This window comes from Castanea sativa, chromosome 5 (assembly GCF_040712315.1).
Source record: "Castanea sativa cultivar Marrone di Chiusa Pesio chromosome 5, ASM4071231v1".
In the NCBI taxonomy this organism is placed as follows: Eukaryota; Viridiplantae; Streptophyta; class Magnoliopsida; order Fagales; family Fagaceae; genus Castanea; species Castanea sativa.
In genome coordinates, this window is record NC_134017.1 from 76,763,036 (window position 1) to 76,835,124 (window position 72,089).

The 72,089-nt window shown below is 32.8% G+C and overlaps 2 protein-coding genes, 2 long non-coding RNA genes and 2 pseudogenes across 4 annotated transcripts in view; 3 read left to right on the top strand and 3 right to left on the bottom strand.

The window, feature by feature from the left end:
* The first annotated feature begins 11,420 nt into the window (after window positions 1–11,420).
* LOC142636973 (uncharacterized) lies at window positions 11,421–13,293 on the top strand (annotated as a pseudogene).
* Window positions 13,294–28,569: 15,276 nt separating this feature from the next.
* On the bottom strand, window positions 28,570–29,046 carry LOC142635845 (cytochrome P450 93A2-like). The gene has a single exon (XM_075809909.1). The coding sequence runs from the start codon at window positions 29,044–29,046 to the stop codon at window positions 28,570–28,572; it is 477 nt and encodes a 158-aa protein (XP_075666024.1).
* A 4,049-nt stretch (window positions 29,047–33,095) lies between these two features.
* On the top strand, window positions 33,096–34,873 carry LOC142634460 (uncharacterized; annotated as a pseudogene).
* A 1,601-nt stretch (window positions 34,874–36,474) lies between these two features.
* On the top strand, window positions 36,475–39,637 carry LOC142634144 (uncharacterized). Its single transcript, XR_012844057.1, has 2 exons — window positions 36,475–36,633; window positions 39,229–39,637. It is a non-coding gene; the product is annotated as an uncharacterized LOC142634144 (long non-coding RNA).
* Window positions 39,638–42,602: 2,965 nt separating this feature from the next.
* On the bottom strand, window positions 42,603–46,721 carry LOC142636910 (uncharacterized). The gene is made up of 2 exons (XR_012844429.1): window positions 46,385–46,721; window positions 42,603–43,069 (listed from the first exon to the last, which is right to left on the bottom strand). It is a non-coding gene; the product is annotated as an uncharacterized LOC142636910 (long non-coding RNA).
* A 12,800-nt stretch (window positions 46,722–59,521) lies between these two features.
* Window positions 59,522–72,089, bottom strand: part of LOC142636396 (ribulose bisphosphate carboxylase/oxygenase activase, chloroplastic) — a 13,241-nt gene continuing 673 nt past the window's right edge. Inside the window, exons 3-12 of the mRNA XM_075810605.1 lie at window positions 70,891–70,900; window positions 68,806–68,868; window positions 68,226–68,339; window positions 67,021–67,082; window positions 64,849–64,903; window positions 64,482–64,683; window positions 63,233–63,339; window positions 62,444–62,499; window positions 60,721–60,813; window positions 59,522–59,747 (exon numbers count right to left, since the gene is read on the bottom strand). Coding sequence (XP_075666720.1) covers window positions 59,640–59,747; window positions 60,721–60,813; window positions 62,444–62,499; window positions 63,233–63,339; window positions 64,482–64,683; window positions 64,849–64,903; window positions 67,021–67,082; window positions 68,226–68,339; window positions 68,806–68,868; window positions 70,891–70,900 — 870 coding nt within the window. The 3' untranslated portion in view covers window positions 59,522–59,639. The remainder of the gene's footprint in view (window positions 59,748–60,720; window positions 60,814–62,443; window positions 62,500–63,232; window positions 63,340–64,481; window positions 64,684–64,848; window positions 64,904–67,020; window positions 67,083–68,225; window positions 68,340–68,805; window positions 68,869–70,890; window positions 70,901–72,089) is intronic.

The following is a 72,089-nucleotide window of genomic DNA, read 5'->3' on the forward strand; positions in this document are numbered from 1 at the left end:
TATTGCTATTTGATGTTGTGGGTTTTGTTTTGGACTTTTGGGGGTTGTTTTATTGAGTTTTTAGGACGTTTAACACTTTATTTGGAGGCTTTTAATTTAATGGGGTGAATTGGATGTTTTGTTTGGCAACCATGTGAGTTGGGTTTATTGAAAAATCATATGGGTTTTTGATTTATGTTGACAGAATGGGGATTGATTTTTGAAAGAGAGTTCTTTGCATTTTGGAAAGATTTTGACATATGTGAAAGTTGATGGTATTGACTTCGAATTTGTTTAATTGATATGAACATTATGCTTGTTACATGCCAAGTGTTTGGTAAATTGCCTATATGAGTTATAGGATTGAATTTCTTGCTTGTGTTATGATGATTGTTATATAAGGTTATGGGTTATATTGCTAGTGGTTAATATGTGTTAACACATATAGTTTTAAGGTTAATTAGGTCTTAAAGTTTTTGGCATAGTATTAAAATTATAGTAATTTTCTTGTGGGACTCTAAATCTGTAACTGATAGATTTGAGTGTGTTGCACTACATGATTTTTAATAAATTGTAAAAAAATTATTTTGAGCTAAATTTGCGGTGGTACATACTAGACATATAAGGGTTTCTCCCTATTTAATTTCAAGCTTTTTGGATAACACTAAGTGGACCAAAAGGATTTCATAAAAAGGGCTGAGTTGCAAATTTAATATGAAAGTATGATTAAAATGCTAAGAATTTAAGGAATTTACTCCAAGCTTTTGTTGTGTTGTTTAGCTTGTAAGTTCATATGTGCTTTCTTTGACAAGTGTTTTACCTTAGCTAATTTTATCATGGTTTAGTACTGACATGCTTTATATCAAGTTGGTAAATGCACATGGGTTGCGGTAGGAAAATAAAAGGTTTTGGTTGTGTTATTGCCCTATGAGTTTCTTGTATGCTTGCTTGGTTCCCGTTTGGGTAGGGGTACTCGTCTTAGGATGGTAAAGTTAGGCTTTAGGACTTAGGTATGATTTTTGAGGGGATCTTTTCCTATTTATGGAGACAAATATGATAGTGTAAATTGTAGTAGGCCTTGTTATTAATAGGCTTGATACTTGTGTTTCTAAGGTACTTGGTGATGGACCTAATAACTTGATTGGTTGAATGCGGTGTCCAGTTGACGTAAATTTGGATTGGATTGCTGAGGTAAGTGACTTCTTAAGAGCATCCGTAGCAGATGTTGCAAAAAAAATGTCATTTTGACACACCAAAAGCCTACTTTATTATTTGACCACATCATTTTACAACAGCCCATTTATCAGATGTTATACCTTTCAATTCTATACATTAAAATAATATTTACTACACATTAAAATAATATATTCTCTCATCCCTATTATCATCAACAACAACAATAGCAACAACATCAATGCTGATCAACAACACCAACAAACCAACATCAACAACACCAACAAACCAACAACATCAACAGCAACAACACCAACAACACCAGCAAATTCCAAATCCAAAAACCTCAAAAAAAAAGGAAAAAAAAAACTCAAACAAACTCAAACTCAAACAACGATCGGCCTAAACTCAAACAGACCCAAACTCAAACAATGATGGCCTAAACTCAAACAGACCCAAACTCAAACAACGATTTGAAGGTCAGCGGTGAGGGCTGTGGATGTCGGTGGCGAACACTGGAGCATGAGGCGGCGAGCTCGGCGGCAAGCCGTAGAGAATGAGGTGGCGAGGACTGGTGAAATCGGCGACGAGGACTAGAAAGTGAGGCGGCGAGATCGAGATCGGCAGGGAGGAGCTGACAGAGGCGAGATTAAGATCAAGATCGGCAGAGATCGAGACCGACATCGACAGGGAAGATTTTTGGGTTTGATTTGAGGTGTAAAGAGTGAGAAAGGCGTTTAAGGTTGAGGGAGGAGCTGGGAATCTGATCTGAAGAGGGAGAGAGAGACCGGTTGGGAGAGAGAGAGTGAGAGACAGATTGTGAGGAGAGAAAAAAATCAATTAAAGAAGTGAGAGGAGAGAGAAAAGTCGAATAAAAAAATAATAAACCATTTTGCAACATCCGTCCATACCGTGACAAAAATGCAACGTTATTGTTCAATATTGCAAAAATATGGCACATTTGACACATCTGATAATGCTCAATTTTTGTGTTTGGTGTGCCAAATGTGCCAAATATTTGGCATTTAACACATTTGCAACGTCTGCTACGGATGCTCTAATGAGATTTTTAAAACAAATCATTATTGCAGTAAAGTATTTTATGGTTAAACCCATTTTGGAACATTATTCATGGTTTTCCTAAAACATACTGTGTACTATTATTGTTAATCATTTATGGAAAATGCATGAAGCATTGAAAGTGCATCATATTTTGTATTGCATATGGGGAAATGCATGATTTATTAGCATAAAAAAGACTATGGTCTTTGTTAAAATTCTTGAGAATGGATTTTATGGATTTATTACATTATTTGCAAAATTTAAAGATGCTTTGATAATTGGGAAAGTTATACAAAATCTTCTTGACAAGAAATGAGTTTGAAGGCTTTGAGAAGCTTGTGAATATCTTTGGATATTAAAAGGTTTTATGAAACTACTTGGAAATGAATGGTGTTTTGATTTTATGTAATTTGTGAGCTCTTTATGGTTTACCCCTGTGATGTGACGTGTGATTACCTGGTGATTACCTAGCTAGATACTATAGTTTGTGTGACATTGGTATCTTAGCACCCGTCTTTGTGACGGTAGATTAGTTTTGTCTTTGTGATGGGATATGAGTTCCTTCTTCTTGACAGCGTTAAGTTCTGTCTTTGTGACGGCAAATTAGTTTCGGTTGTGTGTCGGCGATGAGTTCCGTCTTTGTGATGACAAATGAGTTCCATCATTGCGACAACATTGTCATGTGGCCATCATTGGATTTTCTGGTTTTGGAACGGTGTTTTACTATTGCTCACAAGATATATAGTATATAGTTTCACATCGAGATATTTTGAAAGAGCTTTGTGCTATACTATTTAAATCATTCTTGTCATTTTATCCATGAAGATTGATTTTGTACAAGTTAAGTCAAAATTCCCAAAGTGTAACATGTTTTGTGTTTTGTAAAAAAAATGCTCATTATCATGAGACTTGCATTTCTCCCACCCCCATTAATTATGCTACGTACTAGACTTTAGCTCATCCTACTCTTTAGCAATTTTACAAATAAAATTAGTTATATGTCATGCATGAAGCTTAGTTTATTGGTGGTGATTAGAGTACTATTGCTAAGTGGGAGATTTATGCTATAAATTGTTGGTGACTCAACTTACTAAATTTATCGAGGCCATAGCTAATTCTATTGGAGGTTGGGCTGTTGAAATTTGTTAGCCTTGGGTGTGGTAGGCCTAAATTTTTTGTCGAGGTTACATATCTTAGAGAGAATCATGTTCGGAGCTTTGGATTTTTTATATATACTTGGAGATACATGATTTCTTATTTGTACTGTTTGTAAATGTGTCATAGAGGTCTGACTTATATTGTGGAGAGATCAATATATTTATTTATTTTATCATACGGAAAGAAAAGAAAAGAAAAGAAAAAACCCCTATAGCTCCTCTTAAAGGTTTGGTTTCTCATGCTTTGAACCTTTTAGATTTGGGGTGTAACACCACAACACATGTTGCAGCCCCCATACGGAGCTGCATGAGGGGCCATAGTGATGAGCTAGAAGGATTTGGGTAAGACTAAGCCGATTAGATGGAGGTGGCCAATGATGGGTAGGGCTGGTGGACTCAAGAGGGTTTTGGATTGCTGGCCAAGAATGGAAGCATGATTTTATGAAGGATTGTACAAAGAAAGCAATTATGAACCAAATGAAAAATAGGAAGTAGTACAACATTTCACTAGCACTAGTGATAATGGTCTCATGCTCTGTACCGATTGAAGGATTACTTTTCTCTTGAATTAGGTCTGGTAGTTGAACTTCTTATAACTTCGATCTAAGGCTATAAATATAGGGCTTGGTGCGAATGCGTCAGTGCAATTGCTAAGTATTTTTTGTTTTTGCTTTCTGAAAGCCCATTGGCTAAAGGATTAGTTTTTATTATAACTCTCATTCTAAAAAAAATAAGAAGAAAATTATTATAACTAGTCCCTCACGTGTGATAATTTTAATTGAGGGTATTATTATTATTATTAATTTGCAATTGGGACCAATTTAATAAATTGTAATGCTTTTATAATTATATTTATCACAACAAATTTTTTTATTATTGTAGAATTGTTTTTTCTTTAAAATTTTGAAACTTATCATGCATTGTTAGTTTACTAATTTGTACATCTCCAAGTCAATCAAACGCGTTTTGCATGTTACATTCACTTTCTCGTTTCCATAAAGGAAAGGCATTCACTGGTTAGTAAAAAGAAATGCAAATTGTTTCGCATGGTTTTTTCATTTATTTATTTTATTATTTTAAGTTTATAAGCTTGTAAATATTATAAGTAAAAATATATTGTTTTGAAATAATTTTTACTATTATATAGAGAAATTTTTTATTATCATTTTGTGTTTGTCTTTTTTAATTCCTAGATGAATTTTATTATATAAATTCTTTTTACGCGTTATTTTTAAATATAAGTTATAAACACCATGATGTATCTTGCATCTTTCGTTAAATTATTTAAGTCAGATGTTATTATAGTGCCTAATGTGAAAATTAATACTGTTTGATACTAGTCACAATCTATATCCATCATCATCTTCATCAAATTAGGTAGCATCCTTATATAATTCAGCATCTTTCTTGCTAGATTAGTTGGTATCCTCGTGAGTAGGGAAGATAATGGGGATGGGCGGGGCTGAAGGATGAGATTTTCACCCCCGTCCTGCATGATTTTGTCTTGCCCAATCCTCGCCTTGTCCCATAAAATTCTACTTCATGTTAATTTGCCCATACTTATTACAATTTTTAATAAAACATGCTTCATTAATATAAATATACTTGAAATTACAACTAAATATATCTCATCAAATTAATTTTTAGCAAGAACTAAATAATATTATCCAAATTTTTAACAAGAAAATATTACAACAAAAACAAAAATCTTAATATCCATGCATTTAAATAAGCTAATATTGATTTGTTTGTTTAAATAATGAGATTTAGCGTATGAAAAAATTAAAATTATAGCCCTTATCAACGCAATGATGGGGTGGGACGGAGCTAAAATGTCTAAACTCATCCCCACTCCATTCTTGACGGGCTAAAATCTCACCCTATCCTTGCCCCACCACCTATGTTGGGCGGGAAAAACCCACAAGGGGCGAAGTGGAGAGGGACAAAATTACCATCTCTCTCTCTCTCTCTACTTTTTAGAAAAAATATGTACTAAAAGATTGAGTGTTTTATTTGGTTTAATAAGAGTTGGACTTGAAGATTTTATGTTGAGGATCGGTTTATATTCTTCAACCATAAAATTTGTTTTGCGACATGATAGTTAATTTTGTTGGTTTCAAGCTATGAGGAACCATCCTCCATGTTCTTCGTTCATGTTATGGGTAGCTTTTATTTAATTAAATGTAATTTTTATGTTTTAAATTAATTTTATTTTTCTTTTCCTCCAGAGTATTGTGAATGTGGTGAAGGTTTATTTTTATTTTTGGTGATAGTTAATTTTTATTTTTGGTGGTTTCCTTAGTAATTCTTTTGCTTCCTTCTTTTTTTGACCCGTTTATTCCCCTGTTTTTCATTTCTTGTGATGGAATGAAAGAAGAAAATTTTTGATTAGGCATATATTCTTTTAATTGGATTTTGTAATTATTATTTTTTCTAATTCTTTTTGTTTGTTTTTTCCTTTTTTCTTAATCAGCAAGCATCTATGAATATAAAAAATATTGTTGCGTGGAAGAGATAATTTGGATTTGGTCTTTTTCTAGTGTTTTAGTTGTACTATAGCCAATATATTTTGATATTCTCTTGTATTATAAGTGACCCAAAAAAAAAATCTATGAAAGGAGAAAAAAAATTAAGATTTACTCGATCAAAAAATTTGGTATATACCTATTTGATGAGTGAAATTAATTATGATATATTATATTCTTAAAGTATTCATTCCTATTTAGCCCACTTGTTTTGATAGAAAACCTTCTGCAAAGATAGTCTTTCACATTTTGCAGTATTTGGTTGTATCATAAAAAATAAGACAAAAGAAAACTATCTTTGGTTAACAAAAATGAGTATGACTAAATTTTTTTGAAGTTTGCTTCCACTAATTTTTTTGGAAAGAAATTCTATCTCACAACAAGTTAAATAACAAAAGTTAGGAGATTGTTTTCCAAGTAATTTAGGGTTGCTACCAAACATATATAGGAAAATGAGATAATTTTATATGAAATACTTTTTGAAAAATACTCATTTTTTAGAATATTTTAACATCAAAACAAGCATAGCCAAGATGTAAACCATTGTAAGTTTGTAGCCAAAAAAATGGGTAAAATAATGATTGGGGGCGATTTAAGGATTAGTTAGTAGCTTAGTGCACTTAATATTAGAAAAACAATTTTAGGAGGAAAATAAAATTATAAAATATAAATTACAAAGATTGAGCTTCAAAGCATTAGAAATATTATTGAAAAACATAAATATTATACAACAAAATAAGTATTACACAAAATTATTACAAAACATGAAAGTTATTTTACATGAAATTGCAAAGCATCCACGCATTACCTAGAACATTATTGATATTATTATCCTTAAACACACGAGTCCCATTAATCCAACACCAATAACCATTAGATAGGATTAAGTAAGGCGTGTGATGGGGTAACAAACAAGTGATTTTTCCATTTCAGCACCAAACCCAGACCCTACGCTTAAATCAACATTCTCTCCGCCCTTCACTGTCCAATCAAAACATTGGACCAAGGCTGCAATTGTTGTATGCATCACCAACATAGCAAGTGATGCACCAGGGCATCCTCTCCTTCCGCTACCAAATGGAATGTAACGAAAATTCTGGCCCTTAAATTCCATCTGATGCTCACTAATTTTCTCATCTGAGCTTTCCAAGAACCTCTCTGGTATGAACTCATCTAGGTTAGTCCAAAGCTCTGGGTCTCGCATCATGGCATAGACGTTGATTAGCACACGAGATTTACCCTTAACAAATGAACCATTCACCTTGCAATCTTCCGCACATTCCCTAATGATAAAAGGTCCTGAAGGGTGAAGCCTTAAGGTTTCCCTAATGATTGCAGGTAAATAAGGGAGGTCTGGTATGTCTGATTCTTTCACTAGCCTGTTGGGTCCGACCATTGAATTGATCTCCTCCCTAAGTTTGTTCAGTGCCTGTGGTTTGTTGATTAGTTCTCCCATGGCCCATTGCATGGCTGCAGATGATGTATCGGTGCTAGCCAAGAAAATGTCCTAATCAAATTGGAAATTGATTACTAGATATTTAGTACATAACTACATAGATGTTTACTCGATTTCACAATTTAAATTCCAATTTCACATGGAAGCAAAATGGCTTCCCAGCTCATAATTAATTTTAATAATGAATTTATACCGAGTTTCATCAAAATGCACTTATTTTGAATTGTAGTTAACCACAACAATGGGGAGAAAAAAAAAATGATACAACCTTAAGTTTTACTATTATGAATCAACAAGATTACAAACGTAACAAGTTTCACACTTTGTGCAAATGTTAAGCTATGATTTGTGTAACCTCAATTTCATATGAAATTACAGTTAATTCATTTTTATTGTACATCAAATCATAACCTGTGTGACAGACTCAATACTTAATAAATTTTAATCACTCCAGACTTGCTATTAGTGACATATTGCTATTGCTAGGTAGGAGCTAGTTCTGAAAAAATACATTATTAATTTATATATAGGACAAAGCCATATAAATCAAGGAAACCATGCACAGCGTAAGTTATGAGCAAACTCTCAACTCTACGGATTTGCATTATCTCTGCTCAGTAGTGTTCTACTGACCTGCTAATTCTTGGTTTTTGCCTAAACAGGCAAGGCCAATAGCCAAAAATGCCTTCACAAAGTCCCATGTCATCCAGATTGTAGTCATATGCTGTTATGGGCTGTTGCCTACCATAATCATGGGAATCTTCCTCTCCTCTACATGCATACCAAGGATTATAATCAATAACAAACTGGTTATCTGTGTCTTCATGATAGCTGAAATAATTGTCATGTTGTTCTTCACCAAGAGAGTAGTCTTCCATCTTCCCCAAAATGCTGCCACATCCAATGTCATGAGTACCATCTTCAAGGGAGTAGAAATTCTCGTGCTGCCAATCACTGAAACAACTTGACCAGTTCCAATGGTCACCATAATCCGTCTGTTCTTCCTCATAATAATCCTCTATTAGTCCATTCTCATTCCAGCGTCTACTTGTGAAATCATCCTCTTCTGTCCCACACAGTGAAGAGATGAAGCCATGAAATATTCCCTCTTCAAAAGAAAAATTGGAGTTGAAAACCGGACAGGGATAGAGACCTTCACCATCGTCAGCAATACTAGAACTATCAGCGAATAGATTTGGAGGATTGTCAATGAAATCGGGCTCATTCATCTTGTATATAGTGTTAGTCATTGTGTTCCAACTTTTACTTCAAGCTCAGTTATATGGTCTCTCTTTGCAACTAAAATTGAAATGTTATTTTCTGAATTAGAAAGTGTTCTATTGCTACGAAAAAAGGGGAAGAAAATGAATTCTGCAGGGAAAAAGTAAAGGCTGCACAATCCAGCACTACCCACTTATTGACGAGAGATTCTATTCCGATCTCTGAATTGAAATTCTCTATCACAAATGACCATTAATTTGTTTACCTACATAGAGAGAGCCTGAATGGAATATCTTTTTTTGATAAAAAAGCAGCTGTAGAGATGGGAATCAGTATCACAAAAGTGGGGTTGGCAGAGCATCGTATGCAATTTCTTTCACAATGTCAGATGAAAATAGCAGCTTCCACTTGTTCATAAAAGTTTTGTGCTTTCGGCCACAGTCCATGGATACCCCCTACTGAAAACTTTTACACTTAGCTTCCAGACCTCTGTAAAGTTGACAGGCATGACCATGAATTCTAACAAGTGAAATGCTAATTCATTGTACTCATTATGCTCAGCACGTGTTCGGCTACTACCCAGTATTGCACTTATGATGCTAACTATATATCCTTCCTAGCTACATAATCTGGACTAATTTTTACAGTGAACCTCCTTTAAACTCTCCTTCTTCATTGGAAGTAGATTAAAAGTTTATGGATAGAACAACATTAGTCAAAATCTTGATGAACCAAGAATATATAAATATATATATATATATATATAATATAAGCAAAAACAACCCCGCATTAGCCATATAATTAGATGTAGGAAAAAAAAAAAAATAGAAGTAGGGAAAAAAGAGATGTCTCATGTGAATCCAGTTCCTATAAAACGAGGATGCTATGGTCCCTATAAGACTTAGTGAAACGGCATGTTTCACAGTTCTATTTTTTTTTTTTTTTTTTAAAAAAAGAAGTAAAATGACGTCATTTTACTTTAGGGGTTACAAAATTATAAACGGTTGTTTTCAGTTGTCACATAACCTAACTCATAAGTCATAAGAACACTCGACTCTCTCTAGCCTTTCAGCTGCTGTTGCAACACCTGACCCCTTGCCAATCCGTCGTAACACCGACGGTAAGTTTTATAGTCACAAACAATGTAAAGCATTTCTTTGGTGGAAGAAATTATTTGTTTTTTTTTTTACATGGAAATCGATATCAATTTTATTTGCATTACATTTTGATTTTGATTTACGTGGGTTCTAGTTTGCTTAACTGGTAAAATTTTTGATAGTTGTATAAGAAATTTAGGATTCAATTCCCGCTTACATCAAAAATCAATTATTGTCTTCATTTGATGATAAAAGAACTATCATTAAGGGTAGACGGATGGAAAGAATGGAAAGACAAAATAATAAAGAAACTAGTTCAATACAAACTATATGTAAGAAGTTGGACATATAAAAAGACATAGAAAAAGAAAGAGACATGATAAGGAAAGAGAAAGAAAATGATAGTTTGGTAAACTTAGGATGGGTTTGGATTCGGCGTTTACGTTTTGCGTTTGCCAATTTCGAGTTTTTAGCTTTTTTTTTTTTTCCCAGTCGCAGTTGTTGACCAAGTCTCCCGTGAACAGTGCACCCACAAATTTCATTTTTCAGCAACTTTTTCATTAAAAATGAGTCCCGCGGTACTATTCACACATTTTAAAATTATTTTGCTACAGTGTTTTCAGTTTTCAATTTTCAAGTTCTATCCAAACAGACCCGAGTCAACAAAGAAAAGAAGAATAATTCCAAAAAAGAGTAATTGCTTAAATGAAGATATTGATAGAAGAATAAAGTCAATTGAAAGATTTATGACATATGCCCAAGATAATGGTTTGATAGAATTAGCTAAAAAGACCATAGATTAAAACTCTCTGAAAATAAAATAAATTTTAGTCTCAAAAAAAAAAAAAAAAAAAGTTTAGATTCTGCCTCTTTGTTTGGGTTTGCATAGGACCGTTATTTCACATGGATCCTAAACAATTCGAATTTGTGACTTTTATTTTTAATTATTTGCTATTGGGCCTTTAATTTTGAGCTCAGCCCGGTGTCTTTATTTTACTAAGTTAGCCCAGAGACCCAAACCCATTAACTGAAACCCAAAAAAACAAAAACCAAAAATTCATTCAGCAGCCCCAAACCGAGAGAGAGAGAGAGAGAGAAAAACTCACCGCTGGCTACGTCGAAATGTTTGATTTTTTTTTTTTTCTCTTACTTTGTTTTTTGATTATTTGATTTTTGTTTCTCCAGATTGGTGGTGGGGATGAGGGCAATAGTTTTGGTCTATTTCTTGTTGTTATAAAACTAGTATGAATTCTTTCGTTTTTGCATAATGGTTTTCCAATCGTTTGGAACCATTTGATGAATTTGTTTTAGCTTATAACTTGATGTCTCTCTGAATGCGTCTAATTTATTGTTTTGCTGAATTTTGATTCAGCTTGATATCAACTCTTTTATTCTTAAATTTACTAGAATTTGTTAATTGTTCTCCTCCATGGATCCCTTTGAGTTTTAGACCTTTTTTTCCCAATAAAATAAGTATGTAGACTAGAAGAACAAACTTAGAATTTGGCAACATTATGGCCATGAAGATCTAGCAAATATTCCAACCCATTTATAAGGGTTAGTTTCACTTGCAAAGTCCAGAATTAATTTTCTTTCTATCGTCAATGGAGTGCTTTTGTATTTTTATAATTTTTTTGTGCATAAAGAACTAAAAGAAATTGTAATCTGTGATATAGAATATTTCTGTATAAATTAGCTGTGCAGGAGATACAATTGTTTCTTTTACAGTTGATTTTTGTTATGTGATTTTAATATTGTCTTATTATAAGCATACATGATTAAATTGCGAAGCCATACTTGATCTATACAGATTTATATATGTATTTATTTTCTTGTTTTTGTCCTTAATTGTAAAGTACTTACTTTTTATAAAATTTTATCGTTACAACCACCAGCCATGGCAGAGGAAGCAGGTATGTTTGTGGTTCCCCAAACTGTTGGCACTGTTTTATGTTGCAAATGTGGTATTCCAATGGCACCGAATGCTGCCAATATGTGCGTAAAGTTTTTGCGCTCTGAAGTTGACATCACAGAAGGTCTATAGAAGCATGTGATCATAATGCATTGCTTTGAGTGCAACAGCTCCTTGCAGCCACCAAGAACTTGGATCAAAGCTCAATTGGAACCAAAAGAGCTGTTGACATTCTGTGTGAAGAGGCTGAAGAATTTGAACAAGGTAAGATTGGTTACATGCGGGATTCATTTGGACCGAACCTCATTCAAAGAGGATCAAGGTCAAATTGAAAGTTCAGAAAGAGGTTCTTAATGGAGCAATACTTGAACAATCGTATGCGGTTAAATATGTTCAGCAAGAGCACGTGTGACTCTTGTTCAAGAGTTCAGGCCAATCCTGACCAGTGGGTTGCGGCAGTGCAACTGCGCCAGCATGTTTCTCACAGGCGTACTTTCTTTTATTTGGAGCAGCTAATTCTGAAGCACGATGCTAGATAAAGATTAAACAGATGGAACAAGGTATCGACTTCTTTTTCTCTAACCGGAGCCATGGTGTGAAATTTGTGGAATTCATTGGTATGGTTGCTCCAATGAAGAGTCGCAATGACAAACAGCTTGTTTCCCATGATATAAAGAGTAATAACTATAATTACAAGTATACTTTCTCAGTTGAAATCTGCCCTATATGTCGTGAGGATTTGATCTGTTTGCCTCTCAAAGTTGCCGCTAGTTTGGGAAACCTTGGCCCATTGGTGATCTGCACCAAAGTGACCAACAACGTTGCTTTGCTTGACCCGTTGACCTTAAGGGTTTCTTACTTGGATGCTGATCGGTATTGGAGGTTACTGTTTAAGTCTCTACTCACAAGCAGGCAGCGGGTGGAGTATATTATGTTAGATGTGGAGATAATTTCTTCTGAAGTTAATGTTGGTGGCTCCAAGTGTGTTTTAGCTGATGCACAAGTGGCCCGAGTATCAGATTTTGGAAGACATGATACAATTTTCAACATAAGAACACATCTAGGCCATCTTTTGAACCCCGAAGATTATGCCCTTGGTTATGACTTATATGGGGCCAACAGTAATGATATTGAGATAGAGAAGCACAAAGGTCTGGTCATCCCCGAAGTGATTCTTATTAGGAAAAGCTATGAAGAGAAGCATTAGAAGAAGCGTGGGAAGCCTCGTGCCTGGAAGCTTAAATACCTTGACATGGAAGTTGATGATAAGAATAGAACTGATCAAGAAAAGATTAACTTGGAGTGTGAACAGTTCTTGAAAGATCTGGAGGAGAACCCTGAATTGAGGTTCAATATATCATTGTACTGTAATAAAGACTACCAGCCATCAGAGATGACATCTGTGGCTGATGGAGATGACATACCTTCTATTCCGTTGGATGAGTTGCTTGCTGATCTTGATCTAAGCGAAGCAGAAGCAGAAGATGGAGATGATGATATGAAGGAGTGATGATCAGAATCTTTTGATCCATTGTCTTACTCTCTCATAGTCCCTTCACAAGTTCACCACCACCCTACTTCCTCCGTATTTTAAGCACAATGGTTCAAGCATTTTTGTTGATGATTTTGTATAATATCTGGGTTGCTCTTGGCTCTATTAAATATGCCGGTTGCTGTTGAATAATTTATCACATGGCCAATATAGATGTATCACAATTGAGTAGTAGCTTCTGTGATTTTGAAGCTTTTTTATGTTTTGAACTTGCTTTAAAATTTTCCAATTCCAGTTTTGTTTATTTATTTATTTTTGGGTTTATAAATCATTGAAGTTTTTGTTGTATAATTGCTTAATTGGGTGGTCAGTATGCTGCATGTTGTGATTCTGATCATTTGGTTAAAATTCTTGCGGCCTTGTCTTCTTTGCGCTTATTTTGATTTACACATTCTATTGCTTTATTGGCTTGCAACCCTCTGAATCTAAGCATTATATACTACCAATGAGTTATACAAAGCCTGGTCAATTTCTATTCTACCTGTTGAATATTATAGCAAGGTCCAGTGTTTCACTGGTATTCGATTGTTTCCTATATACGACCTTGCTTGAGTCTCTAATTTTCTATCAATTGAAAATTTATTTTTGGACATGTTTTTAGTAAATTAAGCAAATTTTTTTTTTCTAAAGCATTATTTAAACTATTGATCACTTTATGTTCCAACATGCAATTGGGACTTTTATACTTCAAAGTTCGAACATCTCATTTTTTGTAGTTTTTCTAATAGTCCGGTTTTTATAATTGGAACCAAACATTGTCTCCATCTTTGAGCTCTTGTGTTTGCTTTGTAGCAACTAGCAGCCACCATACTCACATTGATTTCGTCAGAAATCCAGCCCTCTGTATGGGAAAACAAGAAAAGTCTGATATGTAGAGGCAACAAATATTTGATAACTGACTTCTTAATGCTACCAATAATGGTCATGCATATCTTTTTGTTTCATTATGGCTAAACAATACTTAAGGGGAGAACCCATGATCGGGGATTATGTGCCATAGAATGGAGACATGGGTATCCTACCAAGTCAATGGAGATAGTATAATCTATAATGGAAATAAGTCGTGCTACTGTTATAGAAAGAGGCAAAGATGGATCCAACTTTATATTTTGTAATATTTAATTGAAATTATGAAAAAAAGGGGGGAAAATACTAACATATCTCACACCATTCTAATCTATATTTCCAAACTTTTTTACCAAAAGTTAGAAAACAAGCCCGACATTACTTAGAAGTTACAACTTATATTTTATCTTAATCCTTTACATTGTATTTTGGTCATTCTTATAATAATTTTTTTAAAATTACAACTTTTGTCATAATTTGATAAGTGGTTAATTATGAATGATTTACAATCACTTTTATATAAATTTACTACTTTTTATCTACGATTAACTTTCCACCCTTTAAGAGTTTGTGACAAAATTACGGAATAAAAGTTCCACCCTGACACATTCTCTTCTTAAAAACTCAACAAAATTTAAATTAAACCAAATTCGAATAATTCGACCACTTTAATAAATTATGACAAAAATGGTGAGCATGCGGGAAGAATTGTTTTAAATTCCCTCCAAAAAAAAAAAAAATTCAAAATTACACTAAATAGTTAAACGAAAATATTTTGTTGAAACGGTTACATAAACGACACACAGACACAGTCACAGAGAGCGAAGAAGAAAGAGATGGTAAAATGCAAGAAGAGAAGGAAGAAGCTAAATGCTCATTGTTACTGGTCAGCACTGCCAATTCCTATTTCTCTGAGAAAAGTTTTGTTTTCTCACTCTCCATACAGGTCAGAATTCCAATTCACCCCATCTGTATTCCTTCATATTCTCTGCCAAGTTTGAACTACATTTCCAGAAATCCCTGTAAATTTTTCTAGTTTTAGCTTCTCCAATTTCAATATAAGAGTCAGTGTTTTGCTTTGCTTGCATTGACGTTTCTTCTTCATCAACTTATTTGTGTGAATTTTGTAGCTTCAAACTGTAATTATTATGGCTAGGGACACTTTGGTTTCTCTTTGTTGAATTGGGGAATATAAAAAAATGATCTTTTTTGTGAAAATTGATAATTTTGGAGGGAAAGTTCAAATCTTTGAGATAAGATGTATTTGTATTGTGAATTTGCTTTGATGGGTTTTGTTCAAGTCGATGATATGCGTCTTTTAGGCATTTGGGTAAATGGGTTTTTGGATATGGAGTAAAAAGTGAAAACCCCAAATTTAGCTAACGTTTTTAGGGTTCAAAGGAAGTGGAAGTTGGTGGGTTTGGAATTTTGGAGTTTTAGAGGTCACTGTGTATGGATTCTATTTGATGAGAAATGCAACTGCCATCACATTAGAAATCAGTTCAAATCACAGATCAATCAGGCGGATTTAAAAGTTCAGTCAGTTAGGAGACTTGGGTGAGGAAGGTTGAAGAAATATTTTTATTATTTGAGCAGATTGTTGAGCTTGAAGCTAAGCAAGATGGAGTTTATATGTTTGATTTTGAAAAATGCTTATTATGCAAAAGTTCCACCACCACCAATGCCTAAGAAGGAAGTTCAAACAGGTACGAGTGATGGGTATTGGCAGAGCAGGCTCTGTCCTTCACTGAATATGGCTGTTTTTTCATCCTCACCTCTAAAGGCACAGTCGGAAATTCTTGTTAGGCCAGTCAGGAAGGTGGGTTTTGCTTCCCACCAATTTTCGGTTACCTGTGATAACGTATTATTAGAAAATGGGGATTGTGATATACGGAAGCTGGTGCAGCATCATCAAAGACTCACAGAAAATGCAGAGTGTGAAGGTGAGTTTTGCTTTCCAACCCTGCTAAATTAACAGAAATAAAGGGATCAACAGGTAGTTTAGTTTCTGTACACATTAAAGATGAGAAAGAAGTATTAGTTGTTGAAGATGGAAAAGAAGTACTTGGTAGAAGTACACTCCAGGCTCCACTTGGGATACCTTTTAGCTTTGTTAGTGTGGGTGGGGCCTGCAGGGCTTTTCCTTTAGCAAGGACTGATTGTACTGGCTCATATGATAGTGGTGGATTGCTTGATACTGATGTGCGAAGGGAACGGATGCAGCTCATTGCTGCAGCACAGGGCCTTGAGGGGGTGTCAATGGAATGTGCCAATTTGTTGATTAATGGGTTGGATGCTTACTTGAAAAAGTTGATCAAGTCCTGCGTTGAATTGGTAGGGGCAAGATGTGGACATGACTTGTCGAAGAATAATAGTTACAAGCACCAGTTTGATGGGAAGCAATTCCCAATTTCATTGTTAGATTTCAAGGTGGCAATGGAGCTTAACCCACAGCAGCTTGGGGAAGACTGGGCATTTCTGCTGAAGAAAATATGTATACATGTATTTGATCAATAACATTTCTGGAGCAACTCTTGGTCTCTAATATGTGATTGATTTAATTACTGACTGGTTTGAATGGTCATAGACGCTTGACAGCTTTGCTTCGGTACTGATGATGCAGTAATTCTCATGATAATATAATGCTCCATACAAGTTCACCCAAATCAGGATATTTCTGCTTAAGCCTCGTTCTCGATCCCAACAACCCCTTCTATTAGCAACCAGCCTGAATGGTGTTGAATGAAGAATCTTGTGTTTGATTGCCTTGTAGTAACTTAGCTTAGTTTTGTTCTTTCTACCTATCTTATGTATTTTAAAACTTAAACTTTGTTGAATTCTTGATATTAACAATGCTTTCTCACAAGATTCTTCTTTAAGTGTTTACTTCCAAATGTTGAATTGAGTGGCATTTCATTTAAGTAGTTTCTTCTAAACAACTGTGCACTTAAATTATGACTTCTTTTGAAGTTTCTCCTGTAATGATAAGTTACTTCTTGGTTTTAAAATGTATGATTGTTTCTTGTTTGAAGCATAAGAAGCCCCGCTTTGTGCAAGATCTCTCACACCATTCATTACAGGCTCCCATCTATGTAAAGAAAGATTACATTTTTGTACTATTCAGTCTTGGTAATAAGATTTTCATTTCATTTGATTGATTTCTTCAATTTGAGGACTTGTGAAGTCAAAGATTTCATATTTGGTGCATTAACAAACACCTAAGTTTTACAAACTGCTATACTAGTTCATGTACAAAAAATTACTGCATAGGCAGTATAAAGTGTTACTGTCACCACTATAAACATTTATTTACAATGAGTGCTATTGACATAATTCCTATCTTTTAATTTGTCTGTACGTCCCTTGCCTTTTGAATTTTCTGATCGTGATTCTTTGCAGCCTTGACCTTCTCTTGAAGTATTAATATTTTTCCTTCATATTTAAATCCATTTTCTCTATAGTCTATAAGCTTGCTATGGAATACACAGTTCCCAAAGTCTTATCTTAGATACTGTTCTCCTAAAGTTTTGGCTCCATGCAGATATGCTGTGTAGATACTGCTGGTGAACATACTCCTCCAATGGATTATGCTGGGAAAACTATTTACCGAAATTACCTTTAGCATTGGTCATGGTTCAGTTATTTTGTTATTCTTAAGTAATAATGGGATTATCTTGGTCTGAGTTTTAAAATCTAAATGCTTTAGTAAGTAGTTACTTTGGCATGCACACATTAAATTTTGAAAAAATATAAGTCCCTTGTATGTATGGACCGAAGTGATTATGATTCTCTTCTCATTATTGAAGTGGTGCATTGGCTTGGGGGCCCAAACATTGACATCTCAATCACTATAAAAACAAATTGTAATGATCTTTGTGTTGTTAAATGGCAGTAACTATCACTTTCATCAACATATATTTTGATGTTAGACTGATCTATATGCTATGAAATTATGACGGCAAATGTAAAACTTGAGAGTTGTTGGCAGAGTTTTACAGGTGTTTTGTTAGCACATGATAATCACCTAACATTTCTGCTGGGGTGATGACCACTATTTTTTGGTATTTTAAATTCACTCCCCTTTTTTCTTGATGAGGTAAATCGAAACATTTATTTAAGAACTAGTTAAAATAGACAGGGGATGCCATAATTTGGATGGTTTTGCTTCTTAGTCAAAAGTCTGAAAGAAAATGAATTTAGAATTATGAAATGGGAAATTTCCATGTATGTTTCCCATGGAAATTTCCCATTTCAACACCAGAAATCTTATGTTTGATTGCCTTGTTTAGCTTAGTTTTGTTCTTTCTACCTATCTTTAGCATTTTTTTTTGTTTGTAATTTACAGTCATTGGGAATAGAATTTTAGATCAGTTTTGCAAGATTAATATGTAATATGTCTTGCTCAATAGGTAGGTAAAACTGCATGATGTAAAAGCTCTTGTGTATGTATTAAACTTTATTGGATTCTTGATATTAGCAATACTTTCTCACAAGATTCTTCTTTATGTGTTTACTTCCAAATGTTGAATTGAGTGGCATTTCATTATAAATAGTTTCTTCTAAACAACTGTGCACTTAAATTATAACTTCTTTTGAAGTTTCTCCTGTAAGGATAAGTTACTTCTTGGTTTTAAAATGTATGATTGTTTCTTGTTTGAGGCATAAGAAGCCCCGCTTTTTTGCAAGATCTCTCACAACCTTCATTACGGGCTCCCATCTATGCAAAGAAAGATTACATTTTTGTACTATTCAATCTTGGTCATAAGATTTTGATTTTTTTTTTATTGATTTCTTCAATTTGAGGACTCATGTGAAGACAATGATTTCATATTTGGTTCATTAACAAACACCCAAGTTTTACAAATTGCCATACTGGTTCAAGTACAAAAAATTACTGCATAGGCAGTTTAAAGTGTTACTGTCACCACTATAAACATTTATTTATAATGAGTGCTATTTACATAATTCCTATCTTTTAATTTGTCTGTACATCCCTTGCCTTTTGAATTTTCTGATTCTGATTCTTTGCAGCCTTGACCTTCTCTTGAAGTATTAATATTTTTCCTTCATATTTAAATCCATTTTCTCTATAGAGTACAAGCTTGCAATGGAATACACAGTTCCCACAGAGTCTTATCTTAGATACTGTTCTCCTAAAGTTTTGGCTCCATGCAGATATGCTGTGTAGATACATACTGATCTTCCAATGGATTATGCTGGGAAAACTATTTACTGAAATTACCTTTTGCATTGGTCATGGTTCAGCTATTTTTTTATTCTTAAGTAATAATGGGATTATCTAGTTCTGAGGTTTAAAATCTAAATGCTTTATTAAGTAGTTTCTTTAGCTTGCCCACATTAAAGTTTGAAAAAAAATGTCCCTTGTATGGACCGAAGTGATTCAAGTTGCACGTGTATGATTCTTTTCTCATTATTGAAGTGGTGCATTGGCTTGGGGGCCCAAACATTGACATCTCAATCACTGTAAAAACAAATTGTAATGATCTTTGTTTTGTTAGATGGTAACTGTCTCTTTCATCAACATTTATGTTGATGTTAGACTGATCTATATGCTATGAAATTATGATGACAAATGTAAAACTTGGGAGTTGTTGGGAGACTTACAGGTGTTTTGTTAGCACATGATAATCACCTAACATTTCTGCTGGGGTGATGACCACTATTTTAGTTTTTTTTTTTTTTGGTATTTTAAATTCACTTCCCTTTTTTCTTGATGAGATAAATCGAAACATTTATCTATGAACTAGTTAAAATAGATAGGGGATGCCATGATTTGGATGGTTTTGTTTCTTAGTCAAAAGTTAGATAGAAAATGAATTTAGAATTATGAAATGGGAAATTTCCATGTATGTTTCCTGTGGATGTGCCCTTATCAAAGCTTTGAAAATTTCTTCATAATGAACTAGTGTAAGATATTTATTAACTCAGCATAGCCGGCTGATTTGGGATTGTCTTTTGTTGAATTTTTAATAATCCAAAATAAAATATTAGTTTATTATGCAATTGATTTCTATGTCTATCTATCCCTCACCCTTATTTGACTGAATTATCACATGTATGAAAATCCATAGACTTCTTTATATTCAATGCTTATATCCTTGTTAAGGTCTCTAAGAAGTCAAGCTTAAGCTGGTGAATTGAATTGCTGGGAGCCAAGAGTAGTCGGTAAAAGTATCCCCTTTAGGTGAAGAAAATGGAAGTACAATTTTGATTGTGACTGTAGCACTTGGTCATCTTTAAAAAATATTTTAGTGAATTTATATTTTGGATTATCATTAAGTGAATTAGAATGCTTAAACGCACTTGAGTTTCCTAAGTAGAGATATAAATTTTTAAACTCTCATAGGCTGCTAAAGTGGATTTGGTTGGATGGGATTCTTGTTGACTTCAAGATTAAGGAAATGAACACGACTGTAGGAGTCTTGCTGGGTTCATTTGGACCCATTGTCTTACGAGCTATATTGGATTTATTGTGATACGTAGGAACAATCCCGTTGGACTTGCAAACCTTGCTGTCTTATGTATGATATTTCTTTCAAGCATTGCACATACCAAAACTTGTGATTTATCTCCTGGAAATTTTAAAATATGCAGTGCTCTCCAGATTTAACAGCAGATTTACAGAATGTTTTCAATTTTTGAACTGCCAATGATCATTATTTTCATTGTCTGTTTATCATACAGTTGACACTCTGCCAACAATTTTAGTAGAACTAGCAAAGTATGGTTACTAATTTTTTCAATTGCTTTGCTGCATGTATATTAAATTATGATCACATTCTTTCCCTTTATAATTTTATTGTCCACTAATCAATTGCATGCTTTTGCAGTAAGTACACTGTTAATGAGTAAAACTGCTCACTGATAAGCTATTTCCAAATTAGTTAACTGTGGATATCTACAAAAATTATTATTATTATATTTACAAACAACTTTGTGATTCGGTGGCATTTTTGTTTTTCACTCAATAAAGGTGCACCTGATACATGTTTCATATTACACTGATCTGGGGACACTTGCAATAACTATGTACCATTCCACTGCGTTGTCGGCAATTTGGTTGTAAAAAGAGGATGCCATGTTATGTCGCAGGACATTAGCAACGTATTATTGTAATTATAATTATTACTATTATTCTAGGATGAAACTTTGAGTGATGTTGTTGTCTTAAGCATGATTTGCAGAGAAGGATGAGGCTGCACTATGGTTAGACCACAGAAAAAACCTCCAGAAGGGCCTTTGCTTGCGCTTTGGAGGGTGACTTATCAGTTCTGATTCTGACCTTCTCAGCATTTCCCACATCACCTGGACATCCTGATATCCACACGTCTGTACATCATTGTGAAGCTTCAAAAGTCCAGCACCTGCAGACCAAAACAATGCCACAGCTTGTAAGTGATAAGCTTTTATTTAACATACCATTAGATGCTAGAACTGCTATTTAAATGAATCCCAGATAGTCGTAGTTGATTAGTGTGTGATAAAAGTAGCATTGATGTTACTCTAATCACAACTTGCCATATTGGCAACTGTGAACAAAATTGTCACTAACTTTACTCCTTTTTGAAAAATAAAAAAAAGAGATGCCCCAAAGGGTGGACAAATCAAATTTGAGTTAGAATATGAATATGATGAAAGATTCCTCTCTGTTGTATACTATTGAAGCGTTTATTCTTTGATGCTCCAAGTGGTGGTCGTGTACCATAGATCATCCGAGTCCCAGAACTTTTTTTTGGGCTTTTTTTGTGCAAAAAGTTGTAGTTCATAGAATACTTTATTGCAATGTTGTTGTCAGGTCATTTTTAAAGTGACTAGGCATAAAGTTTCACGGAAAAAAATGTTGATCCTATCCTAATTCCTAATAAGGCACGCTTGTCTTTCGGTCGTGAGGACCAATAAAAGTATTGGTTGCCACTTACCACTTACAAGGAGTGATGACAAAGAAAAATTAGAAATAGGAAAGTGTAGGTAGGTTCATCAATTTAGAATGTAGACCACTTTATAAGAGGAATGGTGACATAGAAAAATTAGAAATTGGAAAAGTGTAGGTTAGAAGGTTCATCATTTTAGAATATAGCAATCATAACTAGTTTAAACTCCAAAATAACTAAAAATGGCAACAGCAATTGATACTTCTTAGTATTTCCGACACAAACAATCTTATATAGTTCAATTGATATTTCTTGATATTCCCGACACAAACATTCAAGATTTGAATCCTTCAGGCTTTCAATCCCATCTATGGAATTGTCTGAAAAAAACTAGAAGTGGATTCATTGAACTAGTGGAGGTAGCCCACTACTAGAAGAATATTTAATTCTTTTTCAGACATTTGGGAATTATGCAATCCATAGGGAGGACAACCTCCCAACCAACCAATAAAAACAAAGATAAATAAATAAATTTGTGACCCTATCAATTCATATAGAACTCACAATACTTTGTTTTTATTTATTGGGAGGACCATGTGTATGGTCCAACCAGATGCTTGAATAATTTCTCGAGTCATGTGCCCTTGATAATTGATCTACTATGCATATGGATAATGTAGATGACATTGTGAGGTTCACTTCCTAGAAAAAGTGATACAATCATACAACACTTTTATTTTAATTAAATAGTTAATTTCATTTTTTTTTAAATGAAAATCCATAGCAGAATTGAAGATCATCTTTCAATTATTACATTTTTTTTTTACCGTCCATTTTCTGTTGATGATATAAATTATTGGTGGTGGTCCTGGTTGAGAATTGAGATTACTATATTATTTTATGAAACCGTATTTGCTTTTGATTGCTTCGTTCGAATTCACATTTTCTAAGCCTTGTGGGATCCCCTCATAGTTGGAGTTCCTCAGGCAGTGGTTTTTATTATTATTATTTTTTTAATTTTTAATTAGACATAATATATATAATATGTTTTCACAAACAGGGTTTTAATGTGATGTGTGGAAATTACATATCAGGTTGGATCAATTGGGTCCCAGACAGTTATCAAACATTAAAATAAAAAGAAGTTCAAAATTTTGGGTTTGCTCCAAATGACAATTGTTTTGGGTTCACTCAAAAGAAAAGGCAATTCAAGTGCTTGATAAGGTTGAAAATTCATCATTTAGCACATGATAAATATCTACAACACCCATATTAAAGTCTTTTCTTCATCTATTAAACTTTCTAAATGTATTTTTTTTTCCTAACCATGATATCCAAAATAGAATAATGGTCTTTTCCCACTTAAATAAGGGAAAATATTCTAGTGGAAATTCTCAACCTACCACAGACTTTCCATTTGACATTCCGTGTGACCTATAAACTCATGAAAGTACAAATTGTTGAAAATCATGCTAATTAGTGCTAAAAAAGGGAGGTATAACCAAACCAAAATTTTTCAATTTTGAGTCGAGAAAAAAGACACCCATTGAATGAAAGAAATATTGGGCATGCTCCTATTCATTGAATCCGTTAGATTTATAAGACATGTTTCCTTTCGGCTACATGTCATGATTTAGACTAGTCCTGTGGACAAAGGTATTGGCAGGGATCGAGACCGAGATCAGCAAGATCGAGATCAAGATCGGCAGGGATCGAGACCGAGATCAGCAAGATCGAGATCGGTTGGGAAGATTTTTGGGTTTGATTTGAGGTGCAAAGAGAGAGAGACGTTTGAGGTTGAGGGAGGTGCTGGGAATTTGATCTGAAGAGGGAGAGAGAGACTAGTTGGGAGAGAGAGAGTGAGAGACAGATTGTGAGGAGAGAGAAAAAAAATCAATTAAAGAAGTGAGAGGAGAGAGAAAAGTCAAATAAAAAAATAATAAACCATTTGCAACATCCGTCCATACCGTGACAAAAATGCAACGTTATTGTTCAATATTGCAAAAATATGGCACATTTGACACATCTGATAATGCTCAATTTTTGTGTTTGGTGTGCCAAATGTGCCAAATATTTGGCATTTAACACATTTGCAACGTCTGCTACGGATGCTCTAATGAGATTTTTAAAACAAATCATTATTGCAGTAAAGTATTTTATGGTTAAACCCATTTTGGAACATTATTCATGGTTTTCCTAAAACATACTGTGTACTATTATTGTTAATCATTTATGGAAAATGCATGAAGCATTGAAAGTGCATCATATTTTGTATTGCATATGGGGAAATGCATGATTTATTAGCATAAAAAAGACTATGGTCTTTGTTAAAATTCTTGAGAATGGATTTTATGGATTTATTACATTATTTGCAAAATTTCAAGATGCTTTGATAATTGAGAAAGTTATACAAAATCTTCTTGACAAGAAATGAGTTTGAAGGCTTTGAGAAGCTTGTGAATATCTTTGGATATTAAAAGGTTTTATGAAACTACTTGGAAATGAACGGTGTTTTGATTTTATGTAATTTGTGAGATCTTTATGGTTTACCCCTGTGATGTGACGTGTGATTACCCGGTGATTACCTAGCTAGATACTATAGTTTGTGGGACATTGGTATCTTAACACCTGTCTTTGTGACGGTAGATTAGTTCTGTCTTTGTGATGGGATATGAATTCCTTCTTTTTGACAGCGTTAAGTTCCGTCTTTGTGACGGCAGATTAGTTTCGGCTGTGTGTCTGTGATGAGTTCCGTCTTTGTGATGACAAATGAGTTCCATCATTGCGACAACATTGTCATGTGGCCATCATTGGATTTTCTGGTTTTGGAACGGTGTTTTACTATTGCTCACAATATATATATATATATATATATATATAGTATGTAGTTTCACATCGAGATATTTTGAAAGAGCTTTGTGCTATACTATTTTAATCATTCTTATCATTTTATCCATGAAGATTGATTTTGTAGAAGTTAAGTCAAAATTCCCAAAGTGTAACATGTTTTGTGTTTTGTAAAAAAAAAAAGCTCATTATCATGAGACCTGCATTTCTCTTACCCCCATTAATTATGCTACTTACTATACTTTAGCTCATCCTACTCTTTAGCAATTTTACAGATAAAATTAGTTATATGTCATGCATGAAGCTTAGTTTATTGGTGGTGATTAGAGTACTATTGCTAAGTGGGAGATTTATGCTATAAATTGTTGGTGACTCAACTTACTAAATTTATCGAGGCCATAGCTAATTCTATTGGAGGTTGGGCTGTTGAAATTTGTTAGCCTTGGGTGTGGTAGGCCTAAATTTTTTGTCGAGGTTACATATCTTAGAGAGAATCGTGACTTTGTGTTTATTTATTCGCAGCTTTGGATTTTTTATATATACTTGCAGATACATGATTTGTTGTTTGTACTGTTTGTAAATGTGTCATAGAGGTCTGACTTATATTGTGGAGAGATCAATATATTTATTTATTTTATCATACGGAAAGAAAAGAAAAGAAAAAACCCCTATAGCTCCTCTTAAAGGTTTGGTTTCTCATGCTTTGAACCCTTTTCGATTTAGGGTGTAACACCACAACACATGTTGCAGCCCCCATATGGAGCTGCATGAGGGGCCATAGTGGTGAGCTAGAAGGATTTGGGTAAGACTAAGCTGATTAGATGGAGGTGGCCAATGATGGGTAGGGCTGGTGGACTCAAGAGGGTTTTGGATTGCTGGCCAAGAATGGAAGCATGATTTTATGAAGGATTGTACAAAGAAAGCAATTATGAACCAAATGAAAAATAGGAAGTAGTACAACATTTCACTAGCACTAGTGATAATGGTCTCATGCTCTGTACCGATTGAAGGATTACTTTTCTCTTGAATTAGGTCTGGTAGTTGAACTTCTTATAACTTCGATCTAAGGCTATAAATATAGGGCTTGGTGCGAATGCGTCAGTGCAATTGCTAAGGATTTTTTGTTTTTGCTTTCTGAAAGCCCATCGGCTAGAGGATTAGTTTTTATTAAAACTCTCATTCTAAAAAAAAAAAAAAATTATTATAACTAGTCCCTCACGTGTGATAATTTTAATTGAGGGTATTATTATTATTATTATTATTAATTTGCAATTGGGACCAATTTAATAAATTGTAATGCTTTTATAATTATATTTATCACAACAAATTTTTTTATTATTGTAGAATTGTTTTTTTTCTTTAAAATTTTGAAACTTATCATTGTTAGTTTACTAATTTGTACATCTCCAAGTCAATCAAACGCGTTTGCATGTTACATTCACTTTCTCGTTTCCATAAAGGAAAGGCATTCACTGGTTAGTAAAAAGAAATGCAAATTGTTTCGCATGGTTTTTTCATTTATTTATTTTATTATTTTTAAGTTTATAAGCTTGTAAATATTATAAGTAAAAATATATTGTTTTGAAATAATTTTTATTATTATATAGAGAAATTTTTTATTATCATTTTGTGTTTGTCTTTTTTAATTCCTAGATGAATTTGATTATATAAATTCTTTTTACGTGTTATTTTTAAATATAAGTTATAAACACCATGATGTATCTTGCATCTTTCGTTAAATTATTTAAGTCAGATGTTATTATAGTGCCTAATGTGAAAATTAATACTGTTTGATACTAGTCACAATCTATATCCATCATCATCTTCATCAAATTAGGTAGCATCCTTATATAATTCAGCATCTTTCTTGCTAGATTAGTTGGTATCCTCATGAGTAGGGATGATAATGGGGATGGGCGGGGCTGAAGGATGGAATTTTCACTTCCGTCCTGCATGGTTTTGTCTTGCCCAATCCTTGCCATGTTTCGTAAAATTCTACTTCATGTTAATTTGCCCGTACTTATTACAATTTTTTAATAAAACATGCTTCATTAATATAAATATACTTGAAATTACAACTAAATATATCTCATCAAATTAATTTTTAGCAAGAACTAAATAATATTATCCAAATTTTTAACAAGAAAATATTACAACAAAAACAAAAATCTTAATATCCATGCATTTAAATAAGCTAATATTGATTTGTTTGTTTAAATAATGAGATTTAGCGTATGAAAAAATTAAAATTATAGCCCTTATCAACGCAATGATGGGGTGGGACGGAGCTAAAATGTCTAAACTCATCCCCACTCCATCCCGCTAAAATCTCATCCTATCCTTGCTCCACCACCTATGTTGGGCGAGGAAAACCCACAAGGGGCGAAGTGGGGAGGGACAAAATTACCATCTCTCTCTCTCTCTCTCTCTCTTTGCTTTTTAGAAAAAATATGTACTAAAAGATTGAGTGTTTTATTTGGTTTAATAAGAGTTGGATTTGAAGATTTTATGTTGAGGATCGGTTTATATTCTTCAACCATAAAATTTGTTTTGCGACATGATAGTTAATTTTGTTGGTTTCAAGCTATGAGGAACCATCCTCCATGTTCTTCGTTCATGTTATGGGTAGCTTTTATTTAATTAAATGTAATTTTTATGTTTTAAATTAATTTTATTTTTCTTTTCCTCCATAGTATTGTGAATGTGGTGAAGGTTTATTTTTATTTTTGGTGGTTTCCTTAGTAATTCTTTTGCTTCCTTCTTTTTTTGACCTGTTTATTCCCCTGTTTTTCATTTCTTGTGATGGAATGAAAGAAGAAATTTTTTGATTAGGCATATATTCTTTTAATTGGATTTTGTAATTATTATTTTTTCTAATTCTTATTGTTTTTTTTTTTCCTTTTTTCTTAATCAGCAAGTATATATGAATATAAAAAATATTGTTGCGTGGAAGAGATAATTTTGGATTTGGTCTTTTTCTAGTGTTTTAGTTGTACTATAGCCAATATATTTTGATATTCTCTTGTATTATAAGTGACCCAAAATAAAAATCTATGAAAGGAGAAAAAAAATTAAGATTTACTCGATCAAAAAATTTGGTATATTCCTATTTGATGAGTGAAATTAATTATGATATATTATATTCTTAAAGTATTCATTCCTATTTAGCCCACTTGTTTTGATAGAAAACCTTCTGTAAAGATAGTCTTTCACATTTTGCAGTATTTGGTTGTATCATAAAAAATAAGATAAAAGAAAACTATCTTTGGTTAACAAAAATGAGTATGACTAAATTTTTTTGAAGTTTGCTTCCACTAATTTTTTTGGAAAGAAATTCTATCTCACAACAAGTTAAATAACAAAAGTTAGAAGATTGTTTTCCAAGTAATTTAGGGTTGCTACCAAACATATATAGGAAAATGAGATAATTTTATATGAAATACTTTTTGAAAAATACTTATTTTCTAGAAAATATTAACATCAAAACAAGCATAGCCAAGATGTAAACCATTATAAGTTTGTAACCGAAAAAATGGGTAAAATAATGATTGGGGGCGATTTAAGGATTAGTTAGTAGCTTAGTGCACTCAATATTAGAAAAACAATTTTAGGAGGAAAATAAAATTATAAAATATAAATTACAAAGATTGAGCTTCAAAGCGTTAGAGATATTATTGAAAAACATAAATATTATACAACAAAATAAGTATTACACAAAATTATTACAAAACATGAAAGTTATTTTACATGAAATTGCAAAGCATCCACGTATTACCTAGAACATTATTGATATTATTATCCTTAAGCACACGAGTCCCATTAATCCAATGCCAATAACCATTAGATAGGATTAAGTAAGGCGTGTGATGCGATAACAAACAAGTGGTTTTTCTATTTCAACACCAAACCCAGACCCTAAGCTTAAATCAACATTCTCTCTGCCCTTCATTGTCCAATCAAAACGTTGGACCAAGGCTGCAATTGTTGTATGCATCATCAACATAGCAAGTGATCTACCAAGGCATCCTCTCCTTCCGCTACCAAATGGAATGTAACGAAAATTCTGGCCCTTAAATTCCATTTGATGCTCACTAATTTTCTCATCTGAGCTTTCCAAGAACCTCTCTGGTATGAACTCATCTAGGTTAGTCCAAAGCTCTGGGTCTTGCATCATGGCATAGACGTTGATTAGCACATGAGATTTACCCTTAACAAATGAACCATTCACCTTGCAATCTTCAGCACATTCCCTAATGATAAAAGGTCCTGAAGGGTGAAGCCTTAAGGTTTCCCTAATGACTGCACGTAAATAAGGGAGGTTTGGCATGTCTTATTCTTTCACTAGCCTGTTGGGTCCGACCATTGAATTGATCTCCTCCCTAAGTTTGTTCAGTGCCTGTGGTTTGTTGATTAGTTCTCCCATGGCCCATTGCATGGCTGCAGATGATGTATCGGTGCCAGCCAAGAAAATGTCCTAATCAAATTGGAAATTGATTACTAGATATTTAGTACATAACTACATAGATGTTTACTCGATTTCACAATTTAAATTCCAATTTCACATGGAAGCAAAATGGCTTCCCAGCTCATAATTAATTTTAATAATGAATTTATACCGAGTTTCATCAAAATGCACTTATTTTGAATTGTAGTTAACCACAACAATGGGGAGAAAAAAAAAATGATACAACCTTAAGTTTTACTATTATGAATCAACAAGATTACAAACGTAACAAGTTTCACACTTTGTGCAAATGTTAAGCTATGATTTGTGTAACCTCAATTTCATATGAAATTACAGTTAATTCATTTTTATTGTACATCAAATCATAACCTGTGTGACAGACTCAATACTTAATAAATTTTAATCACTCCAGACTTGCTATTAGTGACATATTGCTATTGCTAGGTAGGAGCTAGCTCTGAAAAAATACATTATTAATTTATATATAGGACAAAACCATATAAATCAAGGAAAGCATGCACAGCGTAAGTTATGAGCAAACTCTCAACTCTACGGATTTGCATTATCTCTGCTCAGTAGTGTTCTACTGACCTGATCATTCTTGGTTTTTCCCTAAACAGGCAAGGCCAATAGCCAAAAATGCCTTCACAAAGTCCCATGTCATCCAGATTGTAGTCATATGCTGTTATGGGCTGTTGCCTACCATAATCATGGGAATCTTCCTCTCCTCTACATGCATACCAAGGATTATAATCAATAACAAACTGGTTATCTGTGTCTTCATGATAGCTGAAATAATTGTCATGTTGTTCTTCACCAAGAGAGTAGTCTTCCATCTTCCCCAAAATGCTGCCACATCCAATGTCATGAGTACCATCTTCAAGGGAGTAGAAATTCTCGTGCTGCCAATCACTGAAACAACTTGACCAGTTCCAATGGTCACCATAGTCCATCTGTTCTTCCTCATAATAATCCTCTATTAGTCCATTCTCATTCCAGCGTCTACTTGTGAAATCATCCTCTTCTGTCCCACACAGTGAAGAGATGAAGCCATGAAATATTCCCTCTTCAAAAGAAAAATTGGAGTTGAAAACCGGACAGGGATAGAGACCTTCATCATCGTCAGCAATACTAGAACTATCAGCGAATAGATTTGGAGGATTGTCAATGAAATCGGGCTCATTCATCTTGTATATAGTGTTAGTCATTGTGTTCCAACTTTTACTTCAAGCTCAGTTATATGGTCTCTCTTTGCAACTAAAATTGAAATGTTATTTTCTGAATTAGAAAGTGTTCTATTGCTACGAAAAAAGGGGAGGAAAATGAATTCTGCAGGGAAAAAGTAAAGGCTGCACAATCCAGCACTATCCACTTATTGAAGAGAGATTCTATTCCGATCTCTGAATTGAAATTCTCTATCACAAATGACCATTAATTTGTTTACCTACATAGAGAGAGCCTGAATGGAATATCTTTTTTTGATAAAAAAAGCAGCTGTAGAGATGGGAATCAGTATCACAAAAGTGGGGTTGGCAGAGCATCGTATGCAATTTCTTTCACTATGTCAGATGAAAATAGCAGCTTCCACTTGTTCATAAAAGTTTTGTGCTTTCGGCCACAGTCCATGGATACCCCCTACTGAAAATTTTTACACTTAGCTTCCAGACCTCTGTAAAGTTGACAGGCATGACCATGAATTCTAACAAGTGAAATGCTAATTCATTGTACTCATTATGCTCAGCACGTGTTCGGCTACTACCCAGTATTGCACTTATGATGCTAACTATATATCCTTCCTAGCTACATAATCTGGACTAATTTTTACAGTGAACCTCTTTTAAACTCTCCTTCTTCATTGGAAGTAGATTAAAAGTTTATGGATAGAACAACATTAGTTAAATCTTGATGAACCAAGAATATATATATATATATATATATATATATATATATATATATATATATATATATATATATATATATATATATAAAATATAAGCAAAAACAACCCCGCATTAGCCATATAATTAGATGTAGGAAAAAAAAAATAGAAGTAGGGAAAAAAGAGATGTCTCATGTGAATCCAGTTCCTATAAGACGAGGATGCTATGGTCCCTATAAGACTTAATGAAATGGCACGTTTCACAGGACTATCTTTTTCTTTTTCTTTTAAAAAAAGAAGTAAAATGACATCATTTTACTTTAGGGGTTACAAAATTATAAACGGTTGTTTTCAGTTTTCACATAACCTAAATCATAAGTCATAAGAACACTCGACTCTCTCTAGCCTTTCAGCTGCTGTTGCAACACTTGACCCCTTGCCAATCCACCGTAACACCGCCGATAAGTTTTATAGTCACAAACAATGTAAAGAATTTCTTTGGTGGAAGAAATTATTATTATTATTTTTTTTACATGGATATCGATATCAATTTTATTTGCATTACATTTTGATTTTAGTTGATTTACGTGGGTTCTAGTTTGCTTAGCTAGTAAAATTTTTGATAGTTGTATAATAAATTTAGAATTCAATTCCCACCTACATCAAAAATCTATTATTGCCTTCATTTGATGATAAAAGAACTGTCATTAAGGGTAAACGGATGGAAAGAATGGAAAGACAAAACAATAAAGAAACTAGTTCAATACAAACTATACGTAAGAAGTTGGACATATAACAAGGCATAGAAAAAGAAAGAGACATGATAAGGAAAGAGAAAGAAAATGATAGTTTGGTAAACTTAGTCAACAAAGAAAAGAAGGATAATTCCAAAAAAGAGTAATAGCTTAAATGAAGGTATTGATAGAAGACTAAAGTCAATTGAAAGATTTATGACATATGCCCAAGATAGTGGTTGGATAGAATTAGCTAAAAAGACCATAGATTAAAACTCTCTGAAAATAAAATAAATTTTAGTCTCAAAAAAAAAAAAAAAAAAAAAGTTTAGATTCTGCCTCTTTGTTTAGGTTTGCATAGGACCGTTATTTCACATGGATCCTAAACCATTCGAATTTGTGACTTTTATTTTTAATTATTTGCTATTGGGCCTTTAATTTTGAGCTCAGCCCGGTGTCTTTATTTTACTAAGTTAGCCCAGAGACCCAAACCCATTAACTGAAACCCAAAAAAACAAAAACCAAAAATTCATTCAGTAGCCCCAAACCGAGAGAGAGAGAGAGAGAGACTCACCGCTGGCTACGTCGAAATGTTGGATTTTTTTTTTTTTTTTTTTTCTCTTACTTTGTTTTTTGATTATCTGATTTTTGTTTCTCCAGATTGGTGGTGACGATGAGGGCAATAGTTTTAGTCTATTTCTTGTTGTTATATAGCTAGTATGAATTCTTTCGTTTTTGCATAATGGTTTTCCAATCGTTTGGGACCATTTGATGAATTTGTTTTAGCTTATAACTTGATGTCTCTCTGAATGCGTCTAATTTATTGTTTTGCTGAATTTTGATTCAGCTTGATATCAACTCTTTTATTCTTAAATTTACTAGAATTTGTTAATTGTTCTCCTCCATGGATCCCTTTGAGTTTTAGACCTTTTTTTCCCAATAAAATAAGTATGTAGACTAGAAGAACAAACTTAGAATTTGGCAACATTATGGCATGAAGATCTAGCAAATATTCCAACCCATTTATAAGGGTTAGTTTCACTTGCAAAGTCCAGAATTAATTTTCTTTCTATCGTCAATGGAGTGCTTTTGTATTTTTATAATTTTTTTTGTGCATAAAGAACTAAAAGAAATTGTAATCTGTGATATAGAATATTTCTGTATAAATTAGCTGTGCAGGAGATACAATTGTTTCTTTTACAGTTGATTTTTGTTATGTGATTTTAATATTGTCTTATTATAAGCATACATGATTAAATTGCGAAGCCATACTTGATCTATAAAGATTTATATATGTATTTATTTTCTTGTTTTTGTCCTTAACTGTAAAGTACTTACTTTTTATAAAATTTTATCGTTACAACCACCAGCCATGGCAGAGGAAGCAGGTATGTTTGTGGTTCCCCAAACTGTTGGCACTGTTTTATGTTGCAAATGTGGTATTCCAATGGCACCGAATGCTGCCAATATGTGCGTAAAGTTTTTGCGCTCTGAAGTTGACATCACAGAAGGTCTATAGAAGCATGTGATCATAATGCATTGCCCTGAGTGCAACAGCTACTTGCAGCCACCAAGAACTTGGATCAAAGCTCAATTGGAACCAAAAGAGCTGTTGACATTCTGTGTGAAGAGGCTGAAGAATTTGAACAAGGTAAGATTGGTTACATGCGGAATTCATTTGGACCGAACCTCATTCAAAGAGGATCAAGGTCATATTGAAAGTTCAGAAAGAGGTTCTTAATGGAGCAATACTTGAACAATCGTATGCGGTTGAATATGTTCAGCAAGAGCACGTGTGAATCTTGTTCAAGAGTTCAGGCCAATCCTGACCAGTGGGTTGCGGCAGTGCAACTGCGCCAGCATGTTTCTCACAGGCGTACTTTCTTTTATTTGGAGCAGCTAATTCTGAAGCACGATGCTACTGCTTCTGCCATAAAGATTAAACAGATGGAACAAGGTATCGACTTCTTTTTCTCTAACCGGAGCCATGGTGTGAAATTTGTGGAATTCATTGGTATGGTTGCTCCAATGAAGAGTCGCAATGACAAACAGCTTGTTTCCCATGATATAAAGAGTAATAACTATAATTACAAGTATACTTTCTCACTTGAAGTCTGCCCTATAATTACAAGGATTTGATCTGTTTGCCTCTCAAAGTTGCCGCTAGTTTGGGAAACCTTGGCCCATTGGTGATCTGCACCAAAGTGACCAACAACGTTGCTTTGCTTGACCCGTTGACCTTAAGGGTTTCTTACTTGGATGCTGATCGGTATTGGAGGTTACTGTTTAAGTCTCTACTCACAAGCAGGCAGCTGGTGGAGTATATTATGTTAGATGTGGAGATAATTTCTTCTGAAGTTAATGTTGGTGGCTCCATGTTTTAGCTGATGCACAAGTGGCCCGAGTATCAGATTTTGGAAGAAATGATACAATTTTCAACATAAGAACACATCTAGGCCATCTTTTGAACCCCGAAGATTATGCTCTTGGTTATGACTTATATGGGGCCAACGGTAATGATATTGAGATAGAGAAGCACAAAGGTCTGGTCATCCCTGAAGTGATTCTTATAAGGAAAAGCTATGAAGAGAAGCGTTAGAAGAAGCGTGGGAAGCCTCGTGCCTGGAAGCTTAAATCCCTTGACATGGAAGTTGATGATAAGAATAGAACTGATCAAGAAAAGATTAACTCGGAGTATGAACAGTTCTTGAAAGATCTGGAGGAGAACCCTGAATTGAGGTTCAATATATCATTGTACTGTAATAAAGACTACCAGCCATCAGAGATGACATCTGTGGCTGATGGAGATGACATACCTTCTATTCCGTTGGATGAGTTGCTTGCTGATCTTGATCTAAGCGAAGCAGAAGCAGAAGATGGAGATGATGATATGAAGGAGTGATGATCAGAATCTTTTGATCCATTGTCTTACTCTCTCATAGTCCCTTCACAAGTTCACCACCACCCTACTTCCTCCGTATTTTAAGCACAATGGTTCAAGCATTTTTGTTGATGATTTTGTATGATTAAATCTGGGTTGCTCTTGGCTCTATTAAATATGCCGGTTGCTGTTGAATAATTTATCACATGGCCAATATAGAAGTATCACAATTAAGTAGTAGCTTCTGTGATTTTGAAGCTTTTTTATGTTTTGAACTTGCTTTAAAATTTTCCAATTCCAGTTTTGTTTATTTATTTATTTTCGGTTTATAAATCATTGAAGTTTTTGTTGTATAATTGCTTAATTGGGTAGTCAGTATGCTGCATGTTGTGATTCTGTTCATTTGGTTAAAATGCTTGCGGGCTTGTCTTCTTTGCGCTTATTTTGATTTACACATTCTATTGCTTAATTGGCTTGCAACCCTCTGAATCTAAGCATTATATACTACCAATGAGTTATATAAAGCCTGGTCAATTTCTATTCTACCTGCTGAATATTATAGCAAGGTCCAGTGTTTCACTGGTATTCGATTGTTTCCTATATACGACCTTGCTTGAGTTTCTAATTTTCTTTCAATTGAAAATTTATTTTTGGACATGTTTTTAGTAAATTAAGCAAATTTTTTTTTTCTAAAGCATTATTTAAACTATTGATCACTTTATGTTCCAACATGCAATTGGGACTTTTATACTTCAAAGTTCGAACCTCTCATTTTTGTAGTTTTTCTAACAGTCCGGTTTTTAAAATTGGAACCAAACATTGTCTCCTTCATCTTTGAGCGCTTGTGTTTGCTTTGTAGCAACTAGCAGCCACCATACTCACATTGATTTCGTCAGAAATCCAGACCTCTGTATGGGAAAACAAGAAAAGTCTGATATGTAGAGGCAACAAATATTTGATAACTGACTTCTTAATGCTACCAATAATGGTCATGCATATCATTTTGTTTCATTATGGCTAAGCAATACTTAAGGGGAGAACCCATGATCGGGGATTATGTGCCATAGAATGTAGACATGGGTATCCTACCAAGTCAATAGAGATTGTATAATCTATAATGGAAATAAGTCGTGCTACTGTTATAGAAAGAGGCAAAGATGGATCCAACTTTATATTTTGTAATATTTAATTGAAATTATGAAAAAAAGGGGGAAAAATACTAACATCCTTCTAATCTATATTTCCAAACTTTTTTACCAAAAGTTAGAAAACAAGCCCGACATTACTTAGAAGTTACAACTTATATTTTATCTTAAACCTTTACATCGTATTTTGGTCATTCTTATAATAATTTTTTTAAGATTATAACTTTTGTCATAATTTGATAAGTGATTAATTAAGAATGATAAACAATTACTTTCATATAAATTTATTACTTTCTATCCACAATTAACTCTCAACCCTTTAAGAGTTTGTGACAAAATTGCGGTATAAAAGTTCCACTCTGACACATTCTCTTATTAAAAACTCAACAAAATTTAAATTAAACCAACCTCCAATAAATTTTTATCTCTAAATTTAAATTAAGAATGTTAGACACATCTTTTATTATAAATTTGATGCAGTGTGTTGACAAAAAAGTGATTGTCCACCAATCAGGTCGACAACTTTAATAAGTTATGACAAAAATGGTGAGCATGAGAGAAGAATTGTTTTAAATTCCCTCCAAAAAAAAAAAGAAAAAAAAAATCCAAAATTACACTAAATAGTTAAACGAAAATATTTTGTTGAAACGGTTACATAAACGACACACAGACACAGTTACAGAGAGCGAAGAAGAAAGAGATGGTAAAATGCAAGAAGAGAAGGAAGAAGCTAAATGCTCATTGTTACTGGTCAGCACTGCCAATTCCTATTTCTCTGAGAAAAGTTTTGTTTTCTCACTCTCCAAACAGGTCAGAATTCCAATTCACCCCATCTGTATTCCTTCATATTCTCTGCCAAGTTTGAACTACATTTCCAGAAATCCCTGTAAATTTTTCTAGTTTTAGCTTCTCCAATTTCAATATAAGAGTCAGTGTTTTGCTTTGCTTGCATTGACGTTTCTTCTTCATCAACTTATTTGTGTGAATTTTGTAGCTTCAAACTGTAATTATTATGGCTAGGGACACTTTGGTTTCTCTTTGTTGAATTGGGGAATATAAAAAAATGATCTTTTTTGTGAAAATTGATAATTTTGGAGGGAAAGTTCAAATCTTTGAGATAAGATGTATTTGTATTGTGAATTTGCTTTGATGGGTTTTGTTCAAGTCGATGATATGCGTCTTTTAGGCATTTGGGTAAATGGGTTTTTGGATATGGAGTAAAAAGTGAAAACCCCAAATTTAGCTAACGTTTTTAGGGTTCAAAGGAAGTGGAAGTTGGTGGGTTTGGAATTTTGGAGTTTTAGAGGTCACTGTGTATGGATTCTATTTGATGAGAAATGCAACTGCCATCACATTAGAAATCAGTTAAAATCACAGATCAATCAGGCGGATTTAAAAGTTCAGTCAGTTAGGAGACTTGGGTGAGGAAGGTTGAAGAAATATTTTTATTATTTGAGCAGATTGTTGAGCTTGAAGCTAAGCAAGATGGAGTTTGTATGTTTGATTTTGAAAAATGCTTATTATGCAAAAGTTCCACCACCACCAATGCCTAAGAAGGAAGTTCAAGCAGGTACGAGTGATGGGTATTGGCAGAGCAGGCTCTGTCCTTTACTGAATATGGCTGTTTTTCCATCCTCACCTCTAAAGGCACAGTCGGAAATTCTTGTTAGGCCAGTCAGGAAGGTGGGTTTTGCTTCCCACCAATTTTCGGTTACTTGTGATAACGTATTATTAGAAAATGGGGATTGTGATATACGGAAGCTGGTGCAGCATCATCAAAGACTCACAGAAAATGCAGAGTGTGAAGGTGAGTTTTGCTTTCCAACCCTGCTAAATTAACAGAAATAAAGGGATCAACAGGTAGTTTAGTTTCTGTACACATTAAAGATGAGAAAGAAGTATTAGTTGTTGAAGATGGAAAAGAAGTACTTGGTAGAAGTACACTCCAGGCTCCACTTGGGATACCTTTTAGCTTTGTTAGTGTGGGTGGGGCCTGCAGGGCTTTTCCTTTAGCAAGGACTGATTGTACTGGCTCATATGATAGTGGTGGATTGCTTGATACTGATGTGCGAAGGGAACGGATGCAGCTCATTGCTGCAGCACAGGGCCTTGAGGGGGTGTCAATGGAATGTGCCAATTTGTTGATTAATGGGTTGGATGCTTACTTGAAAAAGTTGATCAAGTCCTGCGTCGAATTGGTAGGGGCAAGATGTGGACATGAATTGTCGAAGAATAATAGTTACAAGCACCAGTTTGATGGGAAGCATTTCCCAATTTCATTGTTAGATTTCAAGGTGGCAATGGAGCTTAACCCACAGCAGCTTGGGGAAGACTGGGCATTTCTGCTGAAGAAAATATGTATATATGTATTTGATCAATAACATTTCTGGAGCAACTCTTGGTCTCTAATATGTGATTGATTTAATTACTGACTGGTTTGAATGGTCATAGACGCTTGACAGCTTTGCTTCGGTACTGATGATGCAGTAATTCTCATGATAATATAATGCTCCATACAAGTTCACCCAAATCAGGATATTTCTGCTTAAGCCTCGTTCTCGATCCCAACAACCCCTTCTATTAGCAACCAGCCTGAATGGCGTTGAATGAAGAATCTTATGTTTGATTGCCTTGTAGTAACTTAGCTTAGTTTTGTTCTTTCTACCTATCTTATGTATTTTAAAACTTAAACTTTGTTGAATTCTTGATATTAACAATGCTTTCTCACAAGATTCTTCTTTAAGTGTTTACTTCCAAATGTTGAATTGAGTGGCATTTCATTTAAGTAGTTTCTTTTAAACAACTGTGCACTTAAATTATGACTTCTTTTGAAGTTTCTCCTGTAATGATAAGTTACTTCTTGGTTTTAAAATGTATGATTGTTTCTTGTTTGAAGCATAAGAAGCCCCGCTTTATGCAAGATCTCTCACACCCTTCATTACAGGCTCCCATCTATGTAAAGAAAGATTACATTTTTGTACTATTCAATCTTGGTAATAAGATTTTCATTTCATTTTATTGATTTCTTCAATTTGAGGACTTGTGAAGTCAAAGATTTCATATTTGGTGCATTAACAAACACCTAAGTTTTACAAACTGCTATACTAGTTCATGTACAAAAAATTACTGCATAGGCAGTATAAAGTGTTACTGTCACCACTATAAACATTTATTTACAATGAGTGCTATTGACATAATTCCTATCTTTTAATTTGTCTGTACGTCCCTTGCCTTTTGAATTTTCTGATCGTGATTCTTTGCAGCCTTGACCTTCTCTTGAAGTATTAATATTTTTCCTTCATATTTAAATCCATTTTCTCTATAGTCTATAAGCTTGCTATGGAATACACAGTTCCCAAAGTCTTATCTTAGATACTGTTCTCCTAAAGTTTTGGCTCCATGCAGATATGCTGTGTAGATACTGCTGGTGAACATACTCCTCCAATGGATTATGCTGGGAAAACTATTTACCGAAATTACCTTCAGCATTGGTCATGGTTCAGCTATTTTGTTATTCTTAAGTAATAATGGGATTATCTTGGTCTGAGTTTTAAAATCTAAATGCTTTAATAAGTAGTTACTTTGGCATGCACACATTAAATTTTGAAAAAATATAAGTCCCTTGTATGTATGGACCGAAGTGATTATGATTCTCTTCTCATTATTGAAGTGGTGCATTGGCTTGGGGGCCCAAACATTGACATCTCAATTACTATAAAAACAAATTGTAATGATCTTTGTGTTGTTAAATGGCAGTAACTATCACTTTCATCAACATATATTTTGATGTTAGACTGATCTATATGCTATGAAATTATGACAGCAAATGTAAAACTTGAGAGTTGTTGGCAGAGTTTTACAGGTGTTTTGTTAGCACATGATAATCACCTAACATTTCTGCTGGGGTGATGACCACTATTTTTTGGTATTTTAAATTCACTCCCCTTTTTTCTTGATGAGGTAAATCGAAACATTTATTTAAGAACTAGTTAAAATAGACAGGGGATGCCATAATTTGGATGGTTTTGCTTCTTAGTCGAAAGTCTGAAAGAAAATGAATTTAGAATTATGAAATGGGAAATTTCCATGTATGTTTCCCATGGAAATTTCCCATTTCGACACCAGAAATCTTATGTTTGATTGCCTTGTTTAGCTTAGTTTTGTTCTTTCTACCTATCTTTAGCATTTTTTTTTGTTTGTAATTTACAGGCATTGGGAATAGAATTTTAGATCAGTTTTGCAAGATTAATATGTAATATGTCTTGCTCAATAGGTAGGTAAAACTGCATGATGTAAAAGCTCTTGTGTATGTATTAAACTTTGTTGGATTCTTGATATTAGCAATACTTTCTCACAAGATTCTTCTTTATGTGTTTACTTCCAAATGTTGAATTGAGTGGCATTTCATTATAAATAATTTCTTCTAAACAACTGTGCACTTAAATTATAACTTCTTTTGAAGTTTCTCCTGTAAGGATAAGTTACTTCTTGGTTTTAAAATGTACGATTGTTTCTTGTTTGAGGCATAAGAAGCCCCGCTTTTTTGCAAGATCTCTCACAACCTTCATTACGGGCTCCCATCTATGCAAAGAAAGATTACATTTTTGTACTATTCAATCTTGGTCATAAGATTTTGATTTTTTTTTATTGATTTCTTCAATTTGAGGACTCATGTGAAGACAATGATTTCATATTTGGTTCATTAACAAACACCCAAGTTTTACAAATTGCCATACTGGTTCAAGTACAAAAAATTACTGCATAGGCAGTTTAAAGTGTTACTGTCACCACTATAAACATTTATTTATAATGAGTGCTATTTACATAATTCCTATCTTTTAATTTGTCTGTACATCCCTTGCCTTTTGAATTTTCTGATTGTGATTCTTTGCAGCCTTGACCTTCTCTTGAAGCATTAATATTTTTCCTTCATATTTAAATCCATTTTCTCTATAGTCTACAAGCTTGCAATGGAATACACAGTTCCCACAGAGTCTTATCTTAGATACTGTTCTCCTAAAGTTTTGGCTCCATGCAGATATGCTGTGTAGATACATACTGATCTTCCAATGGATTATGCTGGGAAAACTATTTACCGAAATTACCTTTTGCATTGGTCATGGTTCAGCTATTTTGTTATTCTTAAGTAATAATGGGATTATCTAGTTCTGAGGTTTAAAATCTAAATGCTTTATTAAGTAGTTTCTTTAGCTTGCCCACATTAAAGTTTGAAAAAAAATGTCCCTTGTATGGACCGAAGTGATTCAAGTTGCACGTGTATGATTCTCTTCTCATTATTGAAGTGGTGCATTGGCTTGGGGGCCCAAACATTGACATCTCAATCACTGTAAAAACAAATTGTAATGATCTTTGTTTTGTTAGATGGTAACTGTCTCTTTCATCAACATTTATGTTGATGTTAGACTGATCTATATGCTATGAAATTATGATGACAAATGTAAAACTTGGGAGTTGTTGGGAGACTTACAGGTGTTTTGTTAGCACATGATAATCACCTAACATTTCTGCTGGGGTGATGACCACTATTTTAGTTTTTTTTTTTTGGTATTTTAAATTCACTTCCCTTTTTTCTTGATGAGATAAATCGAAACATTTATCTATGAACTAGTTAAAATAGATAGGGGATGCCATGATTTGGATGGTTTTGTTTCCTAGTCAAAAGTTAGATAGAAAATGAATTTAGAATTATGAAATGGGAAATTTCCATGTATGTTTCCTGTGGATGTGCCCTTATCAAAGCTTTGAAAATTTCTTCATAATGAACTAGTGTAAGATATTTATTAACTCAGCATAGCCGGCTGATTTGGGATTGTCTTTTGTTGAATTTTTAATAATCCAAAATAAAATATTAGTTTATTATGCAATTGATTTCTATGTCTACCTATCCCTCACCCTTATTTGACTGAATTATCACATGTATGAAAATCCATAGACTTCTTTATATTCAATGCTTATATCCTTGTTAAGGTCTCTAAGAAGTCAAGCTTAAGCTGGTGAATTGAATAGCTGGGAGCCAAGAGTAGTCGGTAAAAGTATCCCCTTTAGGTGAAGAAAATGGAAGTACAATTTTGATTGTGACTGTAGCACTTGGTCATCTTTACAAAATATTTTAGTGAATTTATATTTTGGATTATCATTAAGTGAATTAGAATGCTTAAACGCACTTGAGTTTCCTAAGTAGAGATATAAATTTTTAAACTCTCATAGGCTGCTAAAGTGGATTTGGTTGGATGGGATTCTTGTTGACTTCAAGATTAAGGAAATGAACACGACTGTAGGAGTCTTGCTGGGTTCATTTGGACCCATTGTCTTACCAGCTATATTGGATTTATTGTGATACGTAGGAACAATCCCGTTGGACTTGCAAACCATGCTGTCTTATGTATGATATTTCTTTCAAGCATTGCACACACCAAAACTTGTGATTTATCTCCTGGAAATTTTAAAATATGCAGTGCTCTCCAGATTTAACAGCAGATTTACAGAATGTTTTCAATTTTTGAACTGCCAATGATCATTATTTTCATTGTCTGTTTATCATACAGTTGACACTCTGCCAACAATTTTAGTAGAACTAGCAAAGTATGGTAACTAATTTTTTCAATTGCTTTGCTGCATGTATATTAAATTATGATCACATTCTTTCCCTTTATAATTTTATTGTCCACTAATCAATTGCATGCTTTTGCAGTATGTACACTGTTAATGAGTAAAACTGCTCACTGATAAGCTATTTCCAAATTAGTTAACTGTGGATATCTACAAAAATTATTATTATTATATTTACAAACAACTTTGTGATTCGGTGGCATTTTTGTTTTTCACTCAATAAAGGTGCACCTGATACATGTTTCATATTACACTGATCTGGGGACACTTGCAATAACTATGTACCATTCCACTGCGTTGTCGGCAATTTGGTTGTAAAAAGAGGATGCCATGTTATGTCGCAGGACATTAGCAACGTATTATTGTAATTATAATTATTACTATTATTCTAGGATGAAACTTTGAGTGATGTTGTTGTCTTAAGCATGATTTGCAGAGAAGGATGAGGCTGCACTATGGTTAGACCACAGAAAAAACCTCCAGAAGGGCCTTTGCTTGCGCTTTGGAGGGTGACTTATCAGTTCTGATTCTGACCTTCTCAGCATTTCCCACATCACCTGGACATCCTGATATCCACACGTCTGTACATCATTGTGAAGCTTCAAAAGTCCAGCACCTGCAGACCAAAACAATGCCACAGCTTGTAAGTGATAAGCTTTTATTTAACATACCATTAGATGCTAGAACTGCTATTTAAATGAATCCCAGATAGTCGTAGTTGATTAGTGTGTGATAAAAGTAGCATTGATGTTACTCTAATCACAACTTGCCATATTGGCAACTGTGAACAAAATTGTCACTAACTTTACTCCTTTTTGAAAAATAAAAAAAAGAGATGCCCCAAAGGGTGGACAAATCAAATTTGAGTTAGAATATGAATATGATGAAAGATTCCTCTCTGTTGTATACTATTGAAGCGTTTATTCTTTGATGCTCCAAGTGGTGGTCGTGTACCATAGATCATCCGAGTCCCAGAACTTTTTTTTGGGCTTTTTTTGTGCAAAAAGTTGTAGTTCATAGAATACTTTATTGCAATGTTGTTGTCAGGTCATTTTTAAAGTGACTAGGCATAAAGTTTCACGGAAAAAAATGTTGATCCTATCCTAATTCCTAATAAGGCACGCTTGTCTTTCGGTCGTGAGGACCAATAAAAGTATTGGTTGCCACTTACCACTTACAAGGAGTGATGACATAGAAAAATTAGAAATAGGAAAGTGTAGGTAGGTTCATCAATTTAGAATGTAGACCACTTTATAAGAGGAATGGTGACATAGAAAAATTAGAAATTGGAAAGTGTAGGTTAGAAGGTTCATCATTTTAGAATATAGCAATCATAACTAGTTTAAACTCCAAAATAACTAGAAATGGCAACAACCTTGTATGATTCAATTGATACTTCTTAGTATTTTCGACGTAGACAATCTTGTATAGTTCAATTGATATTTCTTGATATTCCCGACACAAACATTCAAAATTTGAATCCTCCAGGCTTTCAATCCCATCTATGGAATTGTCTGAAAAAAACTAGAAGTGGATTCATTTAACTAGTGGAGGTATCCCACCACTAGTAGAATATTTAATTCTTTTTCAGACATGTGAGAATTTATGCAATCCATAGGGAGGACAACCTCCCAACCAACCAATAAAAACAAAGATAAATAAATAAATTTGTGACCCTATCAATTCATATAGAACTCACAATACTTTGTTTTTATTTATTGGGAGGACCATGTGTATGGTCCAACCAGATGCTTGAATAATTTCTCGAGTCATGTGCCCTTGATAATTGATCTACTATGCATATGGATAATGTAGATGACATTGTGAGGTTCACTTCCTAGAAAAAGTGATACAATCATACAACACTTTTATTTTAATTAAATAGTTAATTTCATTTTTTTTTTTAAATGAAAAACCATAGCAGATTTGAAGACCATCTTTCAATTATTGCATTTTTTTTTACCGTCCATTTTCTGTTGATGATATAAATTATTGATGGTGGTCCTGGTTGAGAATTGAGATTACTATATTATTTTATGAAACCGTATTTGCTTTTGATTGCTTCGTTCGAATACACATTTTCCAAGCCTTGTGGGATCCCCTCATAGTTGGAGTTCCTCAGGCAGTGGTTTTTATTATTATTATTTTTTTAATTTTTAATTAGACATAGTATATATAATATGTTTTCACAAACAGGGTTTTAATGTGATGTGTGGAAATTACATATCAGGTTGGATCAATTGGGTCCCAGACAGTTATCAAACATTAAAATAAAAAGAAGTTCAAAATTTTGGGTTTGCTCCAAATGACAATTGTTTTGGGTTCACTCAAAAGAAAAGGCAATTCAAGTGCTTGATAAGGTTGAAAATTCATCATTTAGCACATGATAAATATCTACAACACCCATATTAAAGTCTTTTCTTCATTTATTAAACTTTCTAAATGTTTTTTTTTTTTTTTCTAACCATGATATCCAAAATAGAATAATGGTCTTTTCCCACTTAAATAAGGGAAAATATTCTAGTGGAAATTCTCAACCTACCACAGACTTTCCATTTGACATTCCGTGTGACCTATAAACTCATGAAAGTACAAATTGTTGAAAATCATGCTAATTAGTGCTAAAAAAGGGAGGTATAACCAAACCAAAATTTTTCAATTTTGAGTCGGGAAAAAAGACACCCATTGAATGAAAGAAATATTGGGCATGCTCCTATTCATTGAATCCGTTAGATTTATAAGACATGTTTCCTTTCGGCTACATGTCATGATTTAGACTAGTCCTCCTGTGGACAAAAGTATTGGATCAAAGTTAAGTTTCTAAATGAATGGGACCATGTTGGGCAGGAATAGAAGAGCCTAGTTATAGGCTTATAGATATAGCTCTTTAATTAGTATGAAAATCAGTCAAATAAACTAAAATTCAAGGGGCACTCAATTTTTTTACAATTAAAATTGTTGATAGTGCTTAATACAAATTCAATAAATTTTTGTTTATTACCCTCTTAACAAATTATAAAAAGTACCATGTCCTCAACTTGCTCCAAAAAAATAGATAGAATAACATCAAAGAATCCAATATTCATATATCATCCCAAAGGAAATAAAAGCATATAACTAGTATAAAACTCCTTTGTTACGCAAGAAGTGAAAAAAGATAGGACGGATTTATTAATTAATAGATAAAAATAAAAGATAATTAAGAAGAGCAATAAACAGGAAAAGAAGAAAAATAACAGATAGGAACAAAATAAAATATTTGAAAAAGGGTGATTAAATTAAAATTATATAGCTTCTATTTTGCCTTAACTTTTAATTATTTCATCCTAACAATTTTGCGTGAAATTAATTTCTCTATGAATAAGAAAAAGAAAAATAGGACTTAAAAGTGGATAAATGGTGATCAAGTATGAACAAATGTTATTGTCATTTGTTGAATTGGGACTTATTATTTGGAAAAAAAAAATATTATTATTATTTTTTAATAAATATATATAAATTAGCACGTTCACACCCCCATTGATCATGACGGTCATTAGAGGTCTAAAAATTAAAATTAAAAGAAAAAAACAGATTCATCAGGCAATTCTAATTTTCTTTCTTCTAAACATAATCTTAAAAAAAAAAAAAAAAAAATTTATAGATATGACATGATTTAAATCATATGTTATGAAAGCAAATAATTTTTTTCTCTTCATGTTAGTGAAATTTGAAATTAAGTTCTTTATTTGACAAAAAGAAACTTTACTCGATCGAGTAAAGAAAATTATTTTTCTTCGATAATTCAACAATCGGAGAACAGGGATTTGAACCAAACGTCTCTTACACTGAAAAGTACGAGTTGAACTATAAAACTCTCGGAAAACCATAATTATTAGGAAAGAAGAAGAAGAAAGCAGTAGTAAAAGAAAGAGAAAGAAAAAAAACTGACCATCTTTGCGAGCCTTAACGCGAGCAGAAACAGAAAACCAAACACGTCTGACAGGGAAGATCATCTTGTGCCATATATCCATCAACTTTTCTTTGACCTTCACAGTTTTCTTCCTCGCTGCTTTTCTTCTCCAACCTCCTCCAAGTCGAACCGCTACGGTTCTTAACCCGGCCAGACCTGTACTTGGTCTCTATCCACTTCTTGCTTCCTATATATAGCTTTATCTTTTTCTATATACAGTCTATGAAAACCCTGAAACTTTGAGAGAGAGAGAGAGAGAGAGAGTTCTTGCTCAGCTCTTCTCAACTCAAAGTGTGTTTGTATGTATGTATGATATTAGCTTCAACCTTGTTTGCCTGTTATAACTCTCTCAGCACTGCACCGACACGTGACGGTAAATTTAAAAAAAAAAAAAAAGTGTCTTATTCTTTTCGGACTTTTTATTTATATTTCTGCAATTTAAACACCTACAATATTACACATACCAATACCGACTATTTTTTATATAGAATTTGATAGATATAATAATGGAAAATTTACAATTCAAAATCATACTATTTTTTATAATTTGATAAACATAATAATGGAAGATGAAGGATTTAAACTATGATTCTTTTGATAAAAAAAGAAAAAGGTAACGTCACTAAACTACGAGAATTTCTAGATAAGTATGACATCTTTATTATCATTAGCTAACATAATTACACGACACCATTACACGTTTTTTAAAGAAATTAAAAAAATAAAAAGTCATGTTAATTTTGTCACATTCAAGTGATAGTAAATTAGTATATTTGTCACATTGGTTAGTGACACATCTCACATTAAATAGTAGTGTACTACTTAATAGTAGAATTTCGATCCAAAAACTAGTGGATTCTACCATTTTCTTTTATTATTATTATTTTTTAAAATCCTAAAATAATTGAAATGTCTTTTTTCACGTATTATTTGTAAACAAAATTAAGATAAACTTGGAAAGCCAGCTATGTTTTTATGGTATTGTAGTTGATCAATGTTGTACCAATGCAGAGGTATTTGACATCAAATTTTAGAGCATGAATGTCATTTAGAGGAATTGCCTTTGCTGGGATTTAACATTTGGCTTTAAAAAAGAAAAAGAAAAAGTTTGCTGATTTGTTTTTAGTATGACAAAGAAATTGATCCCTTTCAGAACTCACTAATTCTAAATTCATACTTGAATAATCTCATATGCAAAAACTATATGTACATCAGATAAGTTAGCTTTGTTTTAGTAATAAATCTAGCATTTTTTTATTTTAAAAAAATTACAATTATAAAGTATACACACACACATACTCATCCACTAAAGAGCACCTTGTCATAGCCAAAGTGGGAGTTTTGGCAAAGAAACAATTGCACAGTATATTTATTAGGTGGACTCTGTTTGCAGATGAAGCATTTTAGAGTTGTTCTGTTTTCTTACCAAACTTAATTACTGTATATTTATAAGAGTTTCTAAAGAGTTTCACTTTAGAAAGAATCCCAAAAAAGAGTTAAGTTAGATTTACATATGTAATTAGTAATCATATAGAGCAGGTGACATCCTAAAATCTATTGGAGAAGGCTTGTAGTATTCTCTTTTGGACACCCGTTATAAAACATTTGAAATGATATATAATCAATAAATAGATATTAAGAATGTGGTGATCTTTCAAACAAGTTAATAAAACAGTTGATTTTTAATTTTTGTTTTTAAATTATTGTTTTACATTTGATAAAAAAAATGAAGTTAATATAAAGAATTGAACTTCCACTTAATGAAGGTTCTATGTTTAAAAACAACTATAAAAAAAGGGGTTCTTATCTATTATGAATTAGAGAGAATATTAGAATATAGAATCTTTGTTTTTCAAATCAAAACTTTTGTAAAACTTAATGAGGTGTGCAAAAGAAAACAAGTACTATTAAAGATACAAAATTTTGATTGATTTTTAACAATTATTTAATATGATAAGTTGTGATTTTTTTTTTTTAGACAAATGAGAGTGTACAAACCTCTTCAAGTATCTAACTGTTCTATTAGGCATATGTAATCTTTCTATCTTACATGCACTAAGTTATTACAGGAAAAAATTCCATAAAAGTAGTCCCAATATATTAGCAATAAGTTTCGAAACAACGTTACTTTTACATAATTTTACCATTAATACAGCTTTTATTATGCATCGACAAAACTTTAATCAGGTATCAAACACTTTTTTTTTTTTATAAAGGAAATGCGAAATGCTGGGCATCAAAAGACATTCTTTACTTTTGATTATTATTATTATTATTATAATGCAAAGTCAATACGTGGTGCATTTCTTATTGATTTTTTTCTGGCTTTTGGAAATTTTATCGTTTATATATTCTTGTCGGGAGTTTAATTTTTGGTTAAGCTATTGACTTGAGTCTTTTAAATGTGTCGGATTTCAATCCGTGGGAAAATATTAAACTAAATAATTCCAATTCGATACTAAGAAATCTTTTTAAAAATATTTAATAACTAATAATAGTAAAGAGTGTCACACATATAATTAAATTAAATTATTTCTTTCTTTATCTTAGTTTAATTAAAAAATTAATTATTATTAAACCTCTATGTAACTTTAGTCGGCAAGGTTGTGCTCCACGTGGTCAATCTGAGCCAACGGATATTGGTGCGAAAAAGATCGGTGAAGCTTATGCGAAAGGGATTTATGCCCAATTAAATGCTGACACGTATGCATACCGTTGGATTCTTTTGTCTTTTACCCCGCTTTCTCTACTTTCCTTTTTCTAAAATCTGAACCATCAATCGATTTTTTGTTTCATGGAGCCCCGCCAAAAAAAAGTAAATTATAAAATATATAAAATAATTACAAAATATTTAGTATGTTTGAATACTGCTTATTTACTAAAAATTAAAAATTTATAGCTAAAAATACTATAGCAAAATAATTTTTAAAAATGTGAATAGTGCTGTGAGATCCAAATTTATCTAAAAATTTGTGAAAAAGTAAGTTTGATGGTACGTGAACAATACCATCGGGATCTACTACAAAAACGTGAACGCGCGGATTGGGCAAAACACCCAATCCAAACGCATGCTTAATTGGTTAAATATATAATAATGGCTAATCCGACATTTGAATTTCAAGTTGTTTATTATGGGTTTATCTTAAACTTTATTGATAGTGGCACTTTATCCTCTTCCTTTGTCTAGGGTTTTATGTCACCTCTTCTTAAAAAAATTATATAAAATAAAATGGGGTAGAAGTTGAAGTTTTGGAACAATTTTGGCTATGAGTAAGAAAAAGATTGAATCCTCTTACTAATTTTAACATAGAAACAAGCTAATACTTAGTTTTACATTATATGGTTGTTATTCTAGGGGAAAAGGCCAAAAAGTAATTGCGATTTGAAAGATGGTCATAGATTCGACAAAATGCGTCTCACATATCCTCCTATTCATTCAAAGTCATATACAATTAATAAGTATCTGCTTTTTTTTATTTTAATAATATGATAATTTTAAAAAAAAAAAATTGAAGGGATTGGAACTTCATATTTCCTTACGAGGGAAACAATTGCCGGTTTGGTTTTGCTTTTTGAAAGAAAAAACATAATAATGATTTATAAACACATAATTTAGCATTTTGTAAATTTTAAAAATCGCATTTAATGGCCTCCCATCATGATTTTACACGTTTCTGTGTTGCAACCTTCAAGTTGAAATTGCAAAGCACAATTATAAAAGCAGGTTTTATAAAAACCAAATAACATAAAGCTTAACCAAACCAACCCTAAGTAAAAATAATACTACTGAACTACATGATTCTTATTTGTTAAATCGGCAAATTATGTCGGTTTAAAATTGTCAAATAAGTATAGTTCTAATTTTATTAAACATCTCTCAAGGGACCATCATTTAACAAGTAAAGCATTAGTCAATCTTTTTTAATAGATATTTTTAACTTATTTCGATTCGCCATTTTATAATGAAATCCTGGTAACCTACTTGATCTTACTATAATAAATATTTTTAATACAAAAAATGGAGTATGAAAATTCAAACTCAATCAAAATAAAAATTAAAAAATTAGGTCAAGTATGGGTAAATCAAAACCTTACTCAACACAATTTGTCGTGTCTAGAATCTGGACTCGATAAGAAAACCAATATAATGATCATATATTTGGTACTATTTTAAATCTTTTAAACAAGTAAACTCCAAAAACATCTTATATCATCAAAATATGGTCAGAATCTATTTTATATTGTTAGGCAATATATGTTTTATGAATATTTGATAAAAATATACGTCTTGGTAGTTGTGAACTATCCGTCATTTTATTTTTTGTGCCAAAGCTATCGGTCGCAATTTGGTTTACAAAATAAATAAATACAAAATAATAATAAAGAAAATATGGACACATCTTAGATGGTGCATTCCCAAGTAGGTCCAAAAGATTATTACATGATTTCATGGTTTAGCAGTATTAAAGTGAGTCAGTCTCTCTCTCTCTCTCTCTCTCTCTCTCTCTCTCTCTCTCTCTCTCTCTCATAAACGTCAGAATTTTATTTAAAGAAAGGAACAAGTTTATTTATTTATTTTTTAATAATCGAAAGGAACAAGTTTATACATGACTATAACAACTACAAAGCTTTCTCTTTCCCTAACAAATAATACAGTGTATGTATACAAATTTACATCAAAGATTGCTTAAAAAATAGCAAGACAATCTTACAATTAGCTTCTATATATTCTAAAGCATGGACTGCAATAGACTTGGCTAGAGAAGGGAGATCGAGTGAGTTTCTCTCTTTCTCTCCCCCTATTAAAGTTGTTTGTAGAAGCAGAAGTCTTTAATGGAACCTTTACAATCATGTTCTTAAAACTTATAAAAAATTTTGTTATTGAGAAATCGAGGTTGAAAAAGATTACTTTTATTTTTATTTAAATTCGTAGGATAGTGCATTTTGTGAACGATGACTTCAATGGATATGATGGCCCAACTACTTGATTTGTTTGTGGTTGTCGTGGCTAGTTTAGGCATCATAAGACCATATTTTTAAACATTTGAATGTATAACTATAAAATCCCCAAAGTATGTAGAATATTAAAATCAATTGCAAGAATAGTCTCTTGTCACTACCAACAATTATTCAATTAGCATAAGATTCAACCTAACATACTTTCCCAAAATTGATGAAAAATCAAATTTGAGTTCTCTGATATTGTTGTAACACAGAGAAAACTTTCTACTAAAATATCAGGTTATAGGTTCGTTGGTTTGAAATGTAACATATATGCAGAGATTTTATGTTCAATCTACAATGTTATTGATCCGTAAAATTTATGAGATATCTCATGGTAGTGAGTGGAATAATTTAGCCAAAAATTGAAATACCACTTCTTTTAAAAAAAATAAATATTATTTTAGTTGTACTCATATATGTACACTCATTAGACAGGACTATCTAGTTATTTTGTTTTAGTTGGATTCCAAACTGTATATGTGAATAAAAACTTAGTATTGAAGGATTTGAATGACTCATTGTGAGGGAATTGGATGCTGACGAGCTTAATAGCTCTTTGGCTCTCGTGTGGATTTCGTCAACTTTAACTAAAGAAAAGTTTGGTGAGTGGGTGTGGTACTTTCTAAACTTTTTTTAAAGTCTGCAATGCTTTGCACCTAATTAAACCAAATAAACATCACTATTGGTACATACATTGAAGGCTATATTTAATTCTTAGTCCTATGTGGCCCATATCTCCCATCCCATCCATATTTTTCTTAATCTTAATGTCTTGTACCATCTTAAAAAAATTAATAAAAAATTTGAAAAAATCTAAATTCTAAAACAATTATTTCTACGAATCAAAAAAAAAAACAATTATTTCTAAGTTGGTACTTGGTATTGGGCCATGCGTGGGCCTAAAGGAGTGGCCATGTAAGCAATCCATCCGTGAAACTTTAATTCTAAAATTTATTACCAAAGGTATTCATTTCAATTTTCAAGTGTTAAATTCGTGTATTGGAAAAATGATTTTAAGAAAAAGTTAAATTTTAAAAGAATTTAAAAGGTGCTGTCTTAAATAATATTTATGAAGTTTAGAAAAGGAAAACAAAGTCTATATAATTTTAAGGATTGAAACTATATATTTTACATAATTGTTATATGTGCTATGAGATACAAATTTATCAGGTCACTATTACCGACAGAGTACTAAATAGTAACCTTTAGCCCCTTGTCTTGTTTCCAATGAAAGTTCATGTTAGTTGTATAGTATTATACCTATTCATTTGATCATTATGGTATGACTTAGTAGGAAATTCATCATTATTCTTGACAAGTTGCGTTAAAAAATCAAAGGTATTTTAGGCTACCCAAAATTCGTACACCATGATATTCGTACACCAACAAAACGAGAACTCATAAAAAATAAAATGTGGTACAATGATTGCTTAACATTGATGCCTCTCACAACCTTCACATTTCATTTATGTGGCGTTTGGTACGGAGAATCCACATTATTCCTGGCATTTAGATTCCCAGGAATGTGATTCCTAGGAATGTGATTCCTAGGAATGTAGCTATTCCTATGTTTGGTTTCATTGGGAGATTCCCAGGAATGTGAGATGATAATGTTTGGTGTATTCTCAGGAATCTTAAATGAATTATTTGTTTTTCCCATTTTGTCCTTAGATTTAAATGTGAAGTACCAAGCCCATTAAAAAAAAATCTTCCTTTAAATAAATAATGAAAAAATATATATAAACTATTAATTAGTCCTTTAAAAAAATATCTTACTCTAAATAGATAGATAAAAAACATTATATAAATTATCAATTAACAACACATTCATTAAAACTGTGATCTAACATTTCAAAATGACAAGAATAATACAAAAATAACTATTAGCAGAGTTATTTATCATGTTTATGTTGTTTTGGCGGGAAAAGATAAAGACAAGAGAGAAGATATTGATAATTTTTTTTATAGTTTATCTTAATTGCTTAAATGATAAGGAAAAATGGTTAAAATTGTCAATTTATAAAAAATACAATTTCTTTTAAGTTTGGGAATCTGGATTCCCACCTGTTTTAAAGGGAATCCACATTCCTACTGAGAGGGGTTTAAGGATTCCCCTGGCATCTGATTCCCTAGCGTAATTTGCAACCAAACATGGAAATCTTTAAACATTCCTGGGAATCCTAAAACATTACCCCATACCAAACGCCACCTTATACTATCCATAATTTTTTTTCTTCTTAACTTTTTCAGACTTTTGGCTCGTGTAGTATACTAACTCTATTTTGGAAATGTGTATTCTAGTTAACTCAACTGATAAAATTTTTGATGGTTGAATAAAAGATCTGAGGTTCAATTCCCACTTACACCAAAAACTAATTGGTGTCTTGATCTGATGAAAAAGAGCATCATTAGAAGCGGATGTCATAAGTTGAAATTAAAAAAAAAAAAAAAAAAACTCTATTTTGAAAAGAATTCTCTCACAAAAGAAAGAACTAAATGTAATGTTTTCAGTTTACATAACTGATTGGGTAATTTTCATTCCTCTTTTTTTATATATATAAAGTCTTGAATATTAGGTTCAATGGTTTTTCCTTTTCTTTTTGTGTAGGTGATATTTGAACTTAATTCTTTTACTTAAAGACGGATTTCTTTCTTAAAAAAAAAAAAAAAAAAAAAAGACGGATTTTATTTCTTTAGCTAATAACTAGAATCCACCATATTTTGTTTATATTGAAACATACAAATAGTTATGATAAATGAAATATTACTCTTAAGAGTATCTCCTTTTTTTTTCTTTCTCTTTCTTTACCATAAAACTCGGGCAAATATTTAACTTTAAGTAGCCCATTCTAAAACAACCATACCAAATAGACCCAAATGGTGGTTGATTAATGACTCAATGAAACACAATTAAGTTAAATAAATATTACTCTTAAGAGTATCTCATTCTTTTTCTTTTTCTTTTTTTACCATAAAAACTCCCGCAAATATTTAACTTTAAGTAGCCTGTTCTAAAACAACCATACCAAATGGATCCAAATGGTGGTTGATGAATGACTCAATGATACACAATTAAGTTAAATAAATATTGTGGGTTCCAATTAGCTCAATTGATAAAATCTTTGATAGTTCCTGCCTACATAAAAAATTGATTGATATCTTGATCTCATGATAAAGAATTATCAACAAAAGCGGATGTCATAGTTCAAAATTCTCTTTAAAAAAAGAAAAAGAAAACATGGCTGCTCTTTTTTAAAAAAAAAAAAAAAAGTTAAATCAATATTTCTTACTTTAATTTGATTAACTAATGAGAAAGATAAGAAAGTAATACGAAGTTAAATTCTAAGAGAAGACACAAAAAGATAAAGAAAGTCATACGAAGTTAAATTCTAGGAGAAGACACAATAATACACAAACTCATTCGATCAAATTTGGATTTGAAAGGTACCCTTCTTTTTTGGCCAACCATTGTGAGTGCTCGAATTCTTGTACTCTTGTCAAGGGCCTGTCAAAAGTCTCATCATCCCTAGACTTTTGTTGGTTCTCATGAATATCCCGTTGTCTCTAAACCCATGTTGCGGTTTTAAACTTCTTTCAATTTGCCCTTTGATTTTTATTTCTGAGTATTCAATCTTCTTAAAGAGTCTTTAAGGAATTATTAATTATCTCAACTCTAAAGGCAAAAGTGGGGCAAAAGCATTTCCAAAAAAAAAAAAAAAAAAAGAAAAAGAAAAAAGAAATAGTTTGTAGAAATACGTATCCCCGTAAACAAAAATGCAAAAGGGCCTTAAATGTAATCAGCTCTTCCCCAATTATTGAACTCTAGGGATAAGACGTGATGTTGTGCAACAAAAAATGAGAAGGAGGTGAAATAAAGAATAAGCTGGAGGCAAAGACATGCTTTAATAAAAATAAATAATAATTAATAATAATAATAACAAGATAAAACAAATATTCAAGATATATATGCTTTGATGTGAATGGATGTTTGTTGTGACCTTACTCATGCTTGATGGGCTGAATGCTTGTTATAATGGAGAGGAACAAATGTTGATGTGCCCTCTTTTTGAGAAGCAAATTTCTTGTGTGTTTTGCCCTTGTGTGTTTTGATGAGCTTTAGACGCAACCTAAGTTGACGAATGACACCATCTAAGTTGACGAATGGTTTGATAAGATATATCATTTATTGTCGTGCTTAAAATAAATAAATAAATTAAACTAAACATATATTCAAGATATATATATATATATATATATATATATATATATATGTTTTTTTATGTGAGTAGATATTTGTTGTGAACTTTGACTCATGCTTGATGGGATGAATGCTTGTTATGATGATGCAAAATAAATGTTGATGTGCCCTCTTTATGAGAAGCAAATTTCTTATGTGTTTTGATGGTGTGTGTTTTGATGAGTTTTGGACGTAACCAAGGTGTAGAATGGTTTGATAGGATATATCATTTATTGACTAGACTCAAAACCGTTACGATTGTATTACGTTCTTATTAGTTTAAGACGTAACTATGACTATAGATGAATGATTGATGAAAATAGTGCAATAAAGTGAATAAACTATAAATTTTCTGATTTTTATATATTTATTGGTGTAATGCCTATGACAATTAACATCAATATAAAAAAATACCACTTATTCTTTTAATTTTTATAATTTAGTTATTAAAAAAGAAAAATATTTAAATCATAAATGTCTCTATTGAAAATATCAAAAAAGTTTTGTCCAAAAATATATTATACCTTTTGAAGTGGCTTTGGAATTATACTATTCTTATCCACAATTTTCCTTCAATCTATTCAGTCAAGGATTTTGATCACCCACAACAATAGCCACTGCTACACCAACTACGATAGAAATTAATTGAATACATGGCAGAGCCTCATAGGAGGTTATGTAAGTATTACCCTCATCAACTTTCAGACAAAAAGAAAGAAAAAAGTATTGCTTTCAAGTTCAAAGAAAAGTTGAAATGAATTGGGTGCTCAAATTCTTAATCATAATTAACTTTCCCTATTGGGATTATTCCAGGACTGAATAATATCAACAGAAAAGAGTGAAGGTGTAAAAGTAGGTAGCCCAATATAACAACTGAGAGCATATTGTGAAAAAGAGCACCTTAACTTTGGTCAAAACATAGAGTTAGCAAACAATCCTAACCAATGGTATTGCTTTGAATTATAATGAAACACATGATCAGCCTGAAGAACATCAAGTGGAACCCCCACCAAAGAAGTGCAAGCTTATTCAAGACACAAAATGCCATGATTCTTTCTGTGATCACAAAAATAGAATATCTTGCCCACGCATATTACATTTATGAAGTAATAAAGCATCTTTCTTTATCACACAACCATGCTTTAGTTCAAATCTAATGAGACAAGATAAGAACTATCAATAGTGCTGTTCTTATTTTATAATTTACAAGCAACTAATCTTTCATATATATTCTCTTTCACTGTGCTCTTTGCACTGTGCAAGTTACTGAAAAAGGTCACTCATATTAGAACTTTTGAAAGATATAAAACGGGTTTAGATACCATAGTTTGAGTTAGTGAGAGTAGAGAAACAATCCCATGATCAAGTTTAAGCATTGGATTCCACAAAATATAGACAATCTGGTTTGTCTTTACCACTAAAAATGTTCAAAAGATGAAAAGAATATCATGTAAAGTTGTAAACCCCACCATTCCTCTCTAGAAAAATTTCCCACGTTAGGCATCTAAATGGATGATTAAGAGGTTACGTCACTCTTGACAACGCAAATAACATGACATAAATTTGGATTTTTTTTTTTTAAGAACAGGAAACTGCATTTTTTTTCTTTTGCCATCTTGGGAAACTCACTAATTTCAATAGGCATCATGGTATTCATGACTCTCATTTTAAGTGCTCTAAATGACCCTATTTGTTAAAGTATCTATCACTTGCAAAGAGTTAAAAGGAATGTTTGGTTGGGATGATTTTGGGGAGGATGGAAAAAAATGAGTGAAAAATAGAAGAGAAAATAAGTGGGAGGGGTGTTTGGTTGGGAGGGGGAGAAGAGAGAAAAAAGTGGTGGGGCCTGCTCATTTTCTCTCTAGGCCCACCAAAACTTAATTTCTCTAAATTTGAGAGACAATGAAAGAGAAAAGAGGAAAGTGTGTTTTTGACAAAATTGTTCTTAATCAAGAAGTAAGCTTTTATCTTATTTAATTTCTTTTATAAAAAGAACCAAAGTTTGAATTTCTCTCCTTATTATTATAACTTTTAAATTCATTTATACGACTCATTTTAGCTTCATCACGTATTTTAGAAAGTTAACTTAGTGAAGGAGACTGCAACAAAAAATCAAAAATCAAAAAAAAAAGAAAAAAAGAAGAAGAATATGAAAGATTGAAAAGAATTAAAAACCAACCAAATGGTAACTAAATTCCAAGAGCATACATTACATAGCCAAATAATGTATATCCAATCAAGTACAAAATAAATAAAAAAGGGACTTTGAAATTTGAATAGAAAAACATCAATGTGAAAGTGTGAATGCCGGTAGTGATTTAGTAGGCTCCATAAACTAACATTGTAGTTTGGATATCAACATCCCATAATTAATGTATTTGTCTGTTCTCTTCCCATAAGGGCCCATAATGCCCCCATTCCCTTCATCAGCTGTGTCGTCATATCATCTGTCGCATTTTGGGGTATTGATTCTCCAAATAGACCTTTGAAGCACACTTGTTATTGTCTTCAACCGATGCATAGTGTGAGAGTACAAGCTAGAGTCAAACCAAGGTGTCCCTCCCAAACCCATATTGATATTGTTACCCCAATTATTGTGAAGAAGATGCAATCGTGCAATTGTCCTCTGCACCCAGACCTTTCATTTATTTCCTCATTTATGTTACTTCTTAGAAGTTAAAATACATATAAAAATGGGAAATCTAAGGCTAGCCACCAGTGTTATGTGGAAGCAGTGGTCATGGTGCAACATCATGGCTGGGCTGGATAATGGGAATGATGGACTGACACCAATAATATACTTCTTGTGATTGTACTAAAAACAAGTAATTCCAGTGAGATGGTCGCTGTAACATAGTCAAAGTGAGGATCATAAGAGGCTTCAGATGTCATAATCAATTGTTAATTAGCCACTGCAAACTCCAATTATCTCACCTACATTTGGGCCTCAAACTTTGACTGTTTCAAAATCGTGCTTATACGTTAAAATGTTTAAAGGCTCTCCCCAACCATTAAGATGAAAAATGCAAAGATAGTAGATGGAATTTATGAAACCAAGGTCACTTCAATGACGTGGAGCTTATAAGGGGGCATGAATTCCCTTTAAAATGTTTTAAGAGCTCCCGACCATTATGTTATAAATGAAAAATACAAACATAGTAAATGGAATTCATGAAACTGAAGTCACTTCAATGATATGGAGCTTAGGACGTGACATGAATTCCATTTGTCATTAGATGATGGTAAGAAGTAAAAACATTTTTGAAAGTATAAGGACGTATAAGGACTAAATTGTTATATTTTAAAGTATAAGAATGATTTTGAAACAAAACCCAATACGGAATTTAACCCAAATTTTTAAAAACAAAAAATGAAAAATTTACCTTAAATTTAATTTGGTTTCTCTGAACCACTGTAAAATAGTACAGAAGCTTTATCAAAGATTAATTCTTGGCTAGTTTGTAAAGGATGTCACAGCACTGAGTTCAACCCAAGACCATTACACACAGTATACACTTCCAAGGGTCCTTGACAAATTCCTTTTAGGAGGCCAATTTCATCCTTGGCTTCTGAAACTATACAAAGTTCAGCCTGATGCAGAATACCGAAGAAACACTACTGTGACTTCCAACACCATTTTTTATGACACCAATACTTTTAGGATGATATTGCCAGTTTATTTAGGAATGCAATGTGTGGTTCAAATCTGCCAATATGGTTCAGAAAAGCTATAACGAGGTGTTGCGTCATAATTGAATGTAACATGGCCTGCACTGGATTGTGGTAAAATTCAACATTCAATTTGATTACTAATGGGGCTGAAGATGCGGTCATGCATTTGTACAAACCAATAAATCTGTACTGACGGTCGAAAATAGAGATGACAACATAATGAATTTTATTAACAGTTCCATTTATGCAAACACAGAAAGCCAATAAAATTGGATCCACCAAGTAGTAGTACAACAGAAGACATTCAAAAAAGTCTAATTTCTAGTCATCCATGTTCTTCATGTATTCCTTTGAGAGTCTTGTCTCCATTATCAGCTGCTGTTCTTTGAGAAGAGAATACCCTGATTCGAGTAAGGCTTCCACCGTTTGCTGTAGAACCACATGCAAAAGCAACTCAATGTAACCCAACTTATCACAAATTTTAGATAAAATCAATTGACATTTGAAGCAAAAAGTAACAATTACGAATTATAAAAATGCTACTAATTATAATAATAATTACATAAATAGCAACACAAAGTGGGGAGAGAAAAAAAAAAAGAAAAGAAAAAGGAAGAGATACTTTAAAGGGAAGAAATCAGTACAATAGTCGTGGCTCTGGTTACCAGAACTTTTTGAAGAAGCTTTATAGAACTTTATGATATCATCGTTTACCACTGATAATATCCTGAAGATGAAAGCTCAGTGGCATTTCAACAAAAAAATCATTAAACCAATTGAAACAATCATTCCCAGTGTTTTTAGTTCATTCACGAGACATCCATAAGTCTTATTTCTTTCACAGTACAGTTCACTTGTTTTGCAATATCTAAACATATTGGGACCTACAATTGTAACATGATTGTGACAACTACTATTATGGTTGCATGTACCTAAGAAGACAAGAGATATAAGTTCCATTCTATCATCAAAACCCTTTTCTGACATCATCCTAGTATCAACCAAAACAACTATACCAAGAGGCATCAAGGTAGCCCCTTTTCCTTTCCTACATGCAACTGTTAATATCCAGTTTCCAATCTGTGTAACTGCATCATAGCAGCATCACATGCATATGGCATGTCTCTCTGGTTTACAAAACCTCCAGAACCCTCCAAGCATAAGGCTTCACTCCTCTATATAATTTTTTTTTTCTCAGATCTATTTATAGGGCTCTGGCGTATGTATGCTGTCTTTTAATCTTCAGTTTGTCAGAACAGAATGAACTCATAGCTCAATAATCCAAACCAATAATAAAATGATCAACTACAAATTTTTCAAATAATAAGAGGATTGCAGAATTTTTATTAAAATAAGAGGCTTATTTCAAAAGCCAGTAATACGGTAGTGATTGATTGCTTGCCTTTGGTGGAGTGAATACAGGAAGTTTTTCAATCTTTTTTCTTCTGAGAAGTTTGTCCCCAAGTTTTTCAACGCCTCCAATTTCATCAATCCACTAAAATGTAAAGAAAATAAAATAAAAAACGGGGATAACTTGTTAACACCAACTTTCACAAAAAAAATAATAATAATAAAAGAAAGCATTTCTGGGAAATTCATATTTAAACCATTAAAAATGGACTACATTATATGATGGCAAAAGTTCTCACATGATAGCAGGAAACATCAAATTCTTACCTGGTTGAGAGTATCACAGGGATATACAACACCCCACTTATACAGGGGTGGACCCCAAAAGTGAGGGATGCATCCCTATGTGAATAGGGTGTTGTATATCCCGGTGATGCAGAATACCACCTCCCTTAAATCCTCCCCCCGCCCCCCCCAACCAACTTTCCCCCTCCCTTTCCTTTATTTCTAAAGGTGTTCTAGTCAATGGTAAATAGTGAAAAGTAATAGTTGATCATTAAAACCATAAATCATGACCCATAATTATCCAACATGAGTTTGATTTCATTCGGGAGGGCAAGTCAAACTTTAAGATCCAACAGAGCATGTAGAGTAGGTAATCCCCAAAAGAAGTTTATCTAAAAGATAAGACCTAAAATGAGTATCTTTCTACATGAATCTGTATGTTCTTCTGTGAGCACATTGTCACTGATGAACAAATTATTGTGTCATGGCGTGCCACTTCCAGATTTAGCTAACAACTGGCTCAAATTTCCAATCACATCTGTTTAAGTCATAATCAAGTATATCAACCTGATAGACCTAGGTTATCATGCTAGCTTCAGAAGCATTAATATACCTACATGAAAAGCACTTTTGAACCGACTTTACCAACTTGAAATCTACAATATATTTTGATAAATCAAGACCCTTCAATTGAAAATCCCAACCAATATGACTTTATAAGATACAAATATTTCCTCATGATCAGTCTGTCAGAACAATGTCATTCACATGTAGCAGAAAAACAGACAAAATAGTGAATAGAATATTTCCAAATAGGCTCATTATAGAGTTGAAGAGGTTTGAGTTTGATAAAAGATGTTAATATGACAGAATATGATCCTTATCCAGCCCATTTTCTGGGATCCTATAAAAATTATAATTATATAAAAAATTAATGTTTTAGAAGCAGTAACAACTTAAAGGCAGTGGCCTAAATAGAAGCAAATTAAACTGATCCTGTTGAAAATATACCATAAACTACAGTACTTTCTTCAAGTGAGAGTTTGGTGACATCAAGCAAAAGACAAACATTTCTACTAGTGACTGAAAGCTATATATTGATAACTGTAGGCAATCATACCTACTCGCCAGGTGTCTGACCAAAATGAAATTAACATAGAGCACACCTCTCAAACTCCTTTCTCTTCATAAAGTCTCTCATTTTATTTTATTTGTTTTCACCACATTTTAATTCTCATAAATTATATGCCAACAATAAAACATTTGTATATACAGAGTAAAGTAGTGTCTAACTACATTCCAAATAGAAAATAGTTCCCTTTTCACAGAAATTCAATTGAATTCAAAAGGTCAAAAGGCTATCGAATTTTACAATCTTTGTGCAAGAAGTCATATAAAACAACAAGCGCACAAACAAAAAAAGAGAGAGAAAAAAAAAATCATAATGGGTCAAGAAAGTCCCTCACAATTTCAATCGGGATGTAACATACCTTAGAGATTGACCTATCATATGTTCGAGACCTAAGAGCTCCATAAAAGTCCAAAGCTGCCCGATCACCAAAGCAAATACATAAATTAATATCACTAAAATAGAAATAATGAAATCATACATATTTATTCCTGTTCAGCAAGCAAGGAACCTACAAGATATGTACAAATTTAAATTTTTACTTTTTATCAATGATGAGAACAATAAAAGGGCCTCAAATATGCGTGCAAACACCTAAAGTCCAAGAAGTGTAAAATAGCCTAAACACAACAGCAGCAGCATATAGATATATATAAAGTAGTGACCCAAATACTTGAGGGAAGAAATTGCTTAGGCCCTATATTGATTTCATTAAGTGCACATTTAATTACATAAGGAAACGTAACACCGTTCGATATCCTAAGCTAACTTTTTCTCTTCATATAACTATCATAACAAAACAATGTGATAGAACATACAATCATGTGACAATAACCATCAAAACTACCACAAAGAAACCTTAAAAGTAGATAAAATGGCAAAATGAAAAAGAATAAAATATTTAAATTTGACAAGAACCCACAACTTAATGTTTGATGTGAAGAATCACAGTAATGGTGAAAATGATAATATGATATTCACCATAATGTAAAGAAACTATGCAAGCATATTGCCTATATTGGTAAGATACCATAATAGCATTCAAAGTAATTGTTACAGGATTACCTTCAAAATTCCCATGACTTCCAGCATTATAAAATATCCACAGAAGTAAACTATCCAGAAAGGACATGAAAAACAGACTAATTACCTTGATTAGGAAATTCGTCCACAATTCTTACAACATCATCCTTAGGAATTCCATCTTTCTCGTACATCCGGTGAACAATGTTCACAATATCTTCGCGATTAGGCTGCCTGTTTTACAAAAAATATGTCAGAGAAGGGTAGGTAACATAGTTCCATTACTTCCACGATAAACAGAGTTCTAAATATACAACTACATTGCCAGTAGTCAATAAAACTTGATTAAAAATAAACTGAACATAGTATTTATAACATCACTCAAGTATGACAACAGCAAAGAGGGCATTTTGGTCACTTTCTTGGTAATTTGCAGTCGCCAAAAGTAGGTAATCGAAGGGATTAAAAATAGAGGCTAGAAAAGATTGAATGTCAAATTGGATTACAGTTTCATGATATTCTGAGGCAGCAAGGTTTTCTCTTTCTTTTTCAAAAGAAAAAGGGTCAGGGGGGTTAGAAATGCAAAAACGCCCCCCTAATTTTAAGTCAAAATTAAATTGATCCTCTGATGTTCTAATTTGAAATTTAAAATCCTTAGAATTGAGGAAATTTTCAAATTAGTCCTCTTGTCAAAAAATTTTATGACATGTGGGCTTCAGTTGGCTCAACTAGTGAAGTCTCATGTTCTTGCATAAGAAACTTGGATTTGAATCATGCTTACCCCAAAAACTGATTAGCGTCTTGGCCTAATAATAAAAAAACAATAATCATGGAGTGGACACCATGAGTTCAAATTATATAGTAATTATAAATAAATAAATAAATAAATAAAAGAACATGTTCACATTTCACCCTCAGCCCCATTCCAAGATTTATCCACCATTATCTTATCACCAACCCATCACTGCCATAAACAAGACCCACGAACCAGCTAAAACTAGAAGAAGTTGCCATCTCCCTTTTAAACCAAAACCCATTTGCCCGAAGCATGCATTACCACTACAAGAACTGGCATAGGAGAAATTGAGGAATTTGTTGATACGTTCGGGTTTTTACTGGATAAAAAGCTTGTTCATGTTTATTTATTTATAAAACTCGAGCCTTAGTTTTAAGCTTGTTTAAAAAATGATCCCCCACACCCCCCAAAAAAATAAATAAAATAAAATCTGGACATTTCCCAAGTTGATTTGCTTCATGTTTTAACATGCTAGTCATCAATAAATGTCCTTCCAATCGTAGGTAGCTAATATAATTTATTTTAGAACAAACTAGTAATTTAAAAAACATAGTACTGCTTCAAAAAATAATCACAATACCAGTAGAACTTTTCCATCCTTCCATCACGAATCAAGGGTGCATATATAGTTGAAAAATCATTCCCTGTGAAAATGATGGGAATTCTATTTGTGAAATCTGATTCCCGCCAATCTTGTCCAATACTCACTCTTGTAGGATTATCTGCTAGATTCATTAGACTTCCAACAACAATTTGATTGTTGACTGTCATTTGAGTGTTTCCTAGATAAGAATTGAAACATACTTTCACTATAGTGATATAAGTTTTTCAAAGCTCCAATACAAGAACTGATAAAAAATGTAAAGGAAAATTGGGAGTTGGAATATTTCCCTTTTTTCCCAAATATTTCAATTATGATTTTCTAGTCCAATCAAACAGTAGCCCACCAAATCTACCGAGGCCAGCATCAATATCGTTGATCATCAAGCAGCTCATCTTGCCCTGCAGTAGTCAGGAAAATGAAACTAAACTACAACGATAACTTTGAGAAGACCAGGACAAAGCATGGAAAACATCCATCTGTGTATCGACATGAATAAAGAAGCGGATCACAACTGCATCTAGGCATTGAACGCATTAGATTGTATAAGCAAATTAATGGAACACAACAAAAGAGGAAAACTATATATACTGGGGACATATTTTTGACAAGGACAGCAAAAACCCATATAATTTGATTATGAAATTAAATTTATTTTTTAGAAAAGTAGTAAAATTAAAGTTTTAAATTCCAATAAACTTTAGCTCAAATGGGACCTCCACCCCTTGTAAGCCATGCAGAGTGTGTATAAATTACCAATCAAAAATTAAGTTAGAAGATTAAAATGTGCAAAAGGGACAGCCAAAATGCAAAGGGAGCATTCCAAGGGCAACCACCCTTTCATGAAAAAGGGAGGAAAAAAGAAAAATACAATTCAGTTCAATTGTTTAGAGCATAATAAAATCCTTTAAAGAACCAAAGCAGCTAGCCAAGGATGCAGCTAAACTTAAGAAAATAAAGCTCTTAGAAATCTAATTTTTGTCTCTCCCAAGGATTTCTCATGCCCTAAAATGCCCATGTATTTTTTTCATACAAAAATACTCCACATAAAGCAAAAATGAACACTATGTAACAAACAAACTCCTCCCAACAATTAAAAAGCGCTAATAATGGAACAACGTAAAAGTAAATGATCCACAGTCGCTTCATCCCTTTGGACAAGTAGGACCATCCAATAATAAACATTTTACACTTCACCAATTCTCAATATTCAGAATACAACTCAAAGCTGCAATCTACACAAAGAAAGAAACTTTACTACGGTTTCTCATACATCTCTAATGATTTTTCCTTAATAATATGTTTTGACCTTAAACATAAGAGTCCTACTTGGTTCCTATGTGTTACAACGTCTCAACACCATACCCTTGTACAGCATGTAAAAGAAAAAAGAGTGTTAATTGATTCAACCCCCTAGCACACCAGCCAAGCAAGTCTAAAGTTGCAGCAAACAATCCCATGCAAAAGCCACAGTGCTCTCTTACAAGAAGAAATAGGATTTAAATCAAGGGAACTATTGCATCTCACCTCACCACACCTCCCCCCCCCCAGAAAAAGGCAGCAGTTTAGCCCCATCTCCAGCCTTAAAAAGTCATTGGAAACTCCCACTTGTTCCTATTCCTTTAGCCCATCGTCTAGGAGTCCACCTCCCTTACTTTTTTTTTTTTTTTTTCTATACTTCAGACTTACCACCCTTCTCCCTAAACTACCCCTCTCCATGGCAATCCACTGACACCATTTACCTAACAAAGCCTGAAAGAAACCATGTAAACTCCTAGCAGCCAAACATCCCCGTAAGTTATAAATTTATTCAATCTAGATTAATCCAAACTTATTTTCATTCAATTTAACTATAAGAAATTGTCATTATGATGAATCATAGTCTTGTCTTTTTTCTTTTCTTTTTTGAGAAACCATAGTCTAATAATTATAGCTATAAAATGTATTATTTTTTAATGATCTTATTAATGGATAATTATAAATGTGAATTACCAGATTTTTCTAGTCCTATTTTTTAATATTCCAAACAAATGCATCATAAAGATTGGAATTCAACAGAAGGAATGTAAGGCATGCTAGCTTTTTTCAGTCTCGAGATGGGTTTCCCCTAGTTACATATAACACTTTCATTTCTCCCTTGATACTTTTCTCCATTTTTTCCCACTATTTTTCTTAATAATCTAAATTAACTCTCAATAGCAAGGCCCAATATGGAAAGGATCGCCTCCAATAGAATCCTCCAATGCCCTCCTATTTTTAGCCTGAAGTGTGACACATGGTATTATTTGATTTTTGAATGCCACATGTCTTAGATTTAAATAAAAATTGGAGGAATCGCAAGGGATCTTATTCTGGCCCATTATGCTCTAAACGAATAAAGGAGGTAGATGCATTTGGACATCACAACAAGAAAACAAGAAAGGCAAGTATTGAACAATAGATCACATCAAACAACACTATTCAGCTTCATAGCCCTAGACATACATATATCAACAGTGAAAGTGGCAAAGCTTCTAACTTGGTTCTGGACCACTTGAGAAGCTGCTCTATAGCGTTCGCGAATCAGTCTTCCCGGTTCTCCTATTAATTGAAAATAAATTTCAAACAGAGTTAATTTATAATTGACATTAAATAAATAGATAAATAAAGTTAAAATATTCTCTCTCACAGAATACAACAGCTCAATATTTGTTACCTAGAGGATAAATTGTAGGAATTTGCAAGAGAACTGTATAAACACCATTTATTGTTCAAAACTATCAAAATATAGAACCATTCATTTAAGTAAAAGGAAATACATACGAAATCATTTTCAAACCTTAAAACTAACCCACAGCTAAAAAACTGCCTAGTTAATTTTTGAAGGAAACACCAATAACAAAAGCATGACGACTTTACATGTGACAAATACATTTCACTTTTTCTTTTTGTTTTCTTTTTTTCCTCTTCTTTTAGCCTCAAAAGAAGGCCAGCTACAAATAATACATATGCACTTATGTATCTATAATCATATGAGATAAAGAATGACAATGCATCACCTTATCATGATTGATAAGATACCATCCATTGTTATATATGGGAAGACTATTTATGGATCCAATCAAATCAAATAAATCAACAGATCACAATCCAAGAATTAAAAGTACAGTTTATATAGATTATCAAAAAAGTACTTATATATGGATGTGTGGACCAAATGAATGATATCTTAGAATGATAAATAATATAAAATTTATGAGTCAATGAAATTTTTTTTTATATATATTATGGAAGACGATATTTATCCCATCCAAATTAAATAGATCTACAGATAATAAAGCCAAGAACTGCAAAATTCAGTTTTTATGAATTGGTGGACAAAATGAGTGATATCTTTGAACAATAAATAATATCTAAAGTATAGCTAATTGCAATTCTTCCAACATTGAAGGAGGGTGGTGGGGGTAGATATTATGGCACTATTCAAAGAATTCCTTAAAACATGTATATTCAAAAAATCACTGAATGCTTCCTTTATTGCATTAATCACTAAAGAGTTTATCTCAGAAGCTGCCTTTATTGCATTCTTCCACCGATCCTATTTATCTACACATATATGCTTATAAGCGTTTGTTAAAACTCAAACTCAGAAAGTACCCAACACAACCTTAGCGTAACCCTTGGCCACTTGAGCTACATCTAAGGTAGTGACATGAAAAAACAAGTATAAGAAACCCATCATACCAGCTCTTTCAGATTCCAGCTCTCCAGCAGACATAATTATGGGTTCAATTCCCATGGCTTGGAATACAAGTTCAGTCTGAAATGATTTCCCTTGCCCTTTGCCACCCCAAATACCTGTACCATATTTCCAAAAAAAATGATGTTCCATAAAAACCATGCAAGTGTAAGAGCATAATTCCCCCCCCCCCCCCCACACCCCCTTTTAACATGCTAAGCAATCTCAAATTAATATTACAAACATTTGGTGTAAAATAGAACTCCTCTTATCACACTAAAACTCCAAACAATGAAAGGTTTCTTGACTATAATGGTATAAAAGGCAAGCAAAAATTGTCTTAAAAAAAGGGATGCAAAAGCTAGACAGCATAACAAATGGCCTAAAAGTAATTAACAGAAGTATGAATAAGCTTGCCAGTAAAACATTATTGGTCTTTACAATTTAAGAAAGAGAAAAATGATAAAGAAGAGCACTTGCAATAGGAAGCACCCATAAATGAATTTTATAAAATAATTATTTACCAATTTTTTTTCCTCCTTGATGGAAACTTTCACAAATTAGTGAAAAAATCGATGTACTTACCAAGGATCAAAGGAATCTTGATATCAAGAAGATGAGCAATGTAGTTCTTGACAATGTGCGTTACTGCATCAACAGCAAAACATATACAAATACAAAAGAACATAAGTCTCAATGTATCTAAATAAAATGATTTGATAAGCTGCATAAGCAGTAGAGAGTAAAAAAATAAAACAAGTTTGTAATCCTACCATAAAAACACAATAATTAGACACATACACTTAACAGGTTAGCACCAAAATGTAAATGTAAAGGCCCAAAAGTTAACATCATGGACTTGAGAACTCAATGTTAGAGTTGATAATTTGGGATAAACACAAGATGTCAAAACTACTAACAAAAATCTATGCATGAGGGTACATCTAGATATTAATATCTTTGTGAGCTCATAATAAATAACATCCATGCTTGTCTCTATTGGTTTCATTATTTTAAAAAACTATTAACTAAGAATTTAAACCAAAAAACACTAAGCAAAACAGCAGGTCTCTTGACCAAATACAGTCATTGCTCTCCCTCCAAGTAGTCCACATATTACAGAAAGGAGTAGGCCCAAATCTCACCACGGTCATTATAATGAGATCTCCCTTTCCAACTTGCAATCATTTCAATCAGAGTCCAACCATTACCCAATGCATCCCAAATAAAGACAAAGTTAATAATTAAAACTCTCTGGCCATGACACAATGTAGACTCTTCCCTCTTTTATTACCAAAATATTGATAGTCAGAATCTTTCCCAAAGCAGCTCCCCATCCAAAAAGGCTACTTTACGTTGCATACCAAATACTCCTTCATCGAATTCAACCACTAAAGGGCTTCAAGAGTCTCAAAAAATGAAGAAAGCTCAAAACCAGGTTTCTTAGATAGCCTCCAACACATTGTATCTTCATAATTCACTTGCTAGAAGATTAAAGTGCAGTGAATCCAAAAAAAGGTGTCAATTGCATCTAACTCCCAATCTTGTGAAGGTCTTGAAAATCTAACATTACAATGTAGAGCTCCTTCACAAATCTTACAATGAAATTTTGATTAGGACATTAAACATGTTTAAAGTATATGAAAATGAAAGTTATAAGTCCCAAAATAAGTGTCATACATGGGTCAACATTGAGTGTCATGTCCTCAAGAGTTCAAAATACAAGTTACAGAAAATGGCAAAGATTAAGTACAATTGGTACCAATTACGTACATTCACCAAACTGTCGGCCATTCCATCATAAAAGTAATTCCAGACTGTATCCATTTAGCACTACCTCTTAAAATCAAGAACACCAAAACATTCATGTGTCAACTTTGTAGACATCTGTGAATGAGAAATACAAGAGACTACATCAATTTGGCATGGTACCAAAGCTCTAGTTAGCCCATTTGATCAAAAATATTTCTTTACCTATAGAAGATTTTGTTAACAAAAACCTTAGTGGGTCTGTCTAGGACATTGCAGATTGCTAATCATGAATGGAGTTGATCCATGCCATTCCATTTCATTATGCTTGACGTGCTAAAGCAGGTTAAAGAACTAAAATCAACTTAGTTGATATACTAATTGCTAATGTGAAGGACAAATAACTTTTGGCAATGTAGGAAATACCATTAGTCAATAACTTTTTACCATAAACAGAACCCCAAGAAACAGAGTTTGTTTGTAGATACCCTAAACATAAGGCAATTCAATGGAAACATCCATTTAAACATTTAGATTTATAGAGGAAAAGAAAGACAATCACACCACTGAACTAGGATTAGAAGTGCTGCATCAAAAAAAATATAAACTTCAAATAAATAGTAAGGAAATTTTGATTAGGATGGGAGCAAACACAAACATTGATTATATCTGAATGAATGGTTAACATAAAATAGTTTCCATATATTAATTAGGAAATTTCACTCTCAACACCCTTCCCAATTTATTATAAAGAAAATATATATATATAGTAGATAGACAGTGACATGACTGTTAACAATCAAAGAAAATGTATGTAGCATGGGAACTGACTAGAGTTTAGTTGTTTTTACCAAATTTCCTTACAGCTTTAACATGATTCATCACAGTTTTTTTAGCTTTGTCCAGTTTCACAGAACTTACCAACTTTATCCTGTCAAAGGAAAAGTAAATGAAAAAACTTAAAAACATAATGTAAGCCATAATCGGTAAGATACAGGGATTCAAATCAAAATATATTGGAAAAAGGAAAAGAAACGTTAAAGGAAAATGCAGTAGCCTCAACAAAATAGGTAACAAAATTAACATATCCAATCTCCAAAGCAACAATTGACACTAAATTCAGAAATTAAAAGATGTATGTATAACATAGACTAAGAAGAAAAAATGTTTGGTAGATAGCTTACTAAGGGGTACTAAACGTACATAAGCAGATATTCATTTCGCTTTTTTTTTTTTTACAAATTATGTAGAGTATTTGATGAAATTGACTAACTTATGATAGCATATTATGTAGACTCAAAAAATAGGAAAAAAAAAAAAAAACTGAACAAAGAGAATTAAAAAGCCCTCATTCCATCTAAAATTATGTGAGAGATGCCAATGAGCTCTAGCTTAAATGGCACTTCCTCCCCCCTCAAGAGTAGGTGGAAGGTGAGTAACATGACATGTTGAAATCAAATAACACCATGAAAGCATTGCGCTAAATTTTGAAAAATAAAAAATAGTTTCTATAGGGCTCTCAACCCCTCAAAACTACACTATTGTCTTCCCAATTACTTTCCCAAAATCGCAAAGTAAACAGTGAGATTCTTCAGAGAAATCACCAGCATATGATAGAAAGCTAACGTGCACGGAAAGAATACAATGTGCCCCTACATTACATGATCTATAAAATTTTTTCTTAAAAGCTAAAATATTGCTTATACCCCTAATGTTTGCATGAATTCCATTTTCCGTCCCTAAACTTTAAAAAGATTCGTTTTTTGCCAAAACTTTTTACAGAGCTTTTTTTTCATTAATAACTTCCAAAAAAAAAAACAGGGGACTAAAAAATCGAAAAGGAAATTTTCCAGTAGTTTAGGGATTAAAAAAGATCTTTTTTTAAGTTGAAGGGTAACATTTTCAATTGCTTAAAAGACAAAAATATGAATTTTTTAAAGTTTAGAGATGAAAAATGATATTTTATTACAATAAATCCTAAACGGTAAGTTGATACTGATTCTAATTTGAACTACCACTAAAATTACCTTTTTACCTAACAGTGTTACTAGTAACAGCTTGCCTTGTTGATGAGTAATTGGGAAGACAGTGTTACTAGTAACAGCTTGCTTTGTTGATAA

Excerpts from the sequence above, each read along its gene's own strand:
- LOC142635845 (XM_075809909.1), bottom strand. The coding sequence starts at position 29,046 with ATGCCAAACCTCCCTTATTTACGTGCAGTCATTAGGGAAACCTTAAGG.